Source organism: Podarcis liolepis (genome assembly GCF_965112155.1).
Source record: "Podarcis liolepis genome assembly, chromosome: 1".
Taxonomy (NCBI): Eukaryota; Metazoa; Chordata; class Lepidosauria; order Squamata; family Lacertidae; genus Podarcis; species Podarcis liolepis.
In genome coordinates, this window is record NC_139554.1 from 41686902 (window position 1) to 41758990 (window position 72089).

At 41.9% G+C, this 72089-nt stretch overlaps 1 long non-coding RNA gene across 1 annotated transcript; it reads left to right on the forward strand.

The window, feature by feature from the left end:
• Positions 1 to 14835: 14835 nt before the first annotated feature.
• Positions 14836 to 44460, forward strand: LOC310710678. Its single transcript, XR_014528181.1, has 3 exons — positions 14836 to 14867; positions 33960 to 34029; positions 44402 to 44460. It is a non-coding gene; the product is annotated as an uncharacterized lncRNA (long non-coding RNA).
• The last annotated feature ends 27629 nt before the right edge of the window (positions 44461 to 72089 follow it).

A 72089-nucleotide genomic window follows, 5' to 3' on the forward strand; every position in this document is an offset into this window, starting at 1 on the left:
CATCTGACCCCCCCCCCCAGCCTCTCTGTCTATCCCTCAGGACTCTCTCCAGGCCACACCCTTCACCAGCCCAGCTTTGCCTCCTCCTTGGATGTTTTTGCCTGGCTGGAATGTGTCCTTGAACTCTGATAATGCCTCTTGCTTGCCTGGAAGGAGGGAAGTGTGAATGAACAAGCCTTCTGTTCAGAGATCAAATTTGCATTTGCTGCTCCAGCCATTTTTGCCTCTGGCTCTGCCCATCCAAAAGCCGTCCACCCCCAAAAGTTGCCAACAAGGGAATGTGGCCCTTGCTTGGACTGAAAAAGTGTCCCCAATTCTGCTTTAGAAGCTGAGGAAGTCTTTACTACCGGGTTGACTGGGAGCAACATGCAAGCTGTTCCGAGATCCTCAAAGGAAGAGAAGGCAATAAGCACGCAAACATCAAAAAATGGATGTTATATCAGCCCTTCAGAGATGGCATAGCTGGTTAAGTGGTAGGCCGTCATGTTTGGCAGCAGCTATAAAGCATTTGGGCTGCTGGGCTGCCACTTGGTTGAACAAGCATATCACTTTAACAGGGCCATGGAGGGAACTGGTAGGAGAAACCACAACTGCCTTGTCTCCTGCTGCATTAGGAGATTTAAAGTTGTATGCCCGCCGTCTTGTTTTCAACCTGGCTGGCAACCCTATAAAGCAGGCATTCAGAGGGTTCTGCAATTATATAAACACTAGGACATATTTTAAAAATCAGTAGTTTTAAACACAACATCACATAGACTAACAGTTTTCCCCAACCCAAAATAGTAATATTCCTATGAATATATGATGAAAAATGGTTTTGAGAAAGTAGGGTTGCCATATTTCAAAGAGTTGAGATCCAGAAAGTTGTTGAGCTTTCTTTAGTTTAGCCCAAAGTTGTTGAGCTATTTTTAAGAAAAGTTGGCAAAACAATGATGTTTCTGAGCTATTGGGGGGGGGGCAGCAAAGACGACACTGCTGACATGGGTTGACATTTTCCAGGACATTTTGTGTGTGTGTGTGTGTGTGTGTGTGTGTGTGTGTTGATTTCTGCCCTGACACTGTAGTTGTAGTCCAACATCAGGAGGCAATTCCCTGTTCCATATTTCTTAAGGCTGTTTTTGTTTGCTTGTTTTAGGTTTTAGGTTTTCCCCCCGCCCATGATTTTAATCATACATTATTAGAAAACTGGAAACCCTTCTTCCTTATGTACAATCACATCAAGATTTTGATTCCTTTATCTCCATTCATGTTTGATACTAAGGTAGGCTATCTTTTACAAGTAGACCTTAGTTTGATCAGGCCACAAAGAATAAACAAACACTGAACTTTGACTGGATGATTTAGTAGCTACATATGTCAATAGACTTGATATATAGTCATTCTAAAGCCAATACAAATAACAGTAAAGTATATATTCTCCAGCTGTGTGCATCATGGGTTTTGGCAAGCAAGCCATGCAAACAGAACAGCAAAATAAATAAAAATGGGTTTTTGTTTGTGTGTGTGTGTGTGTGTGTGTGTGTGTGCGCGCGTGTTTAAAAAAAACAATTTAAAAACACCACAGAAAATAACAGCACATAAATTTAAAAACAATACAAGGATACCCATGACAGTTGGGAAAGCTTTTTGGAACAAAAACCTCCTCATTTGTTTTCTGAAGGTGCAGACAATGGGCACCTGATATATATTGACAGGAACGCTGTTCCATGTGGCTGGGGCAGCCATACTGAAAGCCCTAGTCTGAGTTACTGGGAAACAAACGTCTGATTTCCTTGAAACTTGCAACAGATGCTCTGCTGTTGACCACAGTGACCTAAGTGGTATGTAAAAGAATAAGGTGATCTCTCGCTTCCATGATTTTCCAATAAAGGTAGGACCTCCAACCAAATGTTACAATGTGCAGGGCTGCTGTTCACTATTTTAGTCAGTAAGGCATGGCTTCTTCCACAATATTCCCCATCCCACACATTTTCCAGTCTCTTGCCCTAGCTGGTGAGGGGAGAGTTTGTTTGTTTCCTTCTGTTAGATTTGACCCACCAAGCCTGATGATCATTCCCACGTGTGTGCAGGTTATATGAATTTGGTTGCATAAGCAATAGCACTCATCTGCGAACTCGAGAAACTGAGAGAGAGAGAGAGAAATCACTACTGTTATGTAGAACAAGAAAAAGAACCACAAATGCAGCTATTTCCAGTGTTTTTCAATATATTGTAAACCCATTTATCAAGCTGTATGAGGAAGTAAATCACAATAAGGTAATCTCTTGATTGGTTGGAAACAACATGAGCCAACACCTGTGTGTGCCTTCAGATAAAAGAACATATTTCATTCAGATGTCTTCAAAAGAGGTATGCATCAGAGTTCTTAAGGAAATCCAGCTGTAGCATTTTGTGAATATACTAGACATAATAGGATGATTTCACAGGGCTGCAGAGTTTTGCACTTTGAAACAATTACCAAAAGCCCAGACAAGTACATTAATAACTCCAAATCAGAGTTTAGCAAATCAGCAATCAGTGCTGCAGCACTGCCAGCAATCGTCCTGCAGCATACTGCACTAACTGCAGCTTCAGGATCAAGCACAAGGGAAGCCCCACATGGAGCACACTGCAATAATCCAATCTTGATGGTGCCAATGCATGAACGATGGTGGCAAGACTTTCCCGGTCCAGGAAGGGCCATAGCTGTCAAACCCGTTACAGTTGGTAAAGGCACTTCTAGCCACTGAGGCTACCTGAGCCGGAAGCACCCCCAAACTGTGAACCTGCTCCTTCAGGGGGGGGTGCAACCCTATCCAGGGTAGGCAAATGTCCAGTTTCTTGGACACAGGAACTACTCACCTAGACTGAGTAGAACCCGAGCACATCTTGATAGAAGAAGAAGAAGAGTTTGGATTTGATATCCCGCCTTTCATTCCCCTTCAGGAGTCTCAAAGCGGCTATCATTCTCCTTTCCCTTCCTCCCCCACAACAAACACTCTGTGAGGTGAGTGGGGCTGAGAGACTTCCGAGAAGTGTGACTAGCCCAAGGTCACCCAGCAGCTGCATGTGGAGGAGCGGGGAAGCGAACCCGGTTCACCAGATTATGAGACTACCGCTCTTAACCACTACACCACACTGGCTCTCAGCTTGTTTTTCCTAATCCATTTCAGGACTGGGTCCAGGCAATGGTCCAAGGACTGCACAGCCTCTCCTGATTCAGATGTTCTCAATAAATAGAGCTGAGGGTCATCAGGATAGCACCTCACCCCAAAACACCTAATGACCACCACTCCCAATGGCTCCATGCAGGTATTAAATAGCACTCGAGATGCGGCAACCCATGATATAGCTGCCAGGAGGCTGAAAGGCACTTTCCCAGTGCTACTCTCTGGACCCAGCCCTGAAGGTAGGATTGGAATCACTGTAATACAGTGTTTCCAATTCCCATTCCCTGGAGCTGGTCCAAGAGTATCAAACGCTGATGAGAGATGAAGCAGGAGGAATGTTGCACTCCCCTGTCCCACTCTCTGCAAAATCCATCAGGGCGACTAAAGCCAACTCAGTTTCATGCCCAGGCCTAAAACTAGATGGATCTAAATAATTGTCAGGGACTGGCTAGATGAGGGGGAGTGGCAGGAGCCTTCCATCCAGGAGCCCCCCAGGGAGGACTTAAACTCCAGGTCTTGATGGTGGGACTGTTGAGATTTCCATTCCACCTTAAGTGGAACTGTTGCGTGCCACATGTCTGTTTACATTCCAGCACAGCTTGCTGGGCACTTCTGTTGTGTGTATAGCTTTTGCTTTTCCCTGTGTCTCTGAGAAGACACACAGAGAGAAAGAGACGACATATTTCTTTGTCCTGGTTTATGATTAATAAATCTGTAGTTGTAGTATACTTTCACAAGCCTCACGCCTATTCTGTGTGTGCAGTTCAATCTGCTGATAGCGTGCCCTGGCTTTGAAGCCCGGGTCGCTGATTTACGTTGAAGCAGAGGCCGATGGGTCTTCGCAGCGGGACAGTTGGAAGGAGGCGGCCCAGCTGGGGCTAGCCAGCTGGCCTTTGCAGCCCTCTGCATGTCGACGGGGATAATAGAGAGGAGGCTGGGGAAGGGACGAGCTGGGAGATGCTAGAAGCAGGAGATTGGAGCAATCAAGGGGGGCTCAGAAGAAGAAGGCCCTTCCAGGACAGGGCTGGAGGCTGTCTCATTGTGAGCGCAGACAAGGAAGAATCAGAGGATACACCTGACATCCTGCAGCAGGATGGTCTCAGTCCTGTTGGCTCTCCTTCTTTCACACCTCACTCCAGGAGAGTCTTGCATGTTGCCGAACTAAGTTGTACAAAGAGTAAATCCATTCGAATCAGTGGACTTGACTAACCTCAATCTATCAATTTCAATTAATCTGCTCTCAGAGTGACTTAGCTGAATGTAACCCATTGGCTGAAGAACACTGTAAGCATGTAGAAAGCTGATATTGGCTCAATGTAGATTTGCAGTTATTGACTCACTGCAAAGGGTTTTCCAGAGAAAGAAAGAAACAAAGAAAAACTACATGGGGCTGCTGAAGGCTAAGCATGCCAGCTTCAAATTATCCGATGAACTTGCATTTTTGCAGGTTTTCTGCTTGACGTGAATGCATTTGTTGAATCCTGGCAGAATCAGTGCATTTTCTCTTAACAAGCATGTCAATATTAGCAGAGCAATGACCACTGAGTCTCATCATTTTCCATGGAAAGTGATTCTCCTGGTATGTGGTATTTATATTATTTTTCACAACAACAAAGAATTGAAAAGTTACTCATCTGTGGAATAAAACAAGATCTTGTACTCAGTCCAATGGCATTTTAAAATATGTGTTTAACCATCTGTAGTAGCATAGCATCTCTTCAGAAATCCATTCTTTAATTCTCAAAAGGCTGCTTTATGTGTAAATGGCATGGAAATCACGTATTTCTATAGTACAATGCTATTTAAAAACAACAACCTGGAAATGAGAATTCTTGAGAATCCCAATTTCTGTACTGCTAAATTAGCCAACTTGTTTATATCTCAAAAACTAGAAGTAAAATAAAATTACAATTCAGAATGAAATTTCAATTGCTTGGTCAATAGCAAACAAATTAAAAAGAAAACAGCTAGTATTAGTAGCCAACAAAGACCGCAAAAAATAAATGATTTTTTAGGAAGCACAGAATTGAGAAGAAAGAAGCTATGACAAAGAAAACTATAGTACTATCACTAAGAGAAATACTATTGAGCAGTCTAGATTGGTACCCAAATAATACTTTATTTGGGAGAGATTGTAATAAAAATTAATTTAAACCTTCTTTTTAAAAAATTGTCATCATAGTATCACAACAGGGAACCCATTTGAGCAACTGATTTTTTAAAAATCAATAAACTACTTAGAAGCTTATTTTGGCCTTCAATTGTCTATAAATTAATAAATAATACTAAATTATTTTTTTTACGTTTTAAAATGGGGTTATGAGGTTGGGTAACACCAACAAAAGACCTTTTGGCATCACAACAGGGGACCTACAAAATCAGTCAATGATTTTGTAGGATCTTGGCAGGGGCACAAAACCCTTTTGTGGGCCTGGATATGCTAGTGAACATGCATGTGTGAAAAAGCCTTGCACTCCTCAATTCTAAGGGCTGCATCACATGGTTTGGTTTTCAGATAGTGCAGTTTCAGAATCTCCTTTCTAGAATCTCTTCTCCTGGTTTCCTAAGGAGACCATTAATACCTTCTGCATTCTGATGAGAGCAGAAGTAAGGTTGAAATACTCTTTCTTTCATCAGCTTGAGTGTAATAAAACATGTTTACTAGTTGCTGTGCTTATGGGAGGAATTCAAGGTCACACTAATGTGATTGTTTGGTCAGGGCAAGCATTTCCTGCTGCGTGCTGCTCAGAAGGTGCTCCTGACCACAAGCCAATTTCAGGGGGTGTGAGGGAGTGGGGGAAAGCCCCATTGCACAAGCGGAAGTCCTTGCACAGGGCTTCTTCTGACAGACCCACTGGTTGAATCCTGCCCTCAGTATCTCAGAAGATGATCATTTGCTCTTTCAGGCACAAGAGCAGGAATGCTTTCTCACCATATCTCCTAAACATGTGTTGGTTGATCTCCGTAAAGAATGTCTGGTCCAGATGTTGCTGGACTATAAGTCCCATCATCCTTGATCAGTGGTCAGACTGCTTGTGCTTGATGGGAGTTAAGAGTTCAGCAACATTTGGAGGATTGTGGATTCCCCAATCCAGCCATAGTCCATCCCCTCAACCACAGACCCTCAACTCCCACACATGCCACTCTTCCACATGTTCCCACATGCTCCCACACTTACTGGTTATTAATTTCAGCACATTCAATTTATAGTATAGCTCCATTTCTAAATCAGAGTCAATGTGAAAAAGATAATCACTTGGTTCCAAGCAAACGGGTTAGGAACAAATTCTGAGATGGGTACGGTACTTGAAATTTTACTACATGCAAGCTCCTGCTTGTAATTCTGTACTTCACCCAATAAAATCTTGGAGTGGATTATGCTCTTGGGGACTCTGAAAACAGAAGGCGCCATCATAAATTCCCAGACTTTCTTTCAATAGAACTTGGTGTGATGTTTGGCTTTCAGGGAGATCAAAATAAAGGCCACATCTGATCTGGGCAGTGGAATTCACAACACTTACACTGTTTCAGCACCTTGATATAAGAACTAGGCAAGCCATTGCTAGTGGGACTGCCATACTCACTGAACAGTAGGGGATGGGGACATGCAATGGTGGAAGCTTGTTATCTTCATGCTCTTCTTGCAGACTTCTCAGAGATGTCTGACTGGCTCCTGTTTGGAAGGTAGTTTTGATTCAGCAAGGCAGTTCTTATGGTCTTGGGTGCATGCCAAAAATAAATACAAAGAGGAAACAAAAAAGAGGCATTAAGAGGAAAGAGTAGAAGAGAAGAAGAGAAGAGTTTGGATTTGATATCCCGCTTTATCACTACCCTAAGGAGTCTCAAAGCGGCTAACATTCTCCTTTCCCTTCCTCCCCCACAACAAACACTCTGTGAGGTGAGTGGGACTAAGAGACTTCAAAGAAGTGTGACTGGCCCAAGGTCACCCAGCAGCTGCATGTGGAGGAGCAGAGACACGAACCCAGTTTCCCAGATTACGTGACTACCACTCTTAACCACTACACCACACTGGCTCTCGAGTAAAACAATTCTTACCTGATAACTGGAAAGAAGCCATACTGAAAAAAAATCAACCTAGGTCCTTCATTTATTACAGATCTTTGATTCGTTCTTTCAGATGTGTGAAATACTGATCATAATGTTAGCTTTTTTAAAAAAAAACCCAGCTGGTGAAGTCAAGGTTCTTATTACACAAAACCAAAGGGATAAATAGCAAGTCTTCTTTTATACATATTCAATGGATAGCTACTTCTTTTCCTTTGAAACAGAAAATCTCGTGTTTGACTCAGGCTCTGTGATCATTGTGGACAACTTGGGAGTTTCATGCAAAACTTGTCAGTTGTCATACATAAATTTCGCTTCACTTTTCTGAGGAGAAATCAGTACTCCACAGTTTTTAAACCAGCTCATAAAATGCCTTACTAAACCTGTTAACTCTGAGAAGACACAATTAATGTGTTTTCAACAGTTTATTATACAACTAGGAAATTCATGCATATATCTCCAGCTCTTCTACAATGCTATAGAAATGGCTGAATGCATTAATGTGAATGTATAAATGTGACTGAAGGCAAAAGATAATGGCTTGTTGTTGGATGCAGAGTTAGTTATGCTTATAGAAGACACACTATAAACAGTGGGATAGCTTTACAGTGGTACCTCGGTATAAGAACAGCCCTGTTTATGAACTATTTGGTTTACGAACTCTGCAAAACAGGAAGTAGTGTTCTGGTTAGCGAATTTTACCTCGGTCTACAAACAGAAGCCGAACGGTGGAAGGACACCAGTGGCAGGAGGCCTCACTAGGGAAAGCACACCTTGGTTTAAGAACGCCTTTGGTTTAAGAACGGACTTCCGGAACGGATAAAGTTCGTAAACCGAGGTACAACTGTACAGGCCAGTGTTGGCACCAGAAAATTGGGGGGCGGGAGATGAGCACAGAAGATGAGCACAGAAGGGGCAAAGTATGTTAATGACAGGAGTTCAGACTTTGGTACAAACCAGTTGGAAATAAGCTAAACAAACCATGGTTTAGTGTTACATACAAACACAGTAAATGAGGGGGAAATGGTGTAACAATACGGTGGGGCTAGGGATAGCTTCAAATGAGTTTGTGTGGGACATGGACAGGCATGTGAAGTCAGTGAAGGGCTCTGAGGAGGTGCAATGTTCTGAGCAATGGGAGAAGTGAATAATTTGACAACAAAGTTTTGGAGAAAGGTAAGAGGAAAGCCAGAGAGAAGAAAGTTGCCATAATTGAGAGTGGGATCTGCTGCTATTTCTAGATAGATTATTCTCTACTGAACAGCTCGGGGTGCACAAGCAATCGAGTGTATTCATGCAACGATGAGGAAAATATTTCCTCTAAAATGTTTGGTTAATTTATTTTGTATGGAAAACCCATTTAGTAAGCTAGTGGTGTGATTCTGTGCCCACTGAATTCAAAGGGAAAAGAAAGATTTCCTTCTTAGGATCAGGAATGAGCAGGGCCAAGATGACCAACTCATTTCAATATGGGGACCACAAAAATTCGTATGGAAGGATAGACACACTCTTCCAAGGAAGTAATACACACACACCCTTTCTTGTTATTTTAGATAATCCAGTTTGTTATATTACAGGATAATAAAATAAAGCACCTTCTCAAAACAATTAACAGCTGTGTGAAAATTAAGCCTACATTAAATAATAATGCAAGGTAAACAGGGAAATTCCAAGATAAGTGTCGGTAAAAATAATAATCTGAAATCTTCATTGATACAAGGAATAATTATCCATTGTGGAACTGTCTATTGCTAATGCCCAAAGGTAGTCTGATATTATATATCTGTGACAAGATCAAACAGAAATCGAATGGCATAGGCTGTGATTTTTGCAGCTCTTTTGAAACAAATCCTGCAGCAGCAACAAAAGAGGTTTTGTTTTACTTCGGTATATATGCTATTTATTTAAGTTAAATTACAAAATAAATAGAATCATTTTCCTCCAATGGATAGGCTCCTGCATGTCTTTGTGTCATTATATCTCCATATCCTGGTAGTTGTCAGCAAGTCAAGATGAGTTGTCTCCTGCTTTGGAATCCCATAATTACATATCCCATATCAACATATCATCGTATTAATTTATTGCATCAACACTGTGAAGGAAATCTCTGTGCTTCGCTTTGGATCAAGGGACTGAAAATTGTTTTATATTTGGGAGGATGCTTCCCATCATGTTCCATCCCTGAAATATACAAATGGAAATAAATGTTGTCAACAGCCCATCATCTCCTGTATTGTCATTATCACAGATACTTGCTGAAGATCAAACCACTGATGAAATCCCCAAGCCATAGCTAAAACTATCTTTTTGATCTAGATCTCTGAAATAAATGGGTGCTATATAATACAGGCTTTAGTACTCTTCTTGCATAACCTCCATTCATTTTAGTGAGACTTTCATTGAAGAGCTTCCTTTTTAAATTGCAGGTATATAGCTTTTTTCTCGAGGGCCACTCCATGAGCCTCGCTGAAGAATGACCCATTTATTTTTTTAGATTTTTATATACGGTCCTTTCTCCCAGGCTGGCAAACAAAACGAAACAAAAACTGTAAAAACAACACAAATATTAAAAAACTATCACGTATCCTCACCACTAAATAATTTGAAGGTTTCTAGCTAAAATATCTTGTCAGCCATCAAGTGCTGAATGGGGATGTTTCTGAATTCTGCCTAAGTGCTAATCATGAGATGAACGGATGCATCTGGGCAGAACTGTCAGATCTCCCTCCTTTCATGGTTTCTGCCCAAACCTGCTGCAGCCAACCAGCAAAAGCAAAAGAAAGGAAAAACTGATTTGAACTCCCTGATTTGATCTTGTACTCCCTGATTTGATGTCTCTCCTTCCCTCTATCCAAAATGGCTGCTTCCAACAAGCAAAATGCAAACAAGTAAGTAAATAGGCAAACTCTGGCTGTTCAGATTTCTGAATCAGCCGTTCATGTAATAAGGTTTAGGTACAATTCTTTGTATTTGTATAACTGAAATTTTGGATAACAAACGTTCAAATAGCATATCCTCCAACATTTCTCTGATGAAAATAGGGATGTCCCATTCCATAAGGATAATTTTACTATTTTCACCCCACATATCTTACTGGGTTGCCTCAGCCACTCTGGGAAGCTTCCAACGTATATAAGAAATAATAAAACATTAAACTTTTTTTTTTTTTAAATTTCCCTATACAGGATTGCCTTCAGACAGCTTGGGGGTCAGATAACTCCATACCCTCCAACATTTCTCCAGTGAAAATGGAGACATCCTAAGGAAAAGTGGGACATTCTGGGATCAAATCAGAAATCGGGATGGCTTCTCTAAATCAGTGACATCCCTGGAAAATAGGGACACTTGGAGGGTCTTCAATAGTGGGCCCTGCATGTACAAAACAAAAGCTGCATAAAATCGTGTACTTTCTGACAAACACATAGGCTCGAGAAGACCAGATTAAAAATATAGGTAGTTTTCAAGGCCTGAATGAATAAAAATGTCTTCATCTGGTGCCAAAAAGACCTTAAGACAAACCCCTCTGTGGAGATTGTCCCCAAACCTCATACCCTGCAAGTGTCCCAGAAAATATGGGATATTCCATTTTCTCACATGAAAGCATGGCAGCCATTTTGGGCTCTGTGATCTTGCATAGGTGGTAAGACACACATCCTGGTTTCATACTCAATATGTTGGAGGGTATGCAACCAGTGTGGTATGGTGGTTAAGAGTGGTAGACTTATAATCTGGTGAACCGGGTTCGTGTCTCCGCTCCTCCACATGCAGCTGCTGGGTGACCTTGGGCCAGTCACGCTTCTTTGAAGTCTCTCAGCCCCACTCACCCCACAGAGTGTTTGTTGTGGGGGAGGAAGGGAAAGGAGAATGTTAGCTGCTTTGAGACTCCTTCGGGTAGTGATAAAGCGGGATAACAAATCCAAACTCTTCTTCTTCTTCTTCAACTGGAGTGCCATCACTGAAAAGACCCTCACCCTAGCAGGCAACTGTCTCACTTCATTTGGTGAAAGTAATCAGAACAGGGCTTCAGACAAGGCTTTCGAGAACCAGGTAAGAAAATACAGAAGGAGGCACTCTCTACTCACAGGAAGTCTGAATCCAACCCACAGAGTTCAGTAGGGCTTACTCCCAGGAAACTGGCTATAGGATTGCAGCCTTAAAATCTTTTTACCACATCTCTGCAATGAATTTAGAGGGCCCATTTATCTAAAGCCAAAATATATGTCAAGTCCAGCTTCAAAAATACATGCCACCCTTAATACATGCCACCCTTTTCTAGCATTTAATGAAACCAAACAATGAGATAACTTATCAGGAATAACAGTTTTTATTTCCATGGAGCCACAGTCACTTTCCAAGAAATATAGACAGCCTTTCCACATTTCTTTCTGCGGGCTTGAACTTGGAGCCAAGGAACTTCACATTTATGTTTTTTTTTATAAAAAATAATTCATTTCCTTATTCACTTTGGCCATAACTCTGGCATACCAACACACATGCAAAACCCGGTTTACAGTTGCACAAAGGCCTTATACACAACATTTTGCATGAGACTATTTAATGCTGTCGTAAATGAATGGTGCTGAGAGACTCAAGTCTCCATAAAACCTTTGGACCTATGAGGGAAGTGACTACCTTCCCATTACCAGATAGGTGAGGACTGGTTACAACAAGCAGGGAAGGAAAGGCTGAAAATTTGCATATTGGTTTGTAGGGATTCCCCATTAGTCACAGACATATTAGGAGCAGCTTTCTGCTGCTTCCAGGGAAAAAAATTATTTGCCAATGGTTAGATCTGCATTCAGTGTCAAATCTCAACAAAGCCATGACCTATAACTTCCTCTTGTGGGTGATACACATTTATGGGTAGAAAGACAACACTGACTGCTTTCTGAGCCTTTCTACTGAATGAAAATGTGGAGAAATATAAAGTTCCCCAGATCACATTAAATACTATGTGATGACAATGTGATGTTGAATTAATTACTCCCCAAGAGCTCCTTACTCCCTCTTTACTATTATTTCACTTTTAAGAGCAGTCCGGAAGGAAGAGGAAACCGCTCAACATTCTCTAAAACCGCATCTGGATGACAGCCCACTTGCACATGAAGCTTCCTTATATTGCGTCAGACCATTGGTCCATCTAGCCTGTTATTGTCTCTCCTGACCCTCCAGGGTCTCAGGCAGGTGCCTTTCATGGCCTACTGCTTGAAACCCTTTTGGCTGGAGATGCTAGGGATTGAACTTGAAGCTTTTTGCATTCAAAAGCATGCGCTCTGCCACTGTGCTACAGCCCCTCCCAGGGCCAGCCCACGCATGAGGCCAGGTGAGGTGACTGCCTCAGGCAGCAGGATCCGCAGGGGCAGCACATCGTTCTTTCCCCCTTGTTTTCGATATAGATAATCACTCACGCCTTCTTTCTTAGCGGGGAAGAAAGCACCATTTTGTGGTTCACCGTCCTCTCTCATGGCACCTGAAGAGTTTGCTGGGCTCTGTAAAAATCAACTTTTGTTCTTTTGAAAGTTATGTTTTGATATCACCAACCCGGTTCCAAAAATAAGCTTAGAAACGTAACAGCAAAACTCTGAAATGTCTAGGGGACATGTAAAAAGTCAGGCGTGCCAGTTAAGTTGATTCTCAGCTTTCTAAATTTCTGTCAGAATTATATAGGTTCATATCACAGAAGGAGGGTCATTTCACACACTTACCGTATTTTTCTGTGTATAAGATGCCCCCATGTATAAGGCAACCCCTATTTTTTTAACCCAAAATTAGGAAATCAAGTTATTTAACTATTTTGGGGGGGGGGGGAGGTCACTTCTGCCAATCGCTCACCCACCTGTCCGCCACTGCCAATCGCACACCTTGCCACAGCCACCAATTGTCTGTTGGCTCACTGCTACCAACAGCCCACCTGCCCACTTGCCGCAGCCGAAGCCAATTGCCAGCAGGCCTTGCTGCAGTCACCAATCACCCGCCCAATCGCCGCTGCCAATCTCCTGCTTCCTGCTGCCATTCATCACATGTCCCCCGCCCTTTGCATTCACTATCCATGTATAAGATGACACCAATTTTTTTTGTTTTTAGCAAAAAGCATTGTCTTATACATGGGGAAAACACGGTATTTGTGCTCTGAGTTGCCTCCAGGTTCGTGCTCATTAAGACAAACGTAGTGATCACAGAGATAATCCTTAGATCAGAGGTTTTCAACCTACATTCTTTTTGCAGCTCCCCTGGGCTCAGGAGCCCAGCTATGTCACCCCTTGCCTGCAGAGCTGGCAGCCCCTCACCCTTTTTCGAACTCCCTCCCTTGTGGAGGGTTCCCTCAGCCTCCTCTTCTCTTCCCTCTCCTTGGGAGTCCTCCAGGCAGCTGCTGCTGCTGCTGGACCTGCCCCCACCCTACCCCAAAGAGAGGTGCTCCCAGAGGCACTATTTGCCTGCGGAGCTTATAGCCAGGGCTGCTGCAATAAACAGCTGTGCAAGCCTTTGGGAGGCAGAGATGAGAGAGGGCATGAGAGGAGGAAGGAGAGGAAAGAAGGACAGAGGCTAGTGTCGCCCGTGGTACCCCTTGACCATCATTCAAGGCACCCTAGAGTGCCACGGCACACTGGTTGAGAACTAATGCCTTAGAGTATGGCAGGTAGAAATAAGTGCTGCTGTATTAATGGAAACACATCCATGATTTCACAACTCTAACGTTATGTTTGTCCACCTAGGAGAGTAAGTGATTACATGCATACAGTGGTACCTCAGGTTAAGTACTTAATTCTTTCTGGAGGTCCGTTCTTAACCTGAAACTGTTCTTAACCTGAAGCACCACTTTAGCTAATGGGGCCTCCTGCTGCCGCCGCGCCGCCAGAGGATGATTTCTGTTCTCATCCTGAAGCAAAGTTCTTAACCTGAGGTAATATTTCTGGGTTAGCAGAGTCTGTAACCTGAAGCGTATGTAACCTGAAGCGTATGTAACCCGAGGTACCACTGTATTGGGGTCATGCATAGTGGGGTCATGCATGTTCATAGCTGTGAAAAGAGTGTGCACATACCAATGCTGTTGAACCATGAAAGATGCAGCTCCTTCTTGAATACATAGGCCATGAGTCAATGTGCTTCTGGATCCCACATTTTACCAATTTATGGTGGAAATTCTATCATTGTGGTGTGGGGTGTATTACTAGTAAATTATGGCTTAGAATTAAACCAAACAGTTTGAACCATCAATGGACCAGAGAGAGCTATAGAGAGGAACATAAGCATGAAAAAGATGAATAGCTTTGAAACAGAGGCTCTGCTAATGAGATGACAAAAACATACCCTTTGCATATTTTGTGGGTTTTGGTTTTGATATTCTACTTATGTCAAATATATGTAATTTTCAACCCTCATTTTATGAATTCATATGCTATTCTGTTTCCTGTGTGGTTAGTAAGCATGCCAAAATTGACACTGTAGAAGTCTTGGAGATTTTCACGTCCAAGACATATTTTCAGGGGGATGGGATTTCTAAATCTGGCTTCTTCATTTTAGAAGATACCAACGGATATTTGGCTCAGATGCTTTCCAAGTTGGGGTGTCTACCACAAAAGATCAACAGGCAAACAGAAAAGTGTAGTCATATTTTTGGAAACTCGGGTTTGCTCCACCTAAAAGGCAAAAAAGGTAATGACTTTAGCAGATTTAAATCAAATGCTGCTGGACAAATGTATACAAACTATTTCCTATTAGAAATATTTTCTTGTTGGCTAAGCTTCTCCAAGTTTTATTGAAAAAAGGGGGAATTGGATTGCTCATTTTATATCAAAAGTGGGGGGGGGGAACATACTTCAAAATCAATAGAGGGATCCTGAGATATGTTATTGCTCAGTAAAATGTGGTGTGTCAAATAAATATACTTTATTATAGGATATCTCATTTTGAAATATCCATTGTAATTGTTCGGTACTAGCAAATCATAAATCATCCTTGATACCAGTTAATCTGAACCAGATATATCTCTGGAGAAGTACTGAAGCATGTACATGTTATGAAGAAGATCAGATTTGCCCTTGGTTGCAGCAGGAGATGCTAAGGAAGACAAGAAGCCAACGTCAAAGTCGGGAAGGTAAATCCAGATGATCACTAAATAAGAAAGTCAATGTTGAAGATCCGAAATCCAGCTCAATCCACAGAAGCAGTACAACCATGAGTGAGGACAGGTGGAGACTGTGTGCATCAATGGAAGTCGGTGCAAGAATACTGTGTTCAAATAGGTAGGAGCTGTGGTCAAAAGAGTGGGTGGGGCTAACAGGTCTAGTATAGTAGAAAAAAGAGTCATAGTGCCATCTTATGTAGTGTTATGGGTTTGGGGGAGTAGGCTATATGCCAAACCTCTCTAATCCCTAGATCCACCAAGTGCTAAAAGCCAATCAAGCTTCTAATTCCAAAAATAGCCAAGCTTGCTTCCTGGTGAGGTGGTGGGGGATTAAGGGGGTCGGTGTGAGACTGCTAATGGGTGGGCCCCCTCCCTGAGCAGAGAAAGCCAGAGTTTGGAATAAAGTTTTGCAGTGATGGGACCTAGAAGTAAAGCAGCAAGCTGGGGAGGAAGAGCAACGTTTGAGAGCAATATTTTATTTTTGTTTGAACCCAAGGCTGTGGCTATGGGAGAAGCGAGACGCTTTTTGCAGATGGACTAATAATACAGACTTAGCTTCAGGGTTGTTGGAAGGATTACAACTAGATAATGCGTATGAAGCACTTTGAGAAGTTGAAAACATTGTGCAAATACTAAGCATTAAAAACATGGGTATATTTGCTGTAGTGAAAGTAGAGATGATAATGATGATGATGATGCAGATTTAGAAAAAAAATATTAAAGACAACAATACCACTAAATATTTGCCACTGGCAACTTTGGGCTGAGTAATTCCAAATAGTATATCTCAGTCTTTGCAACCAAATGCCTCCCTTGGGTAATTCATGAGGTGAAGACAGTAATGACTTAAAAATATACCTGTTTACCCAAGCTTTCCTGGACTCTGACTCTTTATTTGTATTATTTTGTTTTGTAGACTACCCAGTTTTATTTGAGATATAGGTTTGTGTTTTGTTTTCATCTTATTTTAAGGAAATATTATTGAATGTTGTGAGGTGTGTGTTTAACTGCTTAAGGATTTTTATTATATTAAGCATTGCAGTGATAAGGCTGTAATCAACAAATAACGCATTTACAGAAGCCGGTGCAAAGATTCCCACTAGGGCAACCGGACTTCCCCTGCTCTCAGGAGAACCCCCAGAACAGAATAGGTGGGGAGGAGAGGGGAGATTGTTCTGTGAAATGCTTGCGCTGATAGAGTGACCTTCTTAGCACAGCTTTGGGGGTGGGGAATCTATATTTAATAAATAAATACAGTACATAAGTTTCATGAGTAAATAGATAAGATGAATTCTGTTCTCTCTTCCTTAAGAATCCTAAAGTTGTAACCCTAAAGACCCTAGACAGTAAGCTCCGATGAAGATTGTGGTGCATACTTCTGAGTATAAACAGGATTTTGCTGTCAAGGTATTACTACATCTTTAAATGTCTCTAAAGTACACATATGCATATGAACACAATTTAAATCAGCAGGTGATCAGCTGTCCCACCACTGGTGAAATTAATCATCATCTATTCATACCCATTCTTTTTACCTGACAGGACTCAAGGCAACTTACAGATAAAAACAAGAACAATTAAAAACAGAAAATGGGACCAGCAGTCTATAATATAAAGGACTGTACAGTAAGACATCTGTATCAAATGAAGGGGAGGCAGAATTCTTATATTTTTATCTGCAGAAAAGACAAAGGCTAGGAAACAGTGGTGCAGACTCTGCAAATACACCTTAATTTGACTGTAACTTTGAAGTGGCTGTAGCTTTGAAGCCATTTCCTCCCCAGAGTCTGCTCTGCTAACCATGTGACATGGCTCTCGCCTTGAAAGTCTATCAAGTGACATAATCCATCTAGCACATTCCTCACCATTCCTGTTTTTAATGACCTAGACCGGATCCAACCCAATGGCCTTCTTAAACATTCCTGCGGCTTTCTGTCACTTACAGTATCGAGTTAGGAGCGTGTGTTTTGTGTTTGCTTCTGCACTATTAAATAACACAGCGGGACATGAAGATGTTTCACACATTGATGGCTTTTTCGTTATCTTCCCGGTTCAGATTCCTTTTGCACATGGTGCCAGTGGGTGAGTGACTTCCCCACATCCATTCTAAAATTCATTTTCCACTATACTGCTGTAACCTTTAACCTGTCAAGAAAAAACTCTTGTTGATCAAAAGACACAAACATTTAAAGGGTCATGTGATGTCCTGGAATTCCCCCTCCCCACCCCCTAGTTCTGTCAATGTCTCTCAGTTATTTCGGCAGATTTCTGCTAAAAACCCAGCCAGCACCTGTCTTTCCTGATTAGTTTTTTAAAAGAAAGAAAAGAGATGGAGAATGCAGGTAGACCTGGAGACATCTGATCTGATTTTTTTGAGGGTAACCAACAATCTGATACCTGTGAGAAGCAGGGCACATCAGTATGATCTGCAGGTGGCTTTTGCAGTATCAGCACATCTCTAATATTACTGGAGATTTTTGTGCGTGTGAAGAAAAGAAATACATTAACAAGGCCTGTATTGGACAAAAGACACGGGATACAATGGATCTGTCAAGTTAATCCACTATTCTGTCCTCCTTATCCCCTGATGGTAACTAATATCCCCTACAACGTTAAAGCAATTTGCCATTTGTAGCCCTAAAGAGGCAAACATCTTCTTTCCCCTCTTTGTTATAGGGGTCTAGGAAACTGCGGTAAAGATTCCACTGTAAACTCACTTTGAGGCCTTCCCTGGAAATAGAGGTGGAGAAGACATTTGGACCTGTTCATATTTAAATGCAGACCTACCTAAATTTGTACTTTCTGAAACAATATGAAAACCAAAACACAGCTCTGCTTTGAAAGGAACATTTCTCTGAATTTTGCAATTCTGTTCTCCAACCAAATAATGTGTACAAAAAATGTGTCCATTTGGGGAAGTGTGCATAAAAATGCATTTATGAGCAAAAATAACTTAGAAAATGTGTTCCTTTGGTAGACATTGCATGCAAAAATGTACATATTGTGGAAAATATGGACTAAAACAATTGCAAACTGATGCAGGACTGTGGAGAACTGAGGACTGGAAAAATGAGAAACCACCACTGACATATTTGTCCATCCCTAACTATAAATAAGCAGAATTTAAAAGGACAACATGTGAATGTGACCATCTGGCTTACAGTTCTATTGTGTGGTTGTTGGGCAGGGGGAGGGGCAAAGAGTCTTGACTCACAATAGACCCCATTACAAAACATATCAGTTAAAGGGCACATTCTCACTTTGTATGATTGCAATAAAACATGGCATGGAGGGGGGGGAAAGCAGTTTGGTGAGTTGTCTTGGTGCTATTTTCATAGGAGAGTTTTGAACTCCACAAGTACTTTAATGCTCTGTTAAAATGCTTAGCTTGACATCTAAAAATCATTACGGCTTCTCATGTTTTTAAAACCGTTTTAGATACTGTTGACACTTTATGAAGAAAGAATTTCAACTTCAGTTATGCCCTGAGTGTGTGTTGGTGGGGAAAAGGGGTGCTAATATTCTTGACTGTCATTTTTCAGAAAGCCCCAGAAGAGGGTGAAGGTTCCATGGATTATTGCATAGAGTAATAAATATTCAGTGAACCATATTTTTTTTTTAAGCCTAAAGAGCTCTGGTTTACGGAAATGCGGTATGTTGCATGTTACTACTCAAAATAACATTAAACCAGGCAAGATGATTTTCTATTCAAGCTGCCGTTCTTAAGTAGCAGCTGAAAAGAAGGAGCACTCATGTGCTTCTCAACCAGTGAAGGAGGAGTGGGTGCCATTCAAGTGGTACAACCATAGAGACACTCTACCTACGGAAAGGTCTGTGTTAGCCCACAAATGCTGATTACATCAGCCACTCAGCTGCTGAATAGTAGAGTTCTATGCAAGTACAGTGGTACCTCGGGTTACAGACGTTTCAGGTTACAGATGCTTCAGGTTACAGACTCTGCTAACCCAGAAATAGTACCTCAGGTTAAAAACTTTACCTCAGGATGAGAACAGAAATTGGGCTCCGGCAGTGCAGCGGCAGCAAGAGGCCCTATTAGCTAAAGTGGTGCTTCAGGTTAAGAACAGTTTCAGGTTAAGAATAAATAAAAAAATTCCTTCCAGTAGCACCTTAAAGACCAACTAAGTTAGTTCTTGGTATGAGCTTTCGTGTGCATGCACACTTCTTCAGATACACTGAAACAGAAGTTGCCAGATCCTTCTATATAGTGAGAAGGTGGGGAGGGGTGTTACTCAGAAGGGTGGTGGGAATGGGAGATAGGCAGATAGCTGGGAGAGCCTGTTGACGACTCTTAACGACTGTAATAGGTCTTACAGGAGAAGGCAAGGGGTGAGGAGGTGAGAAATTGTTTAGTCATGTATAGTGAGATAAGAATCCAATGTCTTTGTTCAGCCCAGGTTTTTCCATTGTTTTAAGTTTGGTAATGAGTTGTAATTCAGCAGCTTCTCTTTCCAGTCTGTTTCTGAAATTCCTTTGTAGTAAAACAGCTACTTTGAGATCTTGTATAGAATGTCCTGGGAGATTGAAGTGTTCTCCTACTGGTTTCTCTGTTAAGAATAGGTTAAGAATAGACCTCCAGAACAAATTAAGCTCCACACCCGAGGTACCACTGTACAGGGTTGCAGTGTTTGGACTACTGTGGTGAGTTTATTAGACTGTAAAACTGTAAGCTGGGACAGTTGTGAATTTCATTTCTTGGAAAGCACTTACTATACATTAAATAATAAATGATGAAAACAATGAGGAAGCAATCCAGATGGAGAGGAAGAGGCGTGAGAGGTGGAATTAAAGAGCCATAAATTTATGGGGGGGGTGCCACATAACAGCACCCAGCTTTCAAGAACATATGTGTCTGGAATACGCCCAGGGTTTGTTTGTTTTTTACAGTTGTTCCAAATCCACAATGATTTCTTCTCAATCGATTTATATTTTATTCATCATCCTCTTCCAGAGGAGATCCATGGATCCAAAAGCTACTCTGCATAGCCAATTCTCCACAGCTCCTAACATACTTAGGATTCCTTCAGCTTTGCTCAACCCAACTCTGTACCGCTTCCATTTAAGATGATCTTCGTATTGTTCATTCTTGGCAAAAGCAGAGCCCAGTCCATCTGCCTTATGTTGGGGATGCAGTGCACAAGGCACCATTCTGTTGCATTATAATCTGGTGGTTAGGACTTAGAAGCTGAGAGGCAAACCAGCAGTTCAGCGTGCTCAGGCAGGACTAAAATGCAAAATATTCATGGCTAGGTCACAATTTCTACTGGCCAACAGTTTGGCATCAAAAGGTAGAATTCAAATCTCCTAGCGCCAGCCTACCTGCTAGGCAGAAGTTAGGAGAACTAAGGAAGGCCTGTTGCTCAGTGGTAGAACATCTGCTTTTCATGCAGAAGGTCACAGGTTCAATCGGCACTACCTACAGTATAGTTAGGCCCAAGAGTGAACCCATAAGACATCCTGAAGAGTCACTGCCAGTCACTGCTCAGCTAGATGGGCCAATGGCCTGACTGCATCCTATGTTCCTGTAATGTTTTCCCATTCTCACTATCTCAGCCACATCCCACAATTCTCCTGGTCAAACCTGCCTCTTCTGTTCTTGTTAAAAGTGAAAATCTGGACACAAAAGTTGTTGAGGTGTTGTTGTTTTATGCATGTTTGTTTTGGGCCAAAGTTGTTGAGCTTTGCAAAATCTCAAAAGAAGAAGAAGAAGTTTTGAGATGTTTTTAAGGAAATTCTACACTTCCAACATGGGTTGCCAATACGTCCAGATTTCCCCAGACATTTCAGCGATTTCCGCCCAGACTCCGTTTCTGATGGCCAAATCCAGGCTATGTCTGGGAAATTCCGGACATATGGCAACCCTAATTTAACTCAACTTTATGCAGGAAATAGTTTTCTTCAGTGAAAGCTATTTTTAAAAATAATAATTAAAAAATCCCTCCAAGTAGGAGGAAAAATAAGTATGCTAGCCCAGGGTTGATTTACTCTCCTTCCTATTTGGGGAAACATGTCAGGGGAAGGAGGAAGGCTTTGGATCTAGTAAATCCAAGTATCCCTCAATCTGTATCCTGGTGCATCCCCTTTGCCTTGTCAGATGTCAGAGTACTGACAGTCAGCAGCACCAATGCCATTTTCCCCATGCTGGCTGGGAAGGTGCTTCAGTTAAGAGAACTCCCTCTGTGAAGGTGGAGCTTCTTCTCTACTTGCAGAGCAGAAGATCTGCAAAACCCTACCATGACTAGGATGCCCTCCCACAGACCGAAGATTGTGCCTCAAGTAAGTGAGAAATAGTTCTTTTTTATTGGAACGCATGCTGAAGCAAATATGCCGAAGAGGGAAATTCTGGATTTATTGTTAATTTCTATCAGAATGGGTTTTTCCCTTTTGCACTTGGGTTTGCCATTTTGAATTCCAGCTGGATAAAGTGTTCTTTTTGTCTTCTTTCCATTATGTGTGGTGTATACCTTTTCAAATGTCAAATCCTGCAGACATCAGTGGTTTTATACAGTTGAGGACAAAGTTACTGCTGTAAGAATCAAATTATTCAACATGACCTTTGTATGGATGTCTAGTGGTGAATTAATGAACTGATTCTTTTTGCAGCTCGAAACCTCCTGGGTTGGCATATTTTTTAAACCCAATTTTTCATATGTATTTTTCATATGTATATTTAAATGCATGTTTAAATATCAGTTTATGAGACCCATATTTTGCACAGGGTTTCTGAGCATGTGCTGTTGAACACTTTTTAGGGGAGACCTTTAAACTAAACATGGAAAGGACTGAGCCTGCATGCCCAGGGACACTGGCAATGGGGCTTTCTGTACAGACCTCTACCCTATCCCCAATTCAAGCCCTTGCATATGTAGTCCAATGCCTGAACCAGGCTTATGTTATATAGCATTGTGATGTCATTACATCAATTGCATAATCCCTCAATGGTTAGGACAAGGGCGAATTTCAATGCACTGCTTTTTTTCCATTGGCCTCTAGTGCTTGGCTGCTTCCAACATCACATCAGGTTGGGGTGCTTGCTTCCTTCCCTTGCCAGGCCTTTCCCAGGAGGGAGGGAGGAAGAGATCTGGGGTACAAGAGAAAAGGAGGGGTGTGCTCAGCAGAGAAATAGAGGGGCAGATAGAAAGAGGGGTGGGTTGGGAGAGAGAGAGCGGGAAAGAGAGAGAGGAGAGAGAGTTGTGGGAAATTATAGGCAGATGGAGGGATGCGGTCAAAAAGAGAGAGGCAGGGTGAGAGTGTAAGCAGAGTTTTGAAGGTATGGATCAGCCAACCCAATCTGTACTTTCAAAGGCATCCCTCGATGGAATGCATATGTTGATGAACTGTGTCCTGTCTCTGCTTCATGCCTCTGACAAATTCTTTTCCAGGCAATAGCTTTGAACAACCTAGTGACGCCATATCCAGCAATATTTCTGGCAAAGCAGCCCTGGAGGCCCACTCTGCACCAGCAGGTCACTTCCCACAACATAACCCTGTACTAGCACAGTGTCGATTGTGCATAAAGGTCATGGCCCCAAATCAAAAAGATGTGATCAATACAGTTAGACAGAGCAGTAGAAAAATGGTGTTGAATGGACAGGGTGTTACCATTCCGTTTTCTGTTGTCATTTTCATAATCCACAAGAGTTCTTACCGCATTCACTGCCCTGAAACAATGCAAAAAGGAAGTATTGGGCAACAGGAGAAAAGAAAGATTTGTGGGCTCTGTTCCAAGTTATTTCATAATGTTTTTCTTGGATCAGTTTGAAACAAATGGGAATGACTATGCCTCTGTTATTATTACTTCATACACCACTTTCTGTGGAACCCGTAGGAAAAAAAACATTATTAATCAACATGGGGGGGGGGCGGAGGATCGCAAATCAAGTCTTTCTGAGATGCGCAAATTGCAGCAGCACCACAGGCCTTGGAGGTTGGCACTTTCAACATAATCCACACTTCTTGGCACCCTCATTGCTAGCGGTTACAAGAAAGGTACGTTTTCAATATACAGTAGTACCTTGTTTTGCGACCAGGATTCGTTCCGGAGCCCCGGTCGCTGGCCGAAAAGGACGCTGGACAAAGTGCCACGCCTGCGCATGTGCGCGGAGCAGTTTGTGCTTTTGCGCATGTGCGAAGCACAATTTAGCACTTCTGCACATGCACGAGTGGCGAACCCAGAAGTAACCCGTTCCGGTACTTCTGGGTTTGGCACGGACGTTCGATGGAATGCGTGCTCGACAAGGCGGGAGCTAGACGAGGTACCACTGTATGTGATATTCGTCAACCTTTGCAACTCCAGGCTAGCCTCAAAAAGCCATTTCTAGACACTAGTCCCTGTTTGGTCTGCAGTATGAAGACATGTTTGCCCAGGAAAATACAATTATTTTTTTAAGAATAATTTTAATCATGCCTAGAATATAGCACCTTATGGCTTGTTCCTAATACTGTGGTGAAGTTTTCAAGCTGTGGAGTCAAGCACAGAGCAGCACAAAGCAAAAAGTAGCAAGAGGACTTTTTGAGCAGTGTAATGTGTCATGGCTTCAGCATGGTGCATTGTAGCACAGGAATCAACTTGTGTGTTATAAAACACTAGCAGCCTTGTTCCCGGCATTGCTCAGGGATTCTCAGAAACAAAAAAAACAGAAAAATCACCTCAGTTTTGAAATCAGTGCCTAAAATCAGGGCAGTTTTTGAAAGGATCAGTCCACCCTCTTGATTCGAAATAGTACCCAACTGTATCTAAACCTAGGCAAAAGCCTGCTCCATGATCTCAGGAACTATAATGTGAAATTTGGTTACGGTATCTTGAGGTGCCCAAATGAGTGGCACAGAAACAAGCAGCTTCTCGAGATATATGGTGCATAATTGGAGCTCTTGCCTGGGTCTGTAATCTATAGAAATCTCCTCTAACCAGCCTTGACTCTGGTGGCTCTGTTGATCTTAAACAGATAAAAGTTGAGCTGACATACTTGGCTCACAAAGATTGTTCCATCAGTGCAAGCATTTCTCCTGGCCAATTGGAACAGTCGTCCCTCTCCTTCCCCTGCACACTGTTATTGAAGGACAGATTTTGGGGAGCTAGGGAAGGGTGCAATCGAAGAAGGAGGGAAGCCCCAATGCGCTTCCCTCCTTGCACTGGCTTCCACTTGCGGAACAGGCCACTTGAATCCCACCCAATACATTTGTCTAAGCAATGGAAGCAGCGTAATATTTAGTTTGATGGTGGGTTTCTGTCTGAAGTTTGCACAGTTCTTGATCTTATTTCTTTGCTGATTTTCATTTTCACATAAAATTAAAAACACAAACAGAGAGAGAGAAAGCATGTCCAACTGTTTTATTTTGATTTGGGGGATTCATTTTTGCTAACCTGAAAGCCAGCTTGAATCTACGTAAATCAATCAAGAACTACAAAACCACAGTAAACAGTCAAAGGACTGTAAACGGCAAATTAACAAAATACTGACAATGCAGTAGGGGGACCCAGTAAACACAAAGAAGCAGGGCCAGTAAATATAGAAGACACCCTGCTTTGCTTCCTTTTCCCATTGTCATTTCTTCATTCCTCATTCTCAGGCCACATCCTCTCTAGCCTGATTATCAACCTGTCTTATACTGAGTCAGACCATCGGTCCACCTAGAACAGACCATCGGTCCACCTAGAACAGTGCTGTTTATTCTAGCTGGCAGCTGCTCTTCAGGGTTTTAGGCAGAGAGAACTTTCACATTACGAGCAGCCTGATTCTTTCAGCTGGAGATGTTAGGAATTCAATTTGCTGTATGTAAAGCATTTGCTTTTCTAAAGACCTGTAGCCCTCAGAGCAGACGGTCTATATATGTCAGAGAATGAGGTATCAGGATGGACTCTCCCACTTCAGACGGCAGGTGTGCTGAATGCTCCTCTGCAGTAAGACAAACAAACAAGCAAGCAAACAAACTTCCAGAAAATAGAAAACAGCATGGCAGGCAAAGAACTGCTGTGTTTCTTTTCTATTTGCTAGAGAGTTTGGGAAAGTGGAAGAGGAGAGTTGAAAACCATAATCCACCAGCTGTGGTCTGAAGTGGTACAATCCAGCCTAATCCCTCATCATTCTTTTGCCTTATTTATTTGGAAGAGAAGCCTCTTCCAGGCCTATGGTGTGAGTGGAGAACCATTCAATAAAGTACTGGTTGTTGTAGCAGCAACAGTAGAAGTAGTAGAAATACTAGGATGTTTATTTGCTTAACATGTGATCATTACTAAAAGGGCTTATCTTGATGTATTTTAATAGTGTTTAATTGTACAGTACAATATTATGCAGTGAATCACTGAATGGCTATATAACATGGTTTATCCATATATGCCAAGGTAAATTTGGAACTATGTGCTCTGGCCTGATCATGTCAGTTATTTTATTTTCTCTGCGGCACTTGAAACTTGATAGGTTTCCAAACACGAATTGAAAAGTTTCTTCTGCCACTTTATGAAAGCGCAGTTTCTGGCTTTCCAGTTGGCACAAAGCTGTTGTTTGCCTCCTAATCTGTAGTTTGTAGAAATTACGGGAGTCAGAAGGAAATTCAGCAAAAAGCACTTCTTTCCCTGCCTATAACAGTTGACTAGACTCTTATCATAACTTTTTGCTTACAGTACTGTACTATGGCATTCTCCTTAGTCTACAATTCAGGGTAAATGAAAGATCAATGAAAACAGAGCTCATAGATACCAAATGCCACAGCCCAGGCCATCAGCAGCAGCACTTTTGGATTACCATTCCCTTGACAAAATACACCAAAACTCTGTCATATATTTTTGCAACAATTCATTATTTTACACATTACAGTGGTACCTCAGGTTAAGTACTTAATTCGTTCCGGAGGTCGGTACTTAACCTGAAACAGTTCTTAACCTGAAGCACCACTTTAGCTAATGGGGCCTCCCGCTGCCACCGCACCACCGGCGCACAATTTCTGTTCTCATCCTGAAGCAAAGTTCTTAACCTGAAGCACTATTTCTGGGTTAGCAGAGTCTGTAACCTGAAGCGTATGTAACCTGAAGCGTATGTAACCTGAGGTACCACTGTACCTAATACCTCTCCCCCCCAAAAGATGACCCCTGAATTTTTGAATTTTATTGACATTGATGCTGCATTTTATGTTGTGTTTTATGCTGTTTTATGCTGTTTTTAAGTCTCATTTTAATTAATGTTTTATATTTGCTGTTAGCCGCCCTGAGCCCAGTTTTCAAACCAGGAGAGAGAACATGCCAGTCAGGCATGTGTTTCTGCCAGGGTCCTACTCGAATGTAGGACGAGCTCCTGACACTCTCTGCCCAGCAGCAGCAGCAGCAGTCCTTTGTGGAGCCTGTCAGGCCCTGCCCCAAGCCAGGTGGAGAGAAGCAGGGCAGGGCCCTTCAGGCTCCAAGCAGGTCCGGCCTCCATAAAGAACTGTGACAGTCCTCCATAAAGGATGTGAGCACAAGAGCACAGAAGCATTGCAGCCTCCAACTGCAGAGGTAGGGCATAGCCATCGTGGATAGTATCCACCACTAGCCTTCTCCTCCATGAATTTTTGTGCGGCATGCTGGAAGCTTTCCCTGTGTAAAAACACCTCCATACATGAAGGAATGGTGACACGGTCTAAATGAGTGATCGGTGCAGAGATCTCTTCCTGTGTGCTGATTGCCCTCCCAGATTCTGACATGTTATTTGACTTGTAACCATCTTTTGGCATCTGCTCTTATTTGATAATGACTGAAAGTCTTCCTGATGCAGGAATGTTCTAAAAGTTAAAGTCTGCCTAAAGGTCTATGTTATTGCATTTTGGAATGCTGAAGAAGAAGAAAATTCTCCATCTTAAAAAGATGCCACCCAGATTCCTTCGCATTTGTCTGTCTGCAGGAAGGATGAGAAACCTGTGGTCCTCCAGATGCTGTTGATGTCATTTCCCATCAGCCCCTGCCAGCATGGCCAATGGTCAGCGATTAGGACAATTGAGTCCAATAACTTCTGGAGGGTTCCCTATTCCTGGTCTGCGTTTTTGTAATAAGCACAGTATCCTAATAAAAATAGTTACTGTGCAACTTTCTGCCTACAGGGCGGATTCACTTTTAAATTTACATTGGCACACTCCTTGATTGGGGGGAAAAATAGCAACAAAGGAAATATATTGAAGTCTATTAAGAATTATTACATTTTTTAGGGAAAACAGTTCCAAGTATTGCACATAAAATCGCTCTTTGTTCCTTGCCAATCTTTGTCTGTAGAGCATTGTTGTCTTACCCACCCTCTTCAGAAAGAATTCAGGAGAGAGAGAAAATTGGCCTCTCTGAACTTTCCCTCACTTGTTGTCTTTCTTTCAGCTGCAACTCTCCATGTGACGGATCCTGTGTCATAAATGCTGGCATAAGGATGCTATAAAAGGCAGCTGGGCTACTTTGAGAAAACATCTGGCAACCCCCTCCCCCCAAGACTTTTCTTAAAGAAAGAGGAGGATTGGGATCTTATCTGAGAGCCGTTGTGCAACAGAGGATTGTGTGTTGGTGTTGGACTAGGACCAGGGAGACCTGGGTTCAAATTCCTTCTCAGCATTGAAGTGTACTGAGTGGCCTTGAACTCTTTGCCAAAAGAAGAGACAAAATATAAACAGGAGAAACTGCAGCTGCCCCAGTGATGAGCAACCCTCTACACAGTCAAGCAAATAGTGCTTCAGGTTATTAGAGGTGCATGTCTCTCTCTCCTAAACCAATATACCATGGGTAGGAAAACTAAGGCCCAGGAGCTGGATCAGGCCCAATCGCCTTCTAAATCTGGCCCATGGATGGTCCGAGAATCAGCATGTTTTTACATGAGTAGAATGTGTCCTTTTATTTAAAATGCATCTCTGGGTTATTGTGGGGCATAGGAATTTGTTCATTTCCCCCCCCAAAAATATAGTCTGGCACCCCACAAGTTCTGAGGGACAGTGGACCAGCCCCCTGCTGAAAAAGGTTGCTTACCCCTGCAATATACCTTTGAATTTTTCTCCCATTTCAATACTTTACTCTCTCAGGGGAGTCTCCCTAGCTCCCTGCAATTCCAAACAATTAGTGGGAGTGCTGTAACTCAGTAACGCTTTGCATACAGAAGTTCCCATGTTCAATCCCTCGCATTGCCAAGTCTGGGAAATGCCTGTCTGAAAAACAGAGCCCCTACCAATCAGGATAGTCCAACCTTCCCCAACCTGGTGCCCACCTGATGGTTTGGACCATGATTCCCATTGGGTTTAGTATTGGCCATGCTGATTAGGGCCATAGCTGTCAACGTTTCCCTTTTTTAAAGGGAAATTCCCTTATTTCGAATAAGATTCCTCGCAAGACAAGGGAAAAGTTGACAGCTATGGTTAGGGCTGATGAGAGCTGTTGTTCAACACATCTGCAGGGCTTCAGATTGGGAAGGCTTGTGTAGACATTATTGAGCTAGCAATGGTCCAAAGTAGTATAGGACAGTTTCCTATGTTTGTAGCATCAACAGTGGTGGTAATTACAACTTAGAGATCCTTTGCAGCTGAAGACCATTGGAAGATCTGCCATACAGAGAGCAAGACAGGATTTTCCGTCCCAAAAACTGTTTGAGATTTTAAATACTGACGTATATTAGGGGTGGTCCAAGCTAGCAATATCTATAACAGAGGTGGGAAAGCTCAGGCCTGGAGGTCAAATGTGCCCCCTAAGCCATCTGTGCCTGGCCCTCTCTCCAGGCCACACCCCTCACTGGATCTGCTTTGAACTCCCAAATGCTTTTGTTTCCAGAATGGAATTTGTCTTTGATAATGCTTGCCTGGAGGAGAGTATGTAGGAACCAGCCTACTGCACAGTGGTCAAATTTACAGTTGTTGCTCTTCTCACTTTCATGTCTGGTCCAGCCCACAACCCTTGGGAGCTTGCCCATAAGAGAGTTGGAATGAAGAAGTTAGTTATTGGTATGAGCTTTCGTGTGTATGCACACTTCTTCAGACGAAAACTCATGCCAATAACTAACTTAGTTGGTCTCTAGGGTGCTACTGGAAGGATTTTTAAATTTTTTTTATTTTATTTGTTTTATTTTGTTTCGACTATGGCAGACCAATACAGCTACCTACCTGTAAGAGGATATTCAGAGAGACTAGCACAGTCCCAAGAGGTTTAGCGGGTATTGGTTCACAGGGGAAATTTAAGACAGAGTTTGAGGAGAAGTTTCTTTCAACAGCAGGAGTTTGACATTATCATACCTACAGCCATCTATATCTGACATTGGCGGGAAGGTAAACTGTGTTTCTGTGAGCTCTGGTTTCTGTCATGGTGTTCCACTGCGCCAAAAACGGTTCAGTCATGCTGGCCTCATGACCCAGAAAGCTGTCTGTGGACAAATGCCGGCTCCCTCGGCCTGAAAGCGAGATGAACACCACACCGCATTGTTGCCTTTGACTGGCCTTAACCGTCCAGAGGTCCTTTACCTTTTTTATATCTGACAGTATCTGATAGTAGACATTTAGTAGTGCTCAGATTTGAAAGTATCTGCTTTACAGTGGATTTGAAGATATCCAAGCAATGATCAATATTTGACATGAGACATGCAGAAGCAGCCAGTACTGTAGTTTACAGTATCTCCTTTTCAAAATTTTCTCAATTTATTTTCCCTTAACCAAGCGGTCGTTATTCTGCAGGGAACACCAAGTTATCATGTGGGAAAATTAAGGCCGTCCTCTGGCATTTTTGTATGCCTCTTCAAAAATGAGGGAGAGGTTGTTACTAGGGAATCAAGAGTACAAAAACATAGACACAGGGACTGTCACATGAAAGCAGGAACAGCTCAACAGAAGTGGCTCTGGGATATGTCTACTTGTGAGTGTGACTGCTTGGTTCATCCCCAAGGGAAGCCAAATTGTCTGCCTGAGGAAAACGATAAATGCCAGAATTAAATTAAGAACATTAGGAGACTGAAGAAACAATATTTAACCATTCCTGTGTAGAACTCAGCAAAAAGAAGCCAAACTTCCCCAAAGGCTGGTTGAAAGCACATTCCTGGTGATAAATTGATTTGGATTCATTTTTTTTTTTAAGTACAGTTACTTTTAATAATCACAGGTTGAACAGTCTTGTGTCTTTAAAAATAGGAACAAACTAGATTATAGAGAATAAGTGATTTGCCACAGTACCAATGACTTATTTGTAGGCTGTGTATCAGAATGATATTCAAATGGAGAAATAATAAAATAAATTTTAAATTTTCCCCTACTGGAATCACAAACAAACGTGTGTCCTGTGATGCTTCTAGATTTCATTTCTGATGCACCAGCAGGATTTCTGCAATCCTTCAGACACCTCTTGAGGGACTCTGTCAATCATCAAGCACTTGAATGACACTATTGTGCAAGGATTTGCTTCAGTGCCGGATTTTGGTACCTGTCTTGAGGATGCTCAAAGCAACTGAGCAAATTCTTAAGAAGAGCTATTGAAGCAGCTGTCAAACTGTGGCATTGCTCCCTGCCAGAATTTGCAACCTGAGCAGGATAAAGAGAGGCAAAAGGGGGAAACAGAGGCACAGTTTTTGTCCAGTTTAAGCAAGCAGCTTCCAACCTCATGTTAAAATAACTTGTAATGGGCAGATTTCAGACAACTGGAAAACCCAGACAGTCTGCTCGAAAACAGGAAGGTAACGAGAGCAGAATATTAGATTCAGGAATTACAAATATCTGATGCCCCAGAGAGAAACGGCCAGGTTATTCTATCTCTTCAGATGAAAATGATACAAATCTGGGATTGAAAACAAAATTCTTTATTCAGATTCTGAAAATATGACCATCCTTACTGGAAGGCGCCACTTTTGGAGTAATGTGAGATTGATGTGAAAGGCTGCAAAGTTTGACAGGATGTCTGCCCTCGGAACTCCTAGCCCAGATGATAAATTGCAAATCTAGGAGGAAGACTCTGTTTGTAATGGAGTGTTCACACATGAAGGGGCCACATGAACACTAACAAGCAGTAAACCCAAAGCGAGAAGAAAGGAAGAAATTTCCCCAGGCCTCTCAACCTCAGAATGTCTGTATATTCCCTATATTTTGCAACCTCTGAGCAAAACATAGCAGAGGCGGGCCACAGATGGCTGACAGAGATGACTGGCCCTTGTACGGTCAGAATGTTAAATTAAGGCTCTGGCTGCATTCACCAAGCATTTTATTCTGTCTTCCCAGCATTCCCATACCTGTTAATTTTCACATTCTATGTGATCTTTCACATATCATGTAAAATCCACTTCTGGAAATCTTGCAGAATCTAGTTTAATGCCCATTTCTGTTTTAATTGTTTCAAGACAAGAATATATTTGCACCATGGAAACCCAGAATATCATGGGACTCTTGCATTGTAAATTTTCTTGAAGGAAAGGCTGGATATAAATGGAATAAATGGAATAGTTCTATTTGGCAAAACAGTGATTTAGCATGAGCCAGTAGGATGAGGGCGGAACAATGGCATCCATTTCTGAAGTACCACTTGCCTATCCTAGATTCCATGGTACCTTTTAGGTCCAAGTTTGAGTTTAATATTAATATTTAACATTGAAAAGATGACGTTCAGGATGAACTAGCCTGAAGTATATTTGTGGATAGAAAATACATTCACAATTTTCAATCATAGTTGTTCAAAGAAATGTACTATGTAGAAGGGCTCTGTTTATTTTATTCTAAACGTTACACTGTCCAGCAGTAACTCTGGTCATAATAACAATGCAAAATGTGGTGTGAGTTAAATGCTGACAATAATTTCAGAACATACATTTTTTTCAGAATTGGAAGTGTCACTCAGACTTCTTGTTTAGGGATGTTTAAGGAAAATCATTAAACAAAGCAAGTGCCATTATGAACGACTTCCAGTGGATGTTGTTAATAATGGCACTAGGCCATTATATCTTCCGACTGTTGCAATAATAAAAGCAACACTTGATGAATAATTTTATACTTTCAACTGTTTTTGTTAAAATATAACATTAGCTGGCCTTAGCTACAAGCAAAGAAGTATTTATATCTGTAAGACAGCCACACAAATGTCAAAAACGATGGATGTCTCTACTGCTAAAGTTCATAGGAATTTCATCTCTGATATAGGCAGGAAAGGGAGACCCAAAGCACACATAAATATATTTGACAGTTTAAATTTATTATCGTAGCTATGTGGTACCTATTACATCAGTAAATTCTTATGAAAGGAAATGTTTATTTCAGAATGCCTGAATGATATTAATGTGTTTGCTCTGTCAGATCAAAATGAAGTGTCAAGAAATCCTCAAAGAAACATAAGCCATCAGAACAAACCATCAGAACCAATCAAATACTTCTGCTGAAATGAAAGTGTGTTAATGATTCTTTCCAAACTCTAAAGTGATGTTGTGCTGTTGTAATTGTAGGTGCAACTCCACAAGGAAGGGACAGAAAGGCAGAGTCTTATTCACTGATCTGAATAACTGAGATGAAAACATGCTGGAAAAAGCATGAAGTCCAGTGCCGAGGTCCTTCTGGCGGTTCCCTCGCTGCGAGAAGCCAAGTTACAGGGAACCAGGCAGATGGCCTTCTCGGTAGTGGCACCCGCCTTGTGGAAGGCCCTCCCACCAGATGTCAAAGAGAAAAACAGCTACCAGACTTTTAGAAGACATCTGAAGGCAGCCCCGTTTAGGGAAGCTTTTAATGTTTAATAGGTTATTGTATTCTGGTGTTCTGTCGGAAGCCGCCCAGAGTGGCTGGGGAAACCCAGCCAGATGGGCGGGGTATAAATAATAAATTATTATTATTATTATTATTATTATTATTATTATTATTATTATTATTATTATTCCCTGATATTTAGGTGCTCAAGTTTCTTGGTATTCAGGCTTCTGAAAATGTACCGAATATGAGATTCAGATCCTCACCTGGAGTGCCGGAGCAACTTAACATTTGTCTAAAGTGCCATTGCAGATTATCTGCATAACAGGTAATTATTTGGGCTCCCAGTCGTTCAACTATTTCAAACTATCCTTCATTACATTCAATGCAAAAGGCTAAAGTCAACACAAAGGGATCGCGATCACGATTGCTGAGCTTCAGTATTCTTCGTGGGACGTCCTGTTCCCTTGTCTTCAAGTTGTTTTGACATTCAAATAAGATCATCCCTTTAAAAAAAGGAAGGTGATCAACGCCAAAGAATGCTAAAGCAATTTGTGTGTGGTAAATATTCATTAAAGAGTTTTCATTTTCAAATAATAGCTTTACCATCTTAAGGGACACTGCCCTTTCTTGAATTTTCAGTTATAAATATTTGCTTGAAGGTTACAGAACATTTTCTTTACACAGACATGTAATACAAAGGTTGTGAATGCTGAAGCTTCAAAATAGAAAGCAAGCAAGCCATCTGGCACTCCTCCCATGTTTTGAGGCAAAGACAAGATTGCCAGCATTTAGCTGTGGCAACCATAGCCGCATTTAGGCATTTCTTAGGAAATCCAAGGGATATGTTTTCTGCCAAAAAAGGATCATGTGCTATATTAATTGTTAATCATTAGGTATTTGGCTACAGCCTACTTGGGCAATTTTCTTTTTAATAAATTCTAGTAGCTGATTTGAATATGTGCCTCATATTTCAGACACTGACTCACCATCAACAAAATGCCATTCAAGTTCATACCGGAGAGAACGCTGATAACTATAGACAAGGTAGGCTTCACATTTGGGAGAATGTAAGTAAGTCTGAATCAATGTTCCGTCCAACAGCCAACTGAGTGACAATCAGTTTGGAAGTGAAATGGGACCACACAAAAACAAAACAGTAGTTTCTTCATTTTACTTAGGGGACTTGCTAAGTAAGGAGAAGCATATGTCTGTAAATCAATAGGTGAAAAAAATAACTCCAAAATGGCTTGACACAAACCTGAATTTCTAGGAGGTAATGGACCATTCTCCGGTGATACCCTGCAATGTCTTTTTGCACGTCGTGCTTTTAACTGTGCAACCAAGGAAAATTTCAGCTTGTGCAGAATGTGGCCAACCATTTTCTGATGGGACCAAAGCCCCTGGTTGCTTCTTACAAGTCTCTTCCTCACCCACCTACCTTTTGCCCAGGTAGGCAAATATATTTTGAAATCTGTTTCTGGATGCAGATTGCCTCTACTGAGTTGTGGCTTAAATTGGAGAAAGATGTGGAAAATCTTGCCACAGCCACTGAAAGTAGATGTACCATCAACCGCACTTTCTACACAACCCTGTATGTTGCTAAATTCAGCCTTAAGTGAGACATTAAACTTGTTGGCAAAAGAAACTGCATCCGAATGGGCTCTCTGAAACACAATGCACCAGTAACATGGTTTTGTCAAGCAATGAAGAGAGACTTAATTTAATGTTATAAAATTAAGGCGGGAGTTCAGTACAGATTCCCCATTGACTCTGGTATTGTTTGCTTGGCTTTTCCTACAGCATCTTTCTTGGGTCATGAACAATCTACAGCTATCTACTCTGCAAGCACTTTTCTGAAAGGGCACCCTCGCACTGTGACCACAATGATGTGATAGTTTGGTCAGTTAGGCAGTACTTCATTGCAACACTTACAGTCAAAAACAACGCTAACCACATGATTTCACATAATGTGTGGCAGACATTACCTTTGTGAAAGTTTGTATCAAGTGCCTAATGGTGCATTATTCTGCTTGTTTTCCTCATTTTCCTTCCGACTTAGTGTTTTGTGGTTTATGAATGACTTTACAACAGCTCTTTGATGTTTTTTCCCCAAATTCATGAGGTTATTTTTGTCAATGTTAGTCTTGTTTCTGTGGCTGCTGCTATCATATGCCAGGTGCAGTAAAAACACTGGAAGGTTATTTGCACAAATACCAGTGCAAGGAAGAGGTCTTTCATGACAATGGGGTTGTGCCAAGAATAGAGAAGAAATTTATTTCAGTTCACATTTAAAGGTGAACCTTCCTAATTCATACTTTCTTAAATGATATGTGAACTAAAACATAGTGATTCTTCATGGTTTGCACTTTTTTCAAATTTTTCAATGCAGTTCTTCAGGCAACTAATGTATACAGAATTGTATTTACTAAGGCAACATGAATGTGTGAGTTAGAGAACAACATGCAAAATATGGAAACTTGGTTTGGAAACATGTATATTAGGCAAAATTGGATAGAAAAATGTGTATAGTAGAAGAAATTCATACTAAATGCTGATTAATTTTCATGAGGGTTTTTTTTCTAAATGCAAAATGATGTGGAAATGTAGATAACTGAACTTAAGACAGGAAAAATGAGAACCAGTAAGAGGTTGAAACTGAGAAGTTCATCCATCTCTCACTGTGCCCATTGTTATTTAGCATGTAGAAAATAAAGAACTGCCAACTCTCTTCCTCATGCAAAACATGGATAAATGCCTCATTTGCCTTCTTTTTGAAGGCCTATGCAGTTCTATTGCTATCAAAGAAAGGACAAAATGCATGTGGTTTTGTAGAATTTACAGTGGTGTTTTTCCTCAGTTGGAGATTTCACTTCAGTGTTAGCTCCTTCTCCTGTTTCTACCCAAGTTTAGCAACTTAACACCGTCATTGGCAGTTCATTAACAAAGCTGTATAATATCAATACAAAAGAGCTGTGGGAAATTTCACAATGTTTTAAAAAGAAAAATACCATGTGTGGAATTCCTACATAACATTGCAATCTCAATTTCCATAACATAAAAATTACTCCCCCCCCCACCTCACTTTTTGTTGCAGAAACACTTTCCAGTTCTTTTTTTCATACTGACCCAACTGGATCAAATAAGCCGGTTATCTCTCTTTGTGTTAAGCGGAGCTAGCTGCAATCTGATGAGGCCAATGAACAAGCTCCATATGCCCACAACTGTGTAGGAACAACTGGTGCCACTTTACTGATGCTCTGTGTGTCAATCATGGCAGAAAGGACAGTATTGGAGTTTGCTGAGAGGCAATCCAGATTGCTAATCCTTAAACTACTAGCTAAATCCTGCCTCCATGACTGAAAGCTATAGGCCCACCTAAGCAATTCTAAGTCTAGGCAAGTAAATGCAGGAGTAGAAGATGATTCAAAGTCTTTATGAAAATAAAGGCTGCCAGAGGGACATAGTTTATCAGCCAATGCCATCTATAAATTGATCTGCATCCTCAAATAATTAGAATATAAAAGGCTGAACCTTTGATGTTTCGCCTTTCTCTGAAAATAGGCTGGAATATTTACCAGACCAAACTTCCTTAGTGATTTATAATAGTAGATGCTCAGATAGTTCCCAAGCATAGTCACTGGTTTGGACTCTGGGGAATTTTTGTTGATATGATTTTATGATGTTAAACCAGTTGAATCACTCATTTCTAAATAGAAAAACCAAGTCCATAAACTTTAGATTCCCCAGAAATAAGCATAAGGTTTTCCTGGGAATTTACTATGTGTAATAAGTTTATACTTGTCATTCATTTATTGCATTCTGTATAAGTAAATTGTTGCCTTAGTCTGCCCTTTTCAGTGGGTTAATCTGTTCTTGTATAATTTGATTATTTGCTCAAAATAGCCAGGGAAAGAGCTTAAAGACTAGAATCTCTATTTCATAAAACTTAATTATCCAAAATTCTTTCCTGGGAACAATGTGTCTTATCCACATATACCCCTTTTACAGAATGACCACTGCTGAAAGTTACTGAAATTGAAAGGCAAATGAGATGGTACATTAATTTTAATGTCTGCTACTTTCAACAATGAGGATAAAGACTTTTTTTTTTACTGTTCAGTGTTTTCAGTGTTCATAGTCTTGCCTGTATCAGCCTGCTAGATTTCTACTTGCATGTTGGTCATATAGGCTTCATTCACATGGCCATTTATTTTGTTTCCCCAACATAGGTAAAGGGTAAAGGGACCCCTGACCATTAGGTCCAGTCGTGGCCGACTCTGGGGTTGCGGCGCTCATCTCGCTTTACTGGCCAAGGGAGCCAGCGTATAGCTTCCTGGTCATGTGGCCAGCATGACTAAGCCACTTCTGGCGAACCAGAGCAGCACACGGAAACGCCATTTACCTTCCTGCCAGAGCGGTACCTATTGTCTACTTGCACTTTGACGTGATTTCGAACTGCTAGGTTGACAAGAGCAGGGACAGAGCAAAGGGAGCTCACCCCATCGTGGGGATTCGAACTGCCGACCTTCTGATCGGCAAGTCCTAGGCTCTGTGGTTTAACCCACAGTGCCACCAACATACCCCTCTGTTAATTTCCACATTACATGTAAGCATTCACACAATGTAAAAGCCACTTCCAAAAATCTAGTGGGATCTAGTGGATGTTTAGTGCACATTTCTGTGTTAATTGCTTCCATTAAAAAAAAATCCATTTGGAACCCCATTAACCCCCAAAATTGTGAGAGTAAAGTGACAGAATTTGGGGCAGTACATTGGCAAACAGTTCTTTCCTCCCATTTTCATGAGTGAACCACGGGGAAATGAAAGCACCCATGTGAGGGAAAATGTGGGGAGTAGTGATATTCTCCAATTATGTTTATTGTTGTGTCACACCGTGGCCACTGATGTCAGTAAAATTTAGTGCTAAGTGACTGGTTGTTTTTAATCGTTTAGTCATGTCCAATTCTTCGTGACCCCATGAACCAGAGCATGCCAGGCACTTCTGTCTTCCACTGCCTCCCGCAGTTTGGTCAAACTCATGCTGGTAGCTTCGAGAACACTGTCCAACCATCTCATCCTCTGTCGTCCCCTTCTCCTTGTGCCTTCCATCTTTCCCAGCATCAATCTTTCCCAACTTCAGGGTCTTTTCCAGGGAGTCTTCTCTTCTCATGAGGTGGCCAAAGTATTGGAGCCTCAGCTTCAGGATCTGTCCTTCCAGTGAGCCCTCAGGGCTGATTTCCTTAAGAATGGATAGGTTTGATCTTCTTGCAGTCCATGGGACTCTCAAGAGTCTCCTCCAACACCATAATTCAAAAGCATCAATTCTTCGGCCATCAGCCTTCTTTATGGTGCAGCTCTCACTTCCATACATCACAACTGGGAAAACCATAGCGTTAAGTATACGGACCTTTGTCGGCAAGGTGATGTCTCTGCTTTTTAAGGTGCTGTCTAGGTTTGTCATTGCTTTTCTCCCAAGAAGCAGAAGTGACAGTATATTGGTATAAAAGCCACAGCTCCATAATGCAACATGCACTGCAGCATGAAATGAGTGTTAGAAACCAGGACAGAAGCACTAACATTATAATAAAGAAAACTAAAGCAATATTCCCTGTGTCTGAATGCACCCATATTTGGCATCTTTTAAATGATAAATGTCCATACAATACTCTCTGGAATTCCCTGCCAATTCATATTAGTCAAGTGTCTTTGCTGTGCCGTTTTTAATGCCCCATCCATAGGCTAATTCAGCCTTTTCTGTTAAATCTCCAGGTTAGACAAAACATCCAAAGGCAATTTATTCTACTACCTAAATAGCCTTAAAATGGGGGAGGTCTTTCCGACCATTTAATTGGAACCCGCTTCCTGTACTGTAATCCCATTGATCTTTGCCGTAACCTTAGTCAATACAGAAAGTGTTCGGAAGAGAGCCCTGAAGAGGATAAATATCTGAGACGCTATGACATTCAGAATTAAGTAGCAGGAAGGTGGATTATAGTCAGATATGGGATTATGCACGTGTAAGGAAAATAATTATGACTGGACATCTCCTTTGCCAAGTGTCTTTCGTCAGCTACTCATCTTGCATTAGAGTGAGGATATGAGCAAATCCAGATCAGAGATCATGAGCATATTATAGCAGAGTCTTCCAAATGAGGTTAACTTGGAGGTTTGGCCATAGAAGAATGAGGGCTGCCATGCAGAAGCAGAAAGACTTATTATAATTTACTCTTTATCCCATAGAGAGTTTCTTGAAACACTCTGCTACCACATAGGCCAAATTATGCGTCAACGATCTGGCTGATACTCACTGATATTGTGGCAGGCTGACATAATGTTTTCTGTGATATTGAAGTCGATGATGGAATCCTATGAGAATGGAACCCGCAAACTGTTGAGAAATAGAGAGGGATTTTTTAAAAAAGACATAGGCAAATTACAGCCCCTGTTATTTACAAAATCCAAAAGGTCAGCATGGAGGAGAAACTGTAAATGTCTTGATGCATTTTGGATCAGGAGGCTTGGGGAAAAACACACAGTTGGGCCATCTAAATGAAGTGTGATGTCTGGTTGCTGTTAAATCTATGGTTTTCATCCATGAAAGCCATGAAGAAGTCTGGCAAAATCCAGCTGCTTCTTACTAAGAGAATCTGACCAAAAAAAAGGTGCTTTAAAAATGCCAGCATCCTTCTTCTTCTCTCAAGCCGTTTGGCATCAAAGACATGGGGGGTAAGTCGGTGGCAAGCTCATTTTCTGAGCGTGAAGTGAATTAAGCAGAACCGCTGGATTTGCTTCTGAGATACAAAGGCGGGGTTCATCTCTAGAAATGCACGTAACTTTACAAATGGACAGTTTGTAAAGGGTGCTGTCATGGGCAGATGTCCCTCTCATACCATTAATATGAAGAATATCGTCTAAGTGAATGCAACTGACAGAACAACACACATCACACACAGTCCACTCTTGGCCAGAGTCCCAACATACAAACTTCAAGGAGATGTGTGGTACAGTGGTACGAGTTACAAATGCCTCAGGTTACAAACGCTTCTCGTTACAAACTCTGCTAACCCAGAAGAGTTACCTCGAGTTGAGAACTTTGCCCCAGGATGAGAACAGAAATTGTGTGCTGGCAGCACACTGGGAGCAAGAGGCTTCATTAGCGAAAGCAGGCCTCTAGTTAAGAACAGCTTCAGGTTAAGAACATACCTCCGGAACGAATTAAGTTCTTAACTAGAGGTACCACTGTACAACTCCAGCTTTTCAAAATGGACAGATTTAAGGTGGCAAAGTAGGGAGGTCTGTGACAGACCCACACTTTTTGGCCTAAATATTCAGAGTTTTTAAAATACCTTTTTGCCCAAATGATGCACGGCATGCACCAGCCCTTCTGTCTTACTCACAAGCAGATAAAGTGAGAGGGCTAATTGGTTTAGGCATTTAAGTTCCCCACCTTTCAGCACAAGTTCTCAGAGCAGCTTCCAATGTAGACATAGAAAACGCTAAGATAAAATGAACAACATTTCTAGGGGGGGAAACAGCCTGACCAGCTAAAACCCACGCTGAAACAGAATTCTAAAAAGCTGAGGCAAAATTAAGAGACTTTTCCCTAGAGCTGAAAAACAACAGCAAACACTGTTTTATCAACGCCTGCCATTTATGCCTGCCAAGCTTCTGCCACTATTCTGCTTCTCAGTCATAAACCTACCCTGTTAACAGATTATATTTTATTACTATTATTAATTTTATGCATGGATGAAACTGGGATGAAATAGTTTATTAATGCAGCATACAGGACCGGTCCAAGACATGTTGGCACCTGGGGTGAACCATAAAATTGCACCCCATACCCCACCAAGGAAAATGGGGTGAGTGAAGTTCTACATCAGGAACCTTTTTCTGCCGAACCTTTTTCAAGTTCTTTGCCTAAAAAATAAAAAAGAGATAATTAAATTGATATCATGTGAATTGTTCTCATGGCAAGAAAGCAATGGAAATAGAATTTGCAATATCTAATGGGCCCTAACTCAATTTTCTGGTCTTGGTTCATAGAATCCTTGTTTTCATTCTGCAATACATGTGACATGATAAGTCACTGGCTTTGTTCCCCAGTCCTAGGGCAATAAATTATACTGAAAGAATTTTTGTAAATTTAATTTATAGTAGGTTTGGCTTCACCCAAATATGGATTGTTATGTTTTGTTTTAGCAGTGAGCTTTAATATGTGATGTAATTTTTGAACAAGAGATATAGGTATAATGTTTGAATCCTTCATTTCTATTAGTCAAAATATGTCCAAGTCAGTGTCCTAACATATTTAAGAAATAAACACAACAGCCATGGGCACAATTCACTCGTTGGTTCTCCTGCACAAGCCCCATTGAAGTGAATGGGAACCAAGCAGACCCCATTTATTTCCATAGGGCTCCTGAATTCTATGATTCTATGGAAAACCTTCCTGGCAATGTAAAACAACGTGTTATGGTTATAATTATATTTGCTCCAGCTCTCTGCTCCAGCTCAAACAACTTCAGATGAATGAAACTACTGTATGCTTACAACAAGCTACACTTCTCTTTTCATTCAAAAGTTTATAGTAGTTGTTGGGGGCTCAACTTACCATTAAGATAAAACAAGGTGCAATTGCATCTTCTTTGTCAGTGGGAAACTAGGTAGGAGAGTTGGGGCAGCAGACTGGGAGAGTAACCCAGTGACATTGAGGGCAGGCACAGATTGATCAATAATTATGTGGAATTTTTGGAGGATACAGACTATATGGTTATCTAGTTCCATTTAAAGCTGGGTTCAGATGCAGTTTGGGGACTGAATATTTTGTTGGGAGCCGTCCAGAGTGACTGGGGGAATTTGTATCTGCTTCTGCTTCTTGGTGGCTGGGTGTGATCATTCAGAGTTTTGGGGCAAAGTCTCAACAGTATACTGATGATATGCAGCACAACCTCCCTATAATTTCTGAGTCAGGACATGCAGTGCATGATCTGGATGATTGTCTGGGCGCAGTGGTGGAGTTGATGAAGGCCAATAAGCTATGCTAGAATCCTGGGAAGACGTCTGTGGGTTGGTGGTTCCTGTGTCCAGGAGACTGGCCAGTTGTGTGTTCTGGATAGGGTTGCCCTCTCTCTGGAAGAACAGGTTCAGAGTTTGGGGGTGCTCCTGAATCCATCTTTTTCACTGGAGGCTCATGTAGCCTCAGGGCCTAGGAGTGCCTTTTACCAGCTACAGATGGTACATCAACTAAGGCTGTTATTGAACAGGGATAGTGATTCGTGCATTGGTAACCTCAAGACTTGATTATTTCAATGTGCTCTCTCTGGGCCTATCCTTGTGCCTAGTCTGGAGGCTCCAGCTGGTGCAAAATACTGCAGCTGGACCCCTTAGCCTGAAAATGTTGGGAAACCCCTGTCTAAATTTAAGAGCAATTGTTAAAAGCAATGGACCTAGATGCTTTCATACACTGTGCAAAATATATCACTCTTTTGAACTTTTATGACCATTCGAATTATCAAATTATGGAAAAGGGCAAGAAAGCAAGTATGTCTTTTCCAGTAAAGTACCACAAATTAGCCTTGTGATGTACCAGTTCTAGGAATGTTATTCTCCAATAGCAATGGGCTGTTTTTTATGGTGCTTATTTTAATATCTCCTGCTGAAAATACATTTCTAGCAAGAAAATGGATTGATTGAACTTCAGTACACTTTCCAGGCACTACATTTTTTTCACCTCAACTTTACCAGGTCTTTACAGTGGTACCTCGGGTTACATATGCTTCAGGTTACATACGCTTCAGGTTACAGACACCGCTAACCCAGAAATAGTGCTTCAGCTTAAGAACTTTGCTTCAGGATGAGAACAGAAACCGTGCTCCAGCGGCACGGCAGCAGCAGGAGGCCCCATTACCTAAAGTGGTGCTTCAGGTTAAGAACAGTTTCAGGTTAAGTACGGATCTCCGGAATGAATTAAGTACTTGACCCAAGGTACTGCTTATTCAAAAACTATTCAGAAAAAAATGCTGGCATCATATATTCCTAATGAGACTTTGCTTTTTAGAAACTGGACAGTATTAACTTAGAGGCCAGATTTTCGCATTATGTAAATTGACATTGGAAAAGACCTTTCTTAAGAGAGAAAGAGACTTTGTTGAGTCTAAATGTTTTGGACTTGCACTGCAAGGTTTGTATTTACATCAGGTACCTTGCTGTTCTCATACAAGAAATTGCAGCAGTAAGTGAAATTCTTCACCTGAGTTATGTAAAAGCTCGCCACATTTCAAAACATTTTAAAAACAAATACAAACTTTATTTATTTATTTATTCATTTATTCATTTATTCATTTATTCATTTATTCATTTATTCATTTATTCATTTATTCATTTATTCATTTATTTATTTATTGGGGGGGGAGCTATTCAGTAAGCCAAACCCACACAGAGACTCCATTTCATAGATGCATTGGTTGTGTTTAGACTGAAACATAATTTAGTGCTACATGAACAAGTCTCAGGCTCACGTGTTAACTCTCCCCCCCCCTTCCTCTGACACAGTTGTGAGGAGACTGGAGGAAACGATGAGCAATTAGTTGAAAATAGAAAAGAATGCTTCCAAATGAATTTTGACTCTGGCTTGTTTCAATAAACCATAGTTAGAACCAACCTCATCTGTGGTTCAGATGAAATGATAAACTGTGATAAGTTGAAATTAGAAGATCTTCATGGGCCCGGGCCAGAAGTCCACAGAAGCAGAGTTATCCAACAGCAGCCCTGAGAAGATGGATCCACTCCACGCCATGCAGAACCACCGGCACCAAAGCCCACATCTCCTTCTCTGAGGAGCTCCTTTCCTAATTTCAAAATATATACAACTTCAAGATATATCATAGTCTCAAGGAGCTAATAATTATTATGTGGCTCATTCTGCATGTTTCCACTATTCACTGTTGTGTTGCCGTTAAATGAAGATACACTTTCTTTCTCTTTAACGTGGAGCGAGACAATTATCTTTGAGTCCCAATGCTCACCCTGGAATTTACTTCTTAAGAAAACAGATTCTGCAGGCAGAACCATAACAAGAAATGAAGCCATTATTTCAAAAAGAGTCAGAATGAAAAATTTCAGGTCAAAAATATATTTGACACTTCGGCCGGTTTACCTTAAAGCGAGGGCATTTCAATCACAAGCACATAGGGCAGGCTTCTTTTTAAGTAGAAAAACATGACCAGGCCATCATCCGGATTTTGAGCACGGTATGTCCACTATGAAGGAAATTCCAGCTCGCTGAGGCTGAGGCATTTGTTCCTGCATCGCTTGTGCTAAGTGATTTTCATGTGAAGAGAAGGTCCTGTTTGTGTGATGTTATTCATATTTGTCTAACTCTTGTGTTTTCTTTTCTGGGTACACTTTCCATTAGGAGGACAGACCATTAAATTTATCATTCATCTGTGGTCGATGTCAAGTCAGGATAGAGACGTGGTGCAAGCGGAAACGCCTAGAATGTTGCATAAATAAATATAAGGAACATTCTTTTTGGATGCTCTTCCAGTCATGGAATGGGAATCGATCCAGCAGAGGCATCCATGAAAGGAAGCTCAGGACTGCCCTCCCAAGAATCCTGGGAACTGGAGTTTCTTAAGGGTGCTGGGAAGTTTAGCTCTCTGTGGGGAAAATGTGTTGGACACACTTTTAAAGGTATGGTATGAATCTGCCCCAAAGGTGCCATTCATTCTCTTTTTTCTTCTAATTCCTTCTATTTACCTCCTTTAATGTTGGGACCTCTCTCTTCCTTGGTCTTCAGGACCTCTTTATAAATAAGAACTCCAAGGACAAGCTATTAGAAAAGGCATCTTATTAGAAAAGGCTTCTGGAATTATTCAGGTTCCCAAGCAATAAGCAAAGCATACAATGTTATTACTCTTAATGACATCAATAAAGCCTCTCTTCAGCAATATAAAACATTTCTCTTGTAATAAAAGCATCTAGTATCCCCCCTCCCCAAGTTGCATCAATCACTGGGCCTAGTCTATTTAATTCAGGCGAAGGCAACACCTTCCTGCTGGTGTTAAGATTCCAAATCCCACCAGCTTCAGCCAGCATGAACAATCATCAGGGATGAACGGGAGAAAATATTAGTTAATCTAAGTCTGGGGTAGCCAGTGTTGTGTCCTATACATGTTGTTGGACTACACAGCCCCTTATCTCTGACCTCCCATTATCCCTGGCCTCCACTCCCAGAGGCAACATGACCCTGAACACCAGCTGCGGAGGAGAGTGCTGTTGCAATGGGAGGTTTCAGCTTGTGCATGCTGCCACTGTTTTCTCTCTAAGAAAAACAAACATCTCCATGGTTAATGGAAAGGGCTGTCATCTGAGAGGACAGGAGCATTAGCTTTCAAATACCATTGAGCACCGTCTCTAATTTAGGAATTAAGGCATAACACATGGCACGAGTTCTCGAATCCATGTGTTTTCAAGGACAGCAAACACATTTCACACCCACTGCTAAAAATCCAAATAAATACATCAAAGCTTTAAAATGTCAGGGAACACTTGCTTCTTGTTGCAAGCAGGCTCCCCCCACGTCTCAGTGAGTCAGTAATTTTGTCAAGTCCATAAGCCATCAAATCTTTAAAAGAAAACAAGTTTACGATTCAATAAATTGCTGTATCATGCAACGTAAAAATGATCGATTCCATGTTTCACATTTTTGAGGTTTCTTGGTTCTGCTGTAAAAAGGGTGGCAGAAATTACCCAGTGGCGCAGCGTGGGTTGTCAGCACCCGGGGCAAGGCAAGTAATTTGCGCCCCCTAACCCATGGATTTGCGCCCCCTAACCCCCAGATGTTGCGCCCGGTGCAGCCAGCACCCCCTGCACCCCCCACGCTACGCCACTGGAATTACCATCGTTTTATTAGCAAGTAACTTTTCAATTGTTTCTTAACTCCCAACATATAATACCACTGGATAGCTTACCAGATAAGTGAGTTTACCTAAATCCAGCTGGACAGAAGTATCATTTGAGACACATGCATACCATTTACAAAGAAGCAACCTGGAAGGACACTCAGTACAAGCTAAAAAATGGGGCCCTTGTGTTATCTGTTGAAACAAAACCAACAAAGGAAGTTATGGCACCTTAAGTCTAGACCCAGGGGCAGAATTCAGCCCTCTAGCCCCATCTGTCTAACCCTTTGGACTCACCCCGGGCAACACCCCTGCCTGGTCCTGTTTCACACCCTCCTCGGGAGTTGTGCCAGGTTGAAACTGTAATCATGCCTCCTGCTTATCTGACAGGAGAGGTTCGTGTCTAGAGGCCTCTTTCTTTTCCCTGACTGGAATGCAGCCTGTTGTACAAAGCCACAGCCATACTCTGCCCACTTTTGCCTCTGGTCTCACTAGAGATGGAGCAGAAATATGCTTCAGTTTGAATTTAAAGGCGAATTTATCAAATCCACACTTTCAAAACAGTATGAGAACTGGAACACGGCCATTCTTTGAAATTTGCACTGCTCCAAATTTCGCAATGCAGTTCCCCAACCAAGCCTTGTTTACAAAAAAAAAAAAAAGTATCAGGGGAAAGTATGCATCAATATATTAGTGAAAATAACACACACAAATGCATTATGTTAGGGGAAATTGCTTGGGGAAATGTGTACATTACTCAAAACTGTGTCTATTAGGAGAAATTTGCACTAAGATGCTGATGAATTTTCATAAGGATTAAAAAAAAAAGCAAATTGCTGGAAAATGTGGAGAACTGAATGTAAGACAAGAAAAAAAGAGAAATTAAGAGAACTGAAACTGACAGGTTTTCCATCTTTAAGCCCCACTAACATTTTGCCTCTGACTCTACCCACCACTGGAATGACCATGTAACTTGGGACACTTCATGTATCTGACAAAGTGGACTGTAGTCCATTAAAGCTTATGCCATAATAAATGTGTTAGTCTTATCATGTCCCAAGACTTTTCAGTACCTTTCAACCTAACCAATTTGATAATGTTGTTATGAGGCTAACAGTGTGATACTATGCATAGCTAATCAGGAGTAAGCCCCATTGAGTTCAAGTGCCATTGGGTTCAATGGGATTTACCCTCAGGATAGTGTGCTTGCACACTCACCTGGAAATAAGTCTCATTAAATGAAGCGATGCTTACATCTGAAAAAATACATGTAAAGGATTACACTGTAATCTCCACTTTCAGCTTCTTGGAAGAAGGGCAGGTACAAATGACCCAATAAGAAGGATGCTTCATATTTATGCTAGTTTTCTAAAGTGCTAGTTCCTTGCCTTCGACCATTTTTAACTATTAGACGCTACCTCGCACACATAAAATGATGTTGGACTTGCTTTTACACAAACACACACACACATCTGGCAGTACTTACATATTGCATTGATTTCAACCATGGACCTCCCCATCCCCCCACTTTATCATAAGTTTGTGACTTGTTGCCATGCTATGCAAAACATCTTAACTATTCATTTAGGAAAATGTCAGCATTCCATAGTTACACTGGAATGCTTTGCCAAGGAAATATGGGAACTGGTGAGACATTAAAGGGAAAATACAAAAATGATGAATACACTCTATTACTGGATATTATTTAAAATATCCCGCCCATTTTCAAGTGGGGGGGGAAATTGTGGGTTTCAAAAATTTTTGTGCATGGTGACCTTTTCTTTTCACCTACTACTTCATTATTGACATGTTGCAGAAAGCACCAATGGTGAAATGGGAGAAAAATCTCTCTTACTTCCTACCACTATTAGCAAGACAAATGAAGTGCCTTGTTACGACTGACAGAGGCATCCTGAAACAATTACATTTACTTTTGCAATCTGAATGTATCACCCTGTCCCACTCATTCGTAGCATGAGGCTGATCTCACTCAAATACAGATGTGAGGAAGGGTGCATTCCATTGATGTCAGGGCAACATGGCCATATAAAACTGGTGTGATGGATAAGAGAACATGTCAAGGATTTTTTGGGGATGACTGGATAATTTACCGCAACATTTAGAATGTAAGGCTTTTGGAACTGAAAATTTGCACATGCTGTGTTACCGATTTGGGGACCTACAGTGCCCAGGTATTGATATTTGTTATCTCTTTTAAAATGAACACAGGCTCTCTACTCCAGCTTCTGTCACAATGTCAGCATTATAACGCCCATATCAGGTCTAGACTGGGTTGGGTCCCTAGCACTGCTAGAAAGGGGTCAAACCTTGTTCTCTTAGAATGGCAATGGTGCCCACCTGAGAGGTGAGCACCAGTGAGCTCCAGCTGAAAAAAAAAACCTGCCTATCTGGCACCTTCTATTGTTTGTTTGTTTGTTTGTTTGTTTGTTTGTTTATACCCCATCCATCTGGCTGGGTTTCCCCAGCCACTCTGGGCAGCTCCCAACAGAATATTAAAACAGAGTAAAACATCCAATGTTACAAACTTCCCTAAACAGGGCTGCCTTCAGATGTCTTCTAAAAGTCAGATAGTTGTTTATTTCCTTGACATCTGATGGGAGGGCATTCCACAGAGCAGGTGCCACCACTGAGAAGGCCTTCTGCCTGGTTCCCTGTAACCTCACTTCTCACAGTGAGGTAACCTCCAGAAGGCCCTCGGAGCTGGACCTCAGTGTCCGGGCAGACCAATGAGGGTGGAGAAGCTCCTTCAGGTATAGTGAATGTGTGAATGGGAGCAGGATCACATCCACTGGCCCCACCCCTGATACTGATGTGCCCCCTAGTGGCTAAATGCTTGGTGATATTGAGAAAGGGTCCTATGAACATACAGCTGTACACTTCGAGGGTTCCTCCATGTGACCAAGACCATGGGCCAATTGGGGCTCCTGGTGGGAAGGCTGAGTCTTGTGTTCATGCATAGGGTCCTTTCTCACTCATACAGATCTAATTTACCCAGCTCTTCTACCATTTTCCAAAATGAAGACAAGCATGCAACCTGATAATAACTACAGTGGTACCTCGGGTTAAGAACTTAATTCGTTCCGGAGGTCCGTTCTTAACCTGAAACTTCTCTTAACCTGAAGCACCACTTTAGCTAATGGGGCCTCCTGCTGCTGCCACGCCGCCAGAGCCCGATTTCTGTTCTCATCCTGAAGCAAAGTTCTTAACCTGAAGCAATATTTCTGGGTTAGCGGAGTCTGTAACCTGAAGCGTATATAACCCAAGGTACCACTGTATTTAAAACAGGTCAACGAATGCAAATGAATAATACAAAATGCTTTAAAAGCGACCGGATAATAAAATTAGGATGTGAAAAAACAGTTAACAGCACAGGTCATCACTGTGCAGCTCAGCAGTGACAGACAGCACTGCAACTCAGAAAACAGCTGCCACCATTTAAAATAAATTGTTCTTTTATAAATGTGCAGCCCACAGGAGCATTGCCAGTGAATCCAGGGCTGTCTTAAGCCTATACGGTGCCGGAGTGCAAAGATCCGCCTGATTCCCCCCCCCCAGTTGCCCAGTCCCAGGCGCATGGGGGGGGAGCCAGCTGGCTGCCTCAGCATTTCACTGGCTCGGTCGCCCCCGAACTCGCGGCGCAGAGCCGCCTGCAGCAGAAGAGCCTGCTGTGGCGCTCCGACCAACGGACGGGCTCTTCCCTGGACTCACCTCTCAGGACCCAGACTCTCAGCCTGACACTCCTGAGAGCCTGGCGCCCAGGTGCCCCGCACCCCTAGCACCTATGGGCAAGACGGCCCTGAGTGCATCAGCATGCTGCATTCCCTATTCCTCTCCCAGAGTTACAGATCTTAGAGTGGTTTAAAGAATCAATCCCTCTTCCCAAGGAACTCTGAGAATTGTGACTTTGAGGAGAATTGGGGTCTCCTAACATTATCTTAGCCCCCTTAAGAAACTACAGTTCCTAGATTCTTTGGGAGAATCCCAAGTGGTATGGTACTGTTTTAAATGTATATAGATTTTATCTAAGACTGCAACTATATACAGATACAGTGGTGCCCCGCAAGACGAATGCCTCGCAAGACGGAAAACTCGCTAGATGAAAGAGTTTTCCGTTTTGGAGGTGCTTCGCAAAACGAATCTCCTATGGGCTTGCTTCGCAAGACGACAATGTCTTGCGAGTTCCTGCTGGGTTTTTTTCCTCCCCCCCTTTTTCTAAGCCGCTAAGCCGCTTATCAGCTGATCCGATCAGAAGATAAGCCGCTAAAAGCCGCTAATAGCGCTAATCCGCTAATCCGTCAATGGGCTTGCTTCGCAAGACAAAAAAACCGCTAGACGAAGAGAATCACAGAACGGATTCTTTTTGTCTTGCGAGGCACCACTGTACATAATCAGGAGAAAGTCCTGGACCTCACTTCTGTGTAAAAATGAATAGGCATAGGCATGGGACTTTCTTCAGAGCAAACAGATTGTGTCACGAGTCTCATACAAAGGAGCTGCACTAGTCTAGTTGATTTCAAAGCTATTTTTTATTTCCAGTGAACCCCATATTCCCCTGTCATATTCCAATATTGTGTTTCAAACCTCCCTAAGTTTCAAAAGCAGTTTGTAGATGGCCGCTGTTTGAAGAAAATCAAATCTAAAGCTTCCACTGGTTTTTGGAACTAGTCAGACTCAGAAAAGACTCTAGAAAGACATTTCCTTCCAGATGGGGAGCATGTGGCTCTTGAAAAATTAAATATTAAACAGACAGACGTGCACAAAGAATCTCAGTTTTTTCTTTTCCTCTTAGCCATCAATACTCACACTGTAGAGGAAAGTGAAGAACCTGACTAAATGACATGTTCAAAAAATGTCAAACCATCCCTGTACTTTCCCCATCACACATTTCATTTCACGTTAATAGTCAAGAGCGTAAATCCTGAATATTTCATTTGCAGGATATATATTAGACTATTTCCAGTAACAGTTTGTCATGTTCTTCCCAAATGTGACCTGTTGCAACATGTTTTGGCATGAAGTTTAAAAGAAAATAGCCTTCTCTAGGAGATTTGTTTTGGGAGAGCATGCGTTGCCATTATACAGAAAAACAGAGTGTGTGCTTAGAAAACCAGTCTCTCCCTTTGAAGCACCCAGCCTGTCTGGGGGTGGAACTCATTGCTTGAGGGCAGCAGGAGGCAAAAAGGCCAGGCCTACACATGCTCAAACTGCCTGTAGGGCAGAGGTGGGCAACCTCAAGATCGTGAGCCAAACGTGCCTCTTGAAACTTTCCTTTGGCCACACCCCTCACTGTCTCTGCTTTGCACCCCAAGTGTTTTTGCCTGGCTAGAACGTGTCCTTAAGCTTTGATAATGTCTCTTGCTTGTCTGAATAGAGGATAGAGAGGGAGGTGAGTATATGCAGAAACCAGCATAGTGTACAAATGGCAAAATTCATGTTACTCCAAACACTGAATCGTAGCTGTCAACTTACAGATTTGAAAATAAGGGACCAGCAGCCTCGAAAATAAGGGATCAGCAGCCAAAATAAGGGATTTTGCTTAGCTTATACAGAAATCTGGCAGTGATGGAGCCATGCTGCTTTTGCTGCGACTGACTGTGTTTTGCAGGGGGTTAGACTACATGATCCTCCGACCAAAGAAGAGTGGCAGAGAAAACTGATGAACGACGTCAAGATGGCAAAGCTTACAGGCAGAATTAGAAACCAGGAAGAGGACCTCTTTAATAAAGAATGGGGAAAGTTTATAATTTAGTTGAAAAGCTATTGTAAAGAGTTACATACATTGATAGGATTGACAGAAAACTTGTAGTAAAAATTTGAACTATGGATGGATTTATAAATATAGAGTTATGAAAGCGATGCAGAGGGGGAAATCACTACATTAAGATGCTGCACTGGTTGGAGGGTATGCTAAGCAGCACATCGGGGCTGCCGTCGTCTTGGCGCAAGGAGTTCCATCGGCCCTTCCCCGCCCGAGAGAGGGGGGAGGGAGAGAGACTCTCGGCCACGCCGCCCGCGAGGCTGGCATGAGGCGGTTGCGGCGCGGCAGCGGCCGCTGAAGTGCCGCCCTTCTGCGTACCTCCCCGTCCCCTCCTCTTCCTCCTCCCTCAGGCCACCTCCTCAGCCACTGCGACCTCTGGCTTCCCCTGGCAGTGCGGCGGAAGTCTTGCAAGAGAGGGGCTGCCTGCCCGCCTGCCACCACCTGTCTCCTCACGACCCGCCCCTGAGGGGGAAAAGAGAGAGACGGACATGCGGCAGCTCGTGCACACGCTCTTTCTCGTGGTGGAGGACCCCGAGCCGCTGCTTTCCTCCCGAGCTAGGTGAGCATGAAACCCGGGAAATTTAAGGGACATCATCAATAAGGGACAGCAGCGGGACATGGTGCTGGGATAAGGGAGTTTCCCGCCAAACAAGGGACGGTTGACAGCTATGCACTGAATTCTTTCTTCATTTAATTTGGTTCCTTCAGTCTGGCATCTTAACCTATTTCATTCTTGAACCCAACATGACTGGAGCTACCTGCTTTTCCACCCTTGGGGTCTTGACTTTTCAAAACTGACCTTTTCTGACCCCCAGAAAAGTTTGTCTCACCTTCTTCAGCTTCAGCATCGTCATTATTTATTAAATTTATATACCACCCTTCATCCACACTTTGATTCAGAATCTCGACCAGCAAGGGACAGTACCAAAGAGAGTCTACTAATAGTTTGTTTCCCAAGTGCCCACAAAAATCTAGAGTCAGCCCTGAGTTTGCCCTTCCTTTCATCCCAGCAACCAGGTTGCATCTTTCCTGTGGTGGTTTCACTTAAGATCAGGTACTCTTCGCAAGTTACTTTCTGCAAATACAGAAACAATGCAAATGCACAATAAATGTAAAATGTGAAAACGTTACACAGAGGCTTAGGCAAGTCTCCTGCTGTACAGGAGTTGAATTCTAGACACGCATTAAGAATTCACTGCATAATTAAATTACAGTAAAGTTCTATACATAACAGTAGCCACTCAGAAGCACACATATTTGAGATCAATAGGTCTTACTCTAAGGTAAGTGGGTACAGGATTGTAGCCTTGGTTCTCCCGTGAGGAAGTGGCAAAACTTAAATTCAGGCACGAAGTTATTTTATCCAAGAGGGGTATAAAATCAAATAATTTTAAAACAATGAATTTATTAATAATAAAATAAAACAACATTTTTACTGCTTTTGCTGTTGTAGCAGAAAACTGGAAAGTGGGAATGGGTTGATGAGTTTTTTTTACTAAGCACTTAGGAAAAATAGTAACTATGCTTTACCTTACTATTTTACCTGAACAAGAAATAAAGAAATCATTTTGAAAATGAAATCCGATGACTTTCCTTTCCACAGTCCCCTCACAGCAGCTGCAGACCTAAAATAATTCCTTAGGAATCAAGCCATGTACACACTAACCTGGGAGTAAGCTCAACTGAATACAAGCTGACCTTATGCACCTCAACTACAATATCATAGTACATGAACAATGATTACTGAGGGGGCTGGGTAGGTGAGAAACAGGGGTTTGGATAATCTGAGCTGGCTAAGCGTTGAGTGGGCTCATAAAACATCCATCTCCTTTGAAGCGATCTTCAGAGTACAGAGAACTTCACTGGCATCCCTAACTAATATTCCGGGAAACGATGATCCCTCTCCAACTAGCAAAGTAAGATTGGTTAAATTTAAACCTGACATCACGTCCCGAGTGCAAGTTTGCTGCACACCCATCATTTCTGTATCGTAGTTTGGAACTTAATTCTGAGGATTTCCCAACTAAGTTGATATCAGCTCATGAAGTCTGACTGTTTCAATGTGTCACTGAAAACAATGTGGATGCTTTCCAGCAGGGAAAATCTCTGACTTTGGGTCAGGAGAACCTCTACTAATGCATGCGCATAGAGAGCCGTGCTGGAACTGGAATGTCTGAATCACTGACATACTGGGGAGCAGATGGAGGACAAGAATGCATTAAATCTGTCATCACGAATTAAAGAGCCATGAAAAACTAAAACCCAAAGTACAAGATTGGCTCCACTATTATCAAATAACGGAGGTTTTTAAACAAGACAGGAAAATTGGCTTCCAGGTGGAAAAATCAAAACTTGAGACAGAATTGCTAGAACCCAATACTAAGAATTTGTCAAGAATGTATAACTTGCTGTTGAAATGGAATACACAAGATGAAATAGTTAAATCAGCTATGATTAAGTGGGCACAGGACATCGGCCATAACATTATGTCTGCTGACTGGGAAAGGTTGTGGAACACCGGAATTAAATTTACGGCATGTAGTGCCTTAAAGGAAAATGTGATGAAAATGGTATATAGGTGGTACATGACCCCAGTCAAGCTAGCAAAAATTTACCACTTGCCTGACAATAAATGTTGGAAATGCAAGGAAATTGAAGGTACTTTTTATCATCTTTGGTGGACATGCCCGAAGATTAAGGTTTTCTGGGAGATGATATATAATGAAATGAAAAAGGTATTTAAATATACCTTTCTTAAGAAACCAGAGGCCTTTCTCTTGGGCATTGTCGGCCAATTGGTGCAAAAAAAGGATAGAACTTTCTTTATGTATGCAACAACAGCAGCAAGAATACTGATCGCAAAGTATTGGAAGACACAAGACCTACCCACCGTGGAAGAATGGCAGATGAAAGTGATTGACTATATGTCATTGGCGGAAATGACGAGCAGAATTCGGGACCAGGGAAAGGAGACTGCGGAAGAAGATTGGAAGAAATTTAAGATCTATCTTAAGGACTACTATAAACTTGAGGAGGTTTAGAATGTCGAGATTCTACAGAGAGAAAGGGTTGCAGTAATATAAGATTAGAATAAGAAAGGACTATGACGAATTAGAGCTGAAAAAAATATTTATAAGTTGCTATAAAATTTGGACACGAGGATGCAGAAAGGGGAGGTATGGGGAAGTCCGAGGAAAGGAGTTTATGAAAAGACATTATGAAACTATACTTGTTTGTTTGTTTGTTTTCTTTTTTGTGTTTGTTTGTTATAAAATGCTTTGTAAAACTAATAAAAAATATTATAAAAAAAAAAAAAAAATAAATCTGTCATCACGCCCTACTGTGCCATTCCAAAGTTACAACTGGAAGAGGGGAAAACTACGTAATAGGTTTGGGGTTGATTACACAACAATCTGAGCAGCCAAGCCTTGTGATATATGTATTCCAAAAATCAAATGCAGCCGTGGCTGTTTTCAGGCAAGTATTGTTCAGTCCACAGTCTCCCCAAAATTTCTGAAGCATATCAATATAATGGAAGCTTTTTTGTGTGTGATAGTACTCACCAATACGGAGTGCCAACACCTCTCTCTTTTTTTGCTGCCCTTGGCAGACACTTTGTACTGGCACCCAAAACACTTTTATCAATATACGAGTACTAATACCTCATTTTTTAACCAAAAGAAGCACCAGTAATAACCAATGTACATAAATGTCCCACTTTAGATTCTTAGGGTGGTGGATATTTGCTAATGGCAAATCAGCCATTGTTGTTGATGTTGTTTAGTCGTTTAGTCGTGTCTGACTCTTCGTGACCCCATGGACCAGAGCACACCAGGCACTTCTGTCTTCCACTGCCTCCCACAGTTTAGTCAAACTCATGCTGGTAGCTTCGAGAACACTATCCAACCATCTCATCCTCTGTCGTCCCCTTCTCCTTGTGCCCTCCATCTTTCCCAGCATCAGGGTCTTTTCCAGGGAGTCTTCTCTTCTCATGAGGTGGCCAAAGTATTGGAGTCTCAGCTTCAGGATCTGTCCTTCCAGTGAGCACTCAGGGCTGATTTCCTTAGAATGGATAGGTTTGATCTTCTTGCAGTCCACGGGACTCAAGAGTCTCCTCCAGCACCATAATTCAAAAGCATCAATTCTTCAGCGATCAGCCTTCTTTATGGTCCAGCTCTCACTTCCATACATCACTACTGGGAAAACCATAGCTTTAACTTTATTAACTGTAAAAAGCCAGCACACATCTTGTGACCCACCATGCTGAAAGCATGTGTGCATTTCCTCAGGTCCATCACATATAGTGGATTAGCAAGAGTTTGATCAGTCTCTCTTTCCCCACCATTCACCTGTGGTTCCTCCATGGCAGGAGCTTGGACTTGACCCTTGGTGTGCCTTCCAGCTCTATAATTCTATTCTTCTAAATATGATGCTGGCTCTCCCACTGCCCAGCCGGTTTGTGAATTGTGGAGGCCTACATTGAGATTTGTGGACTGTGGAAGCCTACATTGAGATTTGTGGAAGCCTACATTGAGATTTGTGGAGGCCTACATTGAGATTTGTCGATTGTGGAGGCCTACACTGAGATTTTGTTCTGTGGGAGGAGAAGCTTGCAGGCTTTAAAAGCTTACCATCTGTTGGCTGTGGGCTTTTATGAGCCCCCAAAATATATGTCCATCCCTGGCTTAGGAGAACTTCACTATCAACCCTGATGTATTTCAGGCACTGTTCCTTGAAGTCAACCTTTGCAAGTCTGCCTTCATTTTCTGGGAGGACCAGTGCATTCTAAAACTGTTCTGTGTCTAAGCTGTTTGTAGAAAGAAAGGTGTTCCCTGGACCCTCTTCCAGACTAACCACAGCTTTCTAACCTGCCATATGGATGTGCCTCAACTTAGATGTCATTTACTGCTCTTTGTAACTTGCTTCGTTCTCCCGCATGAATATCACATTATTATTTTTTTCTACATGAATGTTTTAAAATCAGATTGTGCTGAACAGAGCCGGCCACGGTGGAAAAGATTTAACTCAGCCGACTTTAACTGATGTCTTCCTCACACACTAACCTTTGCTGTACAGCATGCCTACAATGCTTCATTGTTTGACTCCTTGTCAGTGATAATGCAGCCGGCATTCAATTCCCACCCTTGAATGATTTCAGCGAGCCTTTTAAAAGGCCCATCTGATATTCCTGGTATTAAATAACATTCTTCGTTTCTGTGCACACAACCGTGTGTTCTTGTCAAATACCTTATCTCTGGGTTCGCATTAATAACTAAGCATGAGTCATCAGACATCTTTGTGTTTAAATGCAGCGCAGGCCACCAATTTCCCAACCCCCAATGATTTCTTCTGACTGCATGTCAACATGCTAACTTGATTATCACTTGGGTGGCCCTTCATTTACTTTGGAGGTGGCTCCAGCCCGTTTGTGTCTGCACACAGTTCAGCATTAGGCTGGAAATAGCAGAGATGATCACAATCAGATTGCATTGAACAATCGGAAAACCTGCTCGGCCCAGAGGTGTTTAGAAATGCAGAAGTCTAGACTCTTGGAGCTAATAAACAAACTAGAACTAGGATCTGCAAGGCACCAAGCCTTCCGGCTGCAACCCAGCCTGTCCTGCCCTGAAGGATGTGCTCCTATCTGCTGGTAGATCTTTGGGTGACTTTTGGTAGATCAGCAACCATTTCTGACTCCCATTCTGCTGTAATGAAGAAAGCTTGGGAGTACCCAGGAATGGAATTTTATGTGGAAGGACTGTGAGCTCAGGTGAGCTATGGGTCTCAGTAAAATACATCCCTGTGTTCAGCAGCTATTCAGATGCACTGTTTTAAAAAGCCTAAGCATGGATGGAGTTTTTTGAAAATCTCAATGTCAAGCTACAATATGTATAAAAGAGTCAAGCCCCACTTGGTACTATAATTCAGTAGCAGAATTTGGCATATAATTTTGCATTTTAGGAGAGGTTTGATAAAGATACACACTGCTTTCAATAAATTTTCCATAATATAATGCATTTTTGGAAAAATGATATATTTTATGTATCATATGTGTAATAGGTATGAGTTACTCATGTGTAAACTGGTGCCTTTCTCGGTTAATTTGCCTTGTTAAACCTTTCTGACTGCACAGCCCCTTCTCATCGTGGCTGCCTCAGTCACTGGCAGAATCCGTCAGTGGGCGTTTCTTGAACCTCTTCCAACATAAAAGTTGTTTGACACCCAGTCTCCTCCTCCTCTCACTGCGTGGGAGTCTTCTGCACAGGGAAGGCATGGGTAGCGGAGGACCTGGGCTCTCCTCACTGATGTCCAGTGAAGAGTCCTGGAGCCCTCTCTCCAATTCCCCCGTCTGCCCCCCTTTATCCCTGGTGTTGCGCTGATTGGCTTCCCCCTCTACTGAGCTGTTTCTCCCCCTGCTGCTGGGTCCTTCGCCAGCATCATCTGGGAGCCTCCCCTTCGCCTCTCGCTCCGATGTCAGTTCCCTGACAATATGCTTAGTTTTATAAATACATATGTTTTTGTATGTACACTGTGGTATGTGTTTGTGTAGGTATGTCTTGTTACTTTAGGAAACCTGGGATGTATATCCTTTTAATATGGAATAATAGTATAATTCTGCGTATAATAATGCCCATCTGAGAATAGTGGAACTGCATATAGTGTATGAGAATTGTGGAGAAGCAACTTATTGGTGAGCTAGTGCTGTCAAACCCAGGACAGCCAAGTTACTGGTACATCCCTCTGTTGGACAAAGATACAGGTGATATATTGACATGGGGATTAGCCAGTTGGTACTAGACTGAGGGCTCTTCAAGTGACTTGTATTTCAGCATGCATCTCAGTTTGCTTCTGCAGTGGTTAGACTATGTCCATTCTTTATTGGGCATTCATTCTGACTTGTTTACGGGTCACAGTTATATGACAATTCATCATATGGTTTGTATGGGGTGTTAGGGGAGAGGTAGTACCAATTCATCATATGGTTTGTATGGGGTGTTAGGGGAGAGGTAGTACCTCTGCTGGGGGACACATAATGCTCATTCTGGGATAGTTTCTCCATTTTTGGTCCCCACCCAGCAGTCAGCTCTCACCTGTGGCTCCTAGAAACTGTCAGCATGCGACAGTGGACACACCCTGGGAACAGCTTCAACTCGCTGGCTAAACCAGATGATGGTAGCTGATGGGTCTCAAACGCTCCGTGAGTTAGGGACTTCCCCTATATGCAAAGATAGGCTCTGGAAAACTCAGCAGATGAACCAATAGTGGGCCCAATGGTCAAGAAGGCAGTTTCTGCATGTGCTGTTGGTGGGGGGAGGCAGGGAGGGGCTCATCAGACTGGGAAGGTAGCACATATAGGAGATGGAAAATTCTATCCTAAGGCTCTGCTGCCTTTTGGGGTATCTTTGGGATAAGAAAAGGCTATGGAGTGAACCCCCCACAAATCCGGAGTGGAGTCCCTAAGATGGTTGTATGGAGCCTTGTACACCTCCTTCCAACAACTATAGCCAAGTTGCTCTGCTTTCCTTTGGACCACATCAGCAAGGCCGAGACAGGGGTCTGGGCAGCCCAGCACCTCCATACACACTGCCTAGTCTTGCCCACCATGGAAAATCACTTCAGTGCTACCAATGCAGCAGTTTGACTTCACCCCCAGAGACACACTCCATTGTCTTTCCAGACAGACAGATGTCAACACTCACCATACATTCATTCTGATTTGCTTGTGGGGTGTCTTCATGCCTTCCTGTTAAACATTTGTTCATCCCACATTTTTCAATGCATTTGCCGTTACTTTCCAAACCACAAGAGGTCCATTTGAGAAAAAAGGAAAAGGGGAAAAGGTGGGTTTGTTTTGATAGGGCAGCACAGCACTTTAATCCAGTTTAAATGTGCAAACAGAATGTTCCGGTATGTCCCTGAATCCGGCAAAATACTCACAAACTGCTGGAGGCCCTTTGAAGAATGTTCTGAATAGGGAGAACCATTGGAGAAGGAGGCAGACTCTCCCTTGCAACTCTGCAGCTAAGAATGTTGCAATCCTGATGTATTTCCAAAGTGAAATGGCAGCTTTTGATTCAGGCAGAGGCAAAGGAAGACAAAGAAAACTAAGTCTGGACTCTGCTAGGATAGCTTTCAGCACAGCTCTAAGCGTTCCTACAGACAGCACAGACAGCCAGGGTCTGTTGTTACCACATCCGATCTTCAGGAAGACTATAAGCACCCTAAAGAGTCCAGGTGCTGGGTGTGAGTTGCTGCCCAAAGCATCTGAAGGGCACATGGCTGGCAAAGGTGGGCTTAAAGAGCAATCATGATTATTATGTTTATTATATTACACAAAAAGTGAACTTTCTTAGGAAATAGTTGTTTTTTAATCCAGAAAGAATCAGGGTGGTTTTTCCCTCCCCTGAGAACATTCACACCAAATGGAAAGCCAGAATTCTTTGTTGTTGTTTTTTAGACAAGCCCAAATGTGTTTGTTTTAGTCTAGAAAGGGAAAACTGAAGAAAAGTTCAAGGAAGGCCCATAGCATTGCTTATCCTGATATGTTTCTGAATCCCAAAATGTTTATGTCGCCAGGCCAAGAATTTTTAATATGCTTTTAAAAGAGTTAAGCGTCTACCAATGTGTACAGAACAAAATCTGACTTTGTATGGGATCAGTATTAAAAGCTTCAGCTGGGCAATCGTAAAACAGCTGCACTCCCCCAAGTGACAGTTGACACAGACTGAGGGAGCAAAGAAGGCTGTTTTCTCACATAGTTTTATGATGTTGCTTCAGTGTGGTTTGTAAATTTTGCTCCACACAGTGTTATATCTACTTGTGGGCGCACTTGAAAAGGAAGGATTAGGAGCTTTCTGTACCCGGTTCCATGTTGAGATTGAAGAGACTTATTCTGACTGATGGTTCTTGGAAGTCCTTTGTTTAAGATAAATTTCTGAGGTCATTCAACATATTTCCTGTGACGCTCATTACAGTACCAATTTGTCTCGGATGAGTTTCACTAATACGGAACTTCAAGAAGCAATAATTTAAATGGAAAGTGCTTTCCTTATGACGGTCAGTTGTATATAATTGTAACACTCACTCCAGATCTCAAAGTGGTGAGACGTTCCAGGAGTACAGCATTTATTCAGGTTTGGTTCCCTTTGGAAAGCCGAAGGTGTTTTGTAAAGTTTTCATTTATTTTCACATGCACCAGTTGTTGTTGTTGATGATGATGATAATTTTATTTATTTATTTATTCATTCATTCATTCATTCCCCACCCATCTGGCTAGGTTTCCCCAGCCACTCTGGGCGGCTCGCAACAGAATATTAAAAACACATTAAAAACTTCCCTCAACAGGGCTGCCTTCAGATGTCTTCTAAAAGTCAGATAGTTGTTTATTTCCTTGACATCTGATGGGAGGGTGTTCCACAGGGTGGGCGCCACTACCGAAAAGGCCCTCTGTCTGGTTCCCTGTAACCTCAATTCTCGCAGTGAGGAAACGGCTAGAAGACCCTTGGCACTGGACCGCAGTGTCCGAGCCGAGTGATGGGGGTGGAGACACTCCTTCAGGTATACTGGGCTGAGGCTTGAACATTCCAGGAGCTTGATCATTCCAACTTGAACATTCCAGGAGCTAGCCAAAGTCCATTGGTGGCACATCAGTTCTCCAGAGAGAAAGCCAGCACCCTAAGTGTCCAGGTGCTGGATGGAAAGTTGCAGCAAGAAAGGGCCTGATGGGAGTTGTAGTCAACACCTGGAGAGCACCAGGTTGAGGAAAACTGTTTTAAGGGATTGTCACACTGTCATGTTGGCGGCAAGAACCTGAATAGTTTGTTATTGCAAAAATCTCCAGTGTATTTTCAGACATTTAATTGTTTATTGCTTATATTTATCAAGGCAGCACCAGAGGGTGTCAGAGGGCGAGGGCACCCCGTGACCATTAGCTCATCCCACTCATATTGATGAACCTTCTGATTAACTGAAGGAAAGGTGTTTTTCACATAAATATTAAAACTGAATCATAAAGTGGAAATTAAAATGACTGCACAAAAGCATAATAACAACTATGATGGATTAGATCAAAGGCTTATCTAGTCCAGCATCCCATTTCCTATAATAATCAACTAGACACTTCTTGGAAGCCCACAAACGGGATATGAGGGCAGTGGTGTCTTCCTGCTGTTACTCCACAGCATGTCATTGTAAGCATGCTTCCTTGAAAGTGAGAACCACCAAACTGAATGGAATGGGATCGTTAGCATGAAATGTACTGTTACTATTTATCTTTCAGAAATCTGGCATATGGAACAAACTTCCCCTGCCCTCCAAAATGCACTTTTCCCCTTCTGTGCCTCGTACACAATATATTTTTTTGTTCTTGCCACTAAACATTCATTAATGAGCAATGACCAAGTGAGAAATTAATGAAATGAAGTATAGTCTCACATTTATCAGCCTACTAACAACCATTCCCAATTTGGGGATCTCAGATATTGTCATACTCCCATCAGCTCATCCTGATGTAGACAATGGTCAGGGTTGATGGGAGCTCAGCAACATCTGAGAATCCAAAACTGGGAAAGACTATCTTAAAAAGAAGAGGACTGCAAGCTTAGGTTAGGCAGAGCATATTGAAGAATGGCCCAGCCCCGGTCCAGAAAGCGAACAGCATACTTTAAGGTTACCACACTCCACAGAACTGGGGTACCCATGCGGGCAGTGCATCTGCCATGAGCTTATAGAAATACAAACAAAGTGTTGGTTTCTAGACCAGAGGCCTGCCCCTTTCATCCTTTCCACTTTTCAATGATGTCAAAGTACAAAAGGATTTTGTCAGGTCCAAGATAATGTCAGAATGAGCAGTTCACTAGGAAGTCTCCTGCTGCCCTTGCCTGACCATTCCCTGCTGGGTCTTCTTTGGAACCAGGACCCTCAGAATATTCCCCCACTGCACACTGTGTTTCATAATAGTAAAGGTAAAGAGGCCCCTGACCATTAGGTCCAGTCGTGACCGACTCTGGGGTTGCGGCGCTCATCTTGCTTTAGTGGCCGAGGGAGCCGGCGAACAGCTTCCAGGTCATTTATCTACTTGCACTTTGACATGCTTTCGAACTGCTAGGTTGGCAGGAGCAGGGACCGAGCAACGGGAGCTCACCCTGTCATGGGGATTCGAACCGCCAACCTTCTGATCAGCAAGCCCTAGGCTCTGTGGTTTAACCCACAGCACCACCCGTGTCCCTTTGTGTTTCATAATAATAATAACAACTTATTACGGTATTTCTACCCCGCCCATCTGGCTGGGTTTCCCCAGCCACTCTGGGCGGCTCCCAACAGAATATTAAAAACACGATAAAACATCAAACATTAAAAACTTCCCTCAACAGGGCTGCCTTCATATATCTTCTAAAAGTCAGGTAGTTTTTTATCCCACCAATCCAATCCTGCATCTGCTGTGCATCTGAACACAGTGTGACTTAGTCAGATACAACCCAAAGGTTCGTTCACTTTAGAAAAAAGTGGGGGAGACTAAGGGGGGGGGGAATATGAGAGAAGTCTACAAAATAATGAACAGTGTGAAGAAACAGTTGTTCTCTTCCCCTATTAGACATGTCTAGAAATTCTAGAACTAGCATCTGGAGCCAAGTAGATTCATTTGCACTACACTGAAGACAAAAAGAACTTCATAAATTTGCAAATACACAATTGACCCAGAATCTATCACCACAAGATGTGACCACTAATGGTTTTAGAACTGAACATTTAAAACAACGGTTGGAGCCTTGCTCATTCTCACCACCCACTGTGGAAAACCACTTCTATCTGAGGTAACCAGTGTCACATCCACACCATACAATTAAAGTACATTTAAAGCATGTGGCTCCCCACTCCCCAAGAACTATGGGAACCATAGTTTGTTAAGGATGCTGGCGACTGTAGCTCTGTGAGGATAAACTACACTTCCCAGGATTCTTTGCGGAAAACCACACATATGGTGAGGATGTGTCCTGGGTTTGGTTAAAAGCAGAAGTAGATCCCTGCCTTCTCCTCCTCCAGCATGCAAAAGAGCAGAAGGGAGCAGGGAGTCTGAGAGCCCAAGGTGTCCCATTGCATCTGAGCTAGATGGGCCAAGGGGGTAATCACTGAGTTACTTTATAATTATAGAATGTCCCCATGAATCAGCAACAGGTATATTTGAAAGCCAAAGTGCACATATTCTGTCTGTGTTGAAGTGACTTCTGTACATGGTGTTGTTGTTGTTGTTTAGTCATATAGTCGTGTCCGACTCTTCGTGACCTCATGGACCAGAGCACGCTAGGCACTCCTGTCTTCCACTGCCTCCCGCAGTTTGGTCAAACTCATGCTGGTAGCTTCGAGAACATGGTACTAAGCAATAAAGGATGAAAAGTGAGCTAGGATTTTCTTGAATAGATGCTACATTTTTGAGTGCTTTGCTTCAGTCCAGACAGAGAATGCCGAAATCCTCACTTTGTTTTTCTCAGCTGCATACCATAAAGCCTATAATATTTAATGGTGGCCAGAAGGACTAGTGCAATGTCTAAACATAGTAACTTGCCTCCAACCATTAGATCATTTTAGACCCACAGTAGTTATCAATCTCTTCCCTTGGGTGCCATTTATTGTTTTTATTACTTCACAACTAATTAAAGGTTCCAAAAGTGCATTCTTTCAATTGCAAGAGACAAACCTCTGTTTTTAACTTCTCTCTATTACAGCGTTTGGCGAATGTTTTTCTTTGAGAAATATTTCCTTTTCCTTTAGACATTTCCAGCAACTTACAGTGGCTCATTATGACATTCTGAAACCATCTGTAAGGAACCATTACTGCTTGTGGTTAATGGTTATTTTCTTTGCTCTGTGCTTCTTGATTGGAATTAATATAATAAACTTTTTTTCCCCACTTACGGTTACCATCAGTATTTTTCTCTGCCATTTATAGTGCTCATTCTTAAAAGTGTTTTGGTGTTTCCCCCCTCTCCCAATTATTTCCTGATTATTATTTTTCTAATTTGAACAGTTTGAATTTCCTGCGCCCACATTGCATCTTCCCAGAGCATAGGACTGACTTCTCAGGGCTCTCAAAACTTATGCAAGCATTCTCCCTGCCTTTCCCTTGTTCCAAAGCTGGGAGCTGGCACTACCCTAGGGATGTGGAAGGAATTCAATTTCCCAGTTCTCATTCACAGGTGAATCTATCAAATTCACCCTTTCTGAAACAATATGAGAATCAAAACACAGTCATCTGCCAAAATTTGCACTTATCTGAATTTTGTGATGCAATTCTCCAACTAAGCAATGTTTACAAAAATACATATATTAGGGAGAAATGCATAAAAATGAATATGTTAGTGAAAATAACATACACAATGCTTACAAAAGTGAATTATAATAGAGAAACTTGTACATTAGTCCAACCTGCTTACAAAAAAATGTGTTTATTGGGGGAAATTCATATTAAAATGCTGTTGAATTTTCATGAGGATGTTGTTGTTTTTAAGCAAATTGCTACAGAAATGTGGAGAGCTGGAATTAAGATAGGAAAGAATGAGAAACAGAGAGAACTGAAACTGACAGCTCCTTCCATCCCTACCCTGAACCAAAGTGGAAGCAACCATTGGCACTGATTTATAGGAGCAAAGACCTTACAAAATACAGCAACACCATGCAGGGCGCTTTTGGGGGTAGAAGGGCAATGAGGCTGCTTGTAAGCCACCTTCTTTCCCAAACCAACTTTTGCGACCCAGAGACACATTTTAAAATCTAAGAACACCTGCTTTGTATTTACAGTGGTACCTTGGTTCTCAAACTTAATCCGTTCTGGGAGTCCGTTCCAAAACCAAAGCATTCCAAAACCAAGGCGCGCTTTCCCATAGAAAGTAATGGAAAATGGATTAATCCATTTCAGACTTTTAAAACCAACCCCTAAAACAGCAATTTAACATGAATTTTACTATCTAATGAGACCATTGATCCATAAATGTACTGCAGTCACTCAATCAATCAATCAATCAATCAATCAATCAGTAGCTGAACTGGGTTCCACACAGTCACACACAAAAAGAGCCTCAAAAACAAAAATGCAAAATAAATAGCAAAAACAGACAGACCTCAGCGTAAAACGGAAGTGTAGCACTCGAAACGGAGCACGTTCAGCTTCTGAAAAAAAGTTCACAAACTGGAACACTTACTTCCAGGTTTGCAGTGTTTGGGTTCCAAGTTGTTTGAGTACCAAGGCATTTGAGAACCAAGGTACCACTGTATGTATAAATGGATTTGTGTATGTCATGTATTTTTATATTGTAAAATCCCCTGTGATCCTTGGATGAAGGGTGATAAAGAAATATTATCATTAGTAGTAGTAGTAGTAGCAGTAGTAGTAGTGGTAGATGGCAGCCATGCTTCAGAACTGAATGCATGTTTAGTACTAGACTTTCTGGAGGAAGGTATTTGTAGATACCATAGATTTGATCCCAAGATAAATGTCACGTATTGCAAAACCTTGGATTTCTCTCGGCCAGGAGGATCAAAGGCTCCCACTACAAACCTGCTCACATTGATGTGGCGCATACTATATGTTTTTCCTAACCTCTGAATCCAATTTGGCATGGAAGCAAGAAACATGGAAGCAAGAGAAACTGCTGAAGTGGCCATACTTTTCCTTTCAGGTAAACCATTGCTTCTGGTTGTTTTTGTATCCAGTTTAAAAGAGGGTAACGCTGTGCTCTTATTGACATATATCATATGGATTACTATTTGAAGCAGACTGTTTGAAGCAACACTCCCATTTTTTAAATTGCAGCCGGGAGGCATCTCAAATTACAGGTCAATGCATAGAAGCAACCCAGTGAACTTGAGTTTGGTAAACAGATTTGTCCAAGCAGGAAAGCTTGCACAGCGAGGAATATATAGAGACCATGTTGGGAGAAAAATATTTCCCCCGTCTCCATTAGATTTTGAATGTACACACAGCCTATTCTCTTAGCAGAAGCAAAATGAATTTGATTAACTTACAGGTTGTGTTCTATAGTCAAGCTCACCTTTATCTACCAAGGGCAGCATACAGTAACCGGCTTTTCAGTGTTCAAAATTTCCTGGAGAAGAGGAGAGGCCTAAAAAGGGCTGTGTGCCAAGACTAGAAAATGAAGCCTAGCAGTTAACTTGGGAACCATATTTCTGAACTCCTCTTCAGTCATTCCAAAGGCTGGTCTGTCCTAAGGCTCCATGCCCTTTCAGCAGGTGGAATTTATGAACAGCTGAAGAAAGCTAAAAGGAAGGTCGCTGCCTCATACAGTGCTCAGAAGCCTCAGAAATATGTGGCTAGCTACTCTTTGTTTTAAAACCAACTTGTTACAAAAGTGTGCACATATAAATCATAAAACATGAGGTGACTAAAAGGGGGGCACTATGAGAGTAAAGTACTAAGCATATTAATTTACATTCAATAATAATGAGATTATTGCAGTAAACCAGTAAACTGGGTTCTTCAATAAATCAACTTGGAAAACACAAAATAATAGTAGTGAACTAAAGAGTAGTGCCTGCTTATCCATGCCATGTTGCAATATATGTTGTAGGTATTCTTCACTCATGTGTTGTTTCATTTGCACATTTTTTAAAAAGCACACGATACAGTGCAAAAATTACATTGTTTTTTCTCTCACCACCTTCATTTTTTGTGACAGCTTTTCAATTATGGCTGTTTGCCAGACTACATTATATCAGTGATGTGTTCATGAACAGCAAGGTTTTTCAAGTTCTGGCTATTATCATTGTAGCTACTGTTAATAAATAGGTTATCAATTTCTTCTTAATTGGTCAATATCTGATGTATATAAATTAAGGAATGAGATACCTGGGGTTACTGGGATTGTCTGAGCTTTAATCTGAGATCTCTTTTTTAAAAATTGTGGACATTCCTACCACATATGCTGGTATGTACCTATAAAGGGACGCGGGTGGCGCTGTGGGTAAAAGCCTCAGCGCCTAGGGCTTGCCGATCGAAAGGTCGGCGGTTCGAATCCCCGCGGCGGGGTGCGCTCCCGCTGCTCGGTCCCAGCGCCTGCCAACCTAGCAGTTCGAAAGCACCCCCGGGTGCAAGTAGATAAATAGGTACCGCTTACCAGCGGGAAGGTAAACGGCGTTCCGTGTGCTGCGCTGGCTCGCCAGATGCAGCTTTGTCACGCTGGCCACGTGACCCGGAAGTGTCTCCGGACAGCGCTGGCCCCCGGCCTCTTGAGTGAGATGGGCGCACAAACCCCAGAGTCTGTCAAGACTGGCCCGTTCGGGCAGGGGTACCTTTACCTTTACCTTTACCTATAATTTGGTATCATCTCCAGCATAACAGAAGGCTATTGGGCTTTATATAAGATAGGTACCTCAGTGTTAAATACTATCCATGCACAATTTTTAGTGCCCATTCCCTAGTAGTTACTGACAGATATTTATATGATGCTTTGGTCCATAAATTGGTCCATTTATCTTCTGGCTAGCCACTCTATGAAACAGAATATAGCATGGTGCATAGAGTACATTCACCAAAAGGATATCACAGCATATTTCTTGCCTTCATTTATTTAGGAAAGTGTAGAAACTGCTTATTTTTCCCCCAACAAAGACTCTTAAATAGTATAAAAACCTTCAATAGAGCCCAGTTAAAATCAGCATTTTAAAAAAATATATACATAACAAAATCTAGTGATTTATCTGTTTACTTCTTACTTTGAATTTAGTGTGTGGTCATTTTCATTCATTGCTCCTTGCTTTTTGTTCTTTAGCAAATTTTAGATTGTATTTGTTTTATATTTCTCATTGGAATTCAATCTAAGGCCATCTTGGCATAAAGCTCTGCTCAAATTTATAGCAACAACAATGCCCTGAGATTTCTATGGAACTTTTTTACAACACCATGAGTGCCACAGTTTTTATTCTGTTTCAGTCATGGGCTAACTACTAGAGTATAGTGAGCCACTTGCAATAGAATATCTTCCCTTTCCCATTTCCACCAAGAATCAATACAATGTCTATTTATAGAAAGGCTTCCTTAAATTAGACCTTCCAAGTGCTAAGTAATATTTGACAGCTGCTCCTCTTGTTGAAGGTCTTGTGACCCTGTAATAAAACTGATTAATGGAGTGTCACACGAATCAAAGGCACTGCTCTTGACCCTGATTTGCAAATACATTTTCTGTCACCTCTTGCCCTCTGTTTGACACTTTTGACAATTCAATATCCTCTTGCAATTAGATGTGCTGTCAATTTGTCTTTCTCGTCTCATGGCTCCGATAAGCACATCTCCTTAGCACATCTTCAAGAACCACATGGTTGTTTTCGAGGCCAAATATATTACATAAATTAACATCTTTTTATTATGTGCAGCTCTCTTAACAGTCATTCCTCAAAATCCCAATTCTACTTTAGAAAAAATGTGTCTTCACATGAATCGATTAAAGATTTTAATACTTTGTTTCTTTGTGTGTTTATATGAAGCATTTATATGCCACCTTTCCACGAAGAAATGCTTCCAAACTGGCATACAAAGCACTAGTTTCTTTTTTATAGAATGACTTAAAACAAGTTTTAAGATGCATGTAAAATCTTCCAATATAATGCTAAAAGCAGCAGCAGTTGAAGCAACTTTATGCATGACAGTGGTGCTGGGATCTGTTTCTGCCACTCAAAAGTGGGACAAGAATGTGCCTGAAAGCTTGTGGCTCTCCTCATAGTTGCTGAAATTTTCTGCTGCATAAATACATCAAGCAGAACTATACCACCATCAGGACCCCTAACTCCCCAAGGCAGCTTTCCTAATTTGATTCAGCTTTCTCTGTTTGAATATGTTCCAATTCAGATGACAGATTCATGGTTAACAGGAAAGAACAATGATCTTTACATTATCGTTTGGGTTTCCTGCAATATGTGAGCTTCCTTGTGTTTAGTTCACAGCTTATTGTGGTTTTGTTTGCTCGTCTTCATGTGTGTTTTATCTTCTGCTTCTCTGGCATATCATTTCACACAGAGAGATTTTCCATTAATATTGTTTACTCGTTGTCTCTGTACGGCATAGGCCACACAAAGTTGATATGGAAAAGGACATTCTTGATGCATGTGGGCATTTTGATACAGGAGTCAAATAGCCATTGATTGTCATTGTTTTTGACATCATGTTTTCATAGCATTTGCATGGCATGGTTATAGTTCTGTAAACAGTTTGAAGATGTTTTGAAACAGTGTGGTTTCCTGGATTTTCATTCTGCCTGGTGCACAATGTTTAGATCTCTTTCAGCTTAAGTTCCATACAATTCAGTGGCCCCTAATGAATCACTGTTGAGTCCCCGTGTAAATGTTTGCTGCTGTGCACATATACAGAAACCATGAAGTTGTAATTCTTCCAGTTTCAGTCCCACTTTTCCTTCTGGTCCATATTTTATGGGGGGGGGGGTTTAAAGTTATACCGGTGACTGGGAGCAGAACAGATAGATACCTCTCAACAAGCATGGGCATTTGTGTGCTACATTTGTCATGTATATCATTTCTCCCAGATGTTCATTATGAACTATTCAGTAGGTCATCCCAGGTGGTCTTCAAATGTCCCCCCCTCCCCAACACACACAGGGAAAAGTGCTTAAGGGAAAAGTGAAATTGGGCCCACTGACCAAATCTATTGGCCATGCAGTTGATGTTAAAAAGACCACACACATCCACGTTAAAGCTGAACTAGATATCCCACACATACACTTATCATCCATGAAAATGCAGGTATATTTGACTATTCCCAGGTGCCAGGCAAATTATAAGCACTATCAATGAGTGGTCTTACCATTCCTGAAGGTGCACTCATCCACCCAACTGCAAGACCTTCTGGGAGCGGCACTAGCAACATTCCCATCAGACATTCTGTCCCAGGAATGCAGCTGGACTGTTCAGGGTCAGCAAAGCTATCACTTGAACAGGCAGCAAATATATATCACCTTCTAAAACCACTCTTCCAGAAGTCCTTAAAAAACAACCCACCATCTTCAGGAAATTTTGCTCCACCTGCATGCTCCCAAGGCCCAAGAAGTTTTGCTGCCTGGTGTAAGGAACAGGATGGCTCCCCCTGCCATTCCACATACATAATTTTTGTAAGTTATATGTGCATGCAGGTCATCGTCTGTAAAATTTTATTTTCAGTTTATGAAGCAATTCTATATCCTCCCACCACACTGACGAAGAATGCTACGAAACAGTAGTCAATATCCAGAATCACTGTTCAGTGTTGGACATCATATTTGCTGAATACACAAAGCTTCACAGCTTGCCTTTCATCGTACAAAGTCCGGTAGCTCGCTTCATTTAAAGATTTTCAGAGACTTTGAGACTAAAGATTTCATTTTGTACTTGTTATGGTTTGAAGAAATTCTATAAAGATTGTCTATTGTGTATGTACATGGTCATCGTGTTGCCTAGACATTGCTGACATTCCACATACAGAAGCTGACTAGGCTGGCCATTGAATTTGACTGAGCAGCATCTCCCGCCAATAACTGAGGTCAGCAGCTTCATAGAGCAGGTCATGTGGCACTCACAGCTCTATCCTTCGGCAGAGGGAAATGGCTGGGAGGCTAAGAAGGTACATTCAGGGTGGCTGCCTCTGCTGCCTTGCCAGCATTTGCAGCCTGAGGTACCTGCCTCACTCTATCAACCTGGCATGCTCCCTATTCTTTGCCAAAAAGCAATAGCATCAGTTCAAATCAGGATTGGTGGAAAGTAATTACCCGGCTTAATACAACACTGTTCATGCAGAAATAGGCTGCATATTGTTGGAGACAATGGAGGAGTGCGTCTTTGTGGGTGAAGTCAAGCTGTTGGAAGGTTGCAGTGCTTGCTGTGGCTGTAAAGACCGATATGGGAAAGACATGTATTGTTGCAGCTGAGGCAGATGAAGGCGTCCAATTGTGTTGCTGCAGATACACCAAGCCTTTTCTTCTCTCTGTGCTCCTCCCAGTGGTCATTCCTCCTTGGGTCACTGCTATGGATACACAATCTGACTAACTGTGTTTACAATCCTGTTTACTCAGCCTCCAGTGCAGTTCCACTACTGGTTTAGGAAGCAGTGGGCACACAACATTAGCCACAGTCCATATCTATCCTGTATCCTGTCATTTCCTATGAAAGACAGTATTTTGATATGTTTTCCCCCTAACCTGAGGAAAAGAATGGCCTAGCTGCATTTTAAGCTGGTAATGTGCACAGAACCATAGACTAAAGCTCTTTGTTCTGACCATTTAGTGCCTGACATCTGTCCATCTGTCCAGCTGCTGTTCTGTCACTGAAATCTGTTATTTCCCCCAGCTCTCTGTCCCTCAGAAAGGAAGGAAACTAAGGCATGTTCACTTATTGGGTCAAAACATAAAACTGATTTATAGGAAGGTGAA